Genomic DNA, 72,089 nt, shown 5'->3' on the forward strand with positions numbered 1-72,089 from the left:
CTGTGCTGTCATTGGGTTTTATTGATGTAGTATCTAGGTTTGTTTGGGACATTTTCTTCCCTTGTTTTCTCATATTGGTCAGTTGTCAGTGGGACCCTGAGATATTGCAGTTTTCCGCTACTGGCTTATAGTGTCCCAGTAGATTTCCAGTGTATCACCTCCCAGCCTTCAGTAGCCTGATGTCTTGGAGGAATCTGATAAAGCAGCTCATCCGAAGAAAACTGCCCCTAGCCCCCTACTGGTTCCACGGTTTGGAACTGACTCTGTGCGGAAATGCTCTCACTGTGGGCCTGCGCCCTGCAGCTGGCCGTGTGGGAGGAGCCCACTGCCGGAGTGTGGAAGGCTACCTTGGGAAGACTCTAGCTGCCCTGCCCGGCTCCAATAAGCCACCTCTATCTGGGCCTGCCACCGGGGCCGAGCTTTACCCAGTGGGCAGACTCACCCGTGGCTCTATTTCAGTCCGAGTCTCTCAATGCCTCCCCTTCTTAACTCCTGGGTTCTGGAGCGACTGGGGGTGCAGTCTCCCTCTAGGCCGCCATCTTGGATCGCCCCGTGAAGAGAGCCCGTAGCCGGAGTGGGCAGAGCCGCCTGAAGTGGTCTCTGGCTGCCCTGCCCTAATCCCAGAGGCTGTTTGCGGATCGCGGCTCTCAGCTGGTTCGTTGCTGGAGTTCGCTGCGCTGCAGGGGCTCCGGGACTCGGAGCTTGTTCTGGTCAGAAAGGCTCTCACTAGCGGGCCAGTTCCGTCTCAAGTTTTTAAATAACTGTCTAAGGTGTCCATTTAAATTTGTGCATATGTTTCTGTCACTGTTTTTAGTTTAAGTATGTGCAAAATAGCATATATCTATATCTTTTCTAAGTCATATATTTATGATATATGATATAAGAAATGTCTCTTTAAAAGTTTTTCAGATGATTTTAAAGTCCTGTTCATAAAGGTTAGTTCCCACTCAAAACAGCCCCTAAGGCATGGACTGCCTTAGGATGGGATTTTTTGGGAACTGTAAAGTACTTTCTGACTATAGGAATAGCCATACTCAACTGTGATGCAGGAGAGGGTTTTGCTAGAAAGTAGAGATCAGACTGTGTTTTTAATTCACAGCATTGAATTCTGTGTCTATCTCTAGAAAGCAAATACATGCATTTGAGAAAAGGGGACCTAGATGTTAGTGAATTATTGTAAGTCCATACTGTCAATTAAAAAATACTTAGTTAAAAAGCCTCAGTGAAATAATTTCAGTAGAATGGCAGTATATAATGGTTCCTTCTTAGTGGAATTTAGAATGAAAACAGATGCAGAGAAATAGTCATGGACTCACAGGAGAGAATATAAGACTTATGATTGAGTTTGACTATAAAATCTAAGGAGAAATATTAAGCAAAAATAATTATCTAAATTGTAGAAGGTCTGTATTTAATCCTCAATCCAGTGAATGCCATGGTTCATCTGCCTTGGAAGAAATTCTGGAGTAGCAACACCTGTACTGAGACTAGGGTAATTCTGCACCAGAAGAAAGCACCAGCTTGCAGAGTTGGTTGTGTTGTATATTTCAACATAATGGTAGGCAGAAAAATGGACCCTCAAAGATGTCATCATAATCTCCTGTATCTGAAAGTGTTTTACCTAACATGGTAAAAGAGACTTTGCATGATTAAGTTAGAAATCTTGAAATGGGAAGATGGTCTTGGGTATTTGGGTGAACTCACTGTGATCACATGGATTGCTGGTGTGTCTGAGCTTGCGACAAAGACACAAAGATGCTATGTGGCTGCTTTGAAATCATGGAAGGGACATTAGATCAGAAATGCAAGCATCCTCCAGATGCTGGTAGACCCAAGGAAATGGATTCTCCTCTTGATCCTGCAGAAGGAATGCAGCTCTGCTGATGCCTTCCTTTCATTCCAGTGAGACTTCTAATATAAATTGTAAGGTAATAAATTTGTGCTGTTTTAAGTCATTAAATTTGGGGTCATTTGTTATAGCTACAATATGAAACTAATACAACTCTCTCATTAGTCATGAAGCCTATTCTCTCTCCAGGTGGCAGATTCAGGATTATGTGTGTGCTAACATGATGCATAGCTGCATTGACTAAAGAAGTGCCAGATACCCAGGCAGCCTTCCTACCCACTAGTGTGCATGCTCATATACTTATACACACTCATATATGTACTAACCTCTGCAGATTTCCATGCTGTTACCTCAGAAATTCTTGTAGGCCAGTATGTACTTCAGATGTTATACACTTACCTACGATGGAAGGAATTTATAAGCAGCTCCTTAATTTGTAAGGAACTGAAAATTTGAGGATGCTTTTCTGGTACATAGTAATCATTTGTCCAAGTAATTCAGGCAGAGGTCTTCCCAATGCCTCTGCATTGACCTTTCCCTTGAACTTTAGGCTTCAAAACTTTGTCTGAAGATACCACACAACTACCAATTTTGTGTGACATTGTGTGGGCCTCTGAAGGATGAGGAGTATCTCAGGATCCAAGTGGGGGATCCCTGGGAATTGTCAAGTGGGTGTTTTAGCCATAGAAGCAAAAAGTATTTGATTACACTTGAGTTTCCATATTCCCAGGAGTTGACATAGCAAAAGAGCCAAAAGGAAAGGAATGAAAACAGATAAGATGAGAGTTCCTTTGGAGACAAAAATGCTAAAAAAAAAAAAAAAAAAAAAAAGCAACAACAACGACTAAGATGTTAAAAATGATTTACTAATGGTTAACAGAATATGTGATTAATGGAACCTGAGAAGAGTCTGTTCACCATGGATTCTTTATCTAGGAACCAGGGGAAGATCCTGAGATGCCAAAATGCTTTGCTCTGAATCCAAAGAGAATGCCTTCGAGGTCCTCCCTATTAACCAAAAACAAAACAGGCAACAAACAAACAAACAAACAAAAAAACACTCATATGCCCTGGATCTGTCCTATGTAGGGTATTTTGTAAGCAAAAGTTCCCAAAATACTGAGCATAATTGGATGGTCCTTGGCTATAACTTCACTGACATGGAATCTTAAGTACAATAAGATCTGCAACCTATTTTTCCCCCAAAGAGGCCAATTCAATTGCTTCACTAGAATTTCATCCCTTGATATCATAAAATAACAGTGGTATTCATAATTCAGGTTTTACCTAAATTAATTTTTATGTGAAGACTAGGAAATATCTTAAAGAATTTTTAGTTTATTTGCTCAAGATGTGATTTGACTCTTCTAGTGGTCTATATTTAGACTATTCCTTATGAGTTACCAGGAGAATATGTGCTATCTTATTAATGCAAGTCAGCAGAGCCTTCGTTTGAAGCTACCCATCACACATTATGCCAAACACCTGAACTTAAGTGTTGCTTTTTACATGACATTACTGGTTCATTTTTTATGCAATAAAACCAAAAGGAATTACTTGTAGAATCCTAGAAAATAATTTGTGCAAAGGATAGGAAGTTATTTGCAAAAGTATTGAAATTTTTAGAAAGAATGAATTTTTATAAAATGTTTTTTAGTTGTTGATGAACCTTTATTTTCATTTATTTTTATATGTGGTGCTGAGAATGGAACCCAGTGCCTCACACATGTTAGACAGGTGCTCTACCACTGAGCCACAACCCCAGCCCCAATAATGAATGTTTAAATGAGGTTTAACCTATATACACAACTTTAGTCCTTCTTACCTATAGCATACCATCATTTATGCTGAATGAATATCTAACAGTAGCTCAGTAAAGAGAATTTGTCACAATATCTCAATATAGTCTCTGTATTTCTCTTTTGGTAACTTTTGTTCATAACTGCTCGGTACCCTCTTTTTTGATCATTTGAAAAATAACAAAAAGATCATATTTGATATTCCAGTTACAAACATTTAGTTTTCTGTTTGCTTTGAGTGGAATAATATAATTAGGAAGTTTGTTTTGATAAGTTTTGGGCTTTGTGTAGATTATACATGGTGGGGGACTATGTCACATTTGCATAAAAGATTTTAAAAACCAGTCTTCTCTAATAAAGGTGGATTGAGTAGGGGTTATATCGTGATGGATTCAGATAGAATAAAAGAACATGATGATATGAAACAGTTTCCAAATGAACAGTTGGCTTAAAACTTTTCATTGTATTTTTATCTTATTCTTTTCATTTTTTGGTGTGCTCTGGAATGTAAACACAAACACCTAGTAAGAAAAACAAACATATTGCCCCAGGATTAGTAGTTCATGGTTATTGTCTATTATCTTCAAATGCGTAGAGGTGGGGGTGGGTAGGTACTGCTTGGTCAAGGCCCCCTAATTTTCTGGTGATGAGGTTCATAAGTTTGTCTCTTGGGAAGACAGTGCTCCTTCGAGACAACCTCTTGGCCTCCACCTTTCTCCTTTATCCCCGTTGATACTACTCCTCTTTATCTTTTCACTCTGAACTGGAGATGGCAAAGGTATTTCCTCAATATAAACTCTTAAAGCAATAAAAATACACAGCAGTGCAACTTCAGTAGAATGTCCTTTGAGTAAGATTGTTTTTTTTTTCATTAAGATTGTTTCCTTTTTTCTAGAAAGATCTGGAATGATAATGTCAATGATAAAGATAATAAGGTTTCATTCATTGACAGCTCACCAGACATTAGGCATCTTATTAAGTTCTCTTTACCCATTTTCTGCATCATATATTATCTCCTCAGCAAGCCTACAATGTAGGTACTATTCTGGTTTTACAAACTGAGAAAGTGAGGGTCAGAGAGATAGGTAATTTGCTTGAGGTTGAATAGCCATGTTGGGTGATAATTGGGATTTGAAGGTAAAAGGGTCACTTGAAGATTTTTAGGTCTTATGGTCAATCAATACACAGACTGGGGATATACTTGGTGCACAGATTTTTGTTGCTGCTCTTTCACATTCAAAATATATATATTTTAAATTTTGAAGCAGTTTCTATATATGTATATGTATACATACATGCACATACATACATACATATATTCCTTTTTTTTTAATTCAAGAGTTTTCACAAAAGTCTGGATTCCTGTCTATTCATAAAAACTCAGAACATCTGACATTTCTTGCATGTATTCTACCATGGCCAAGACTGACTACGGCTAAGTGTCCTTTTTAAAGGAGGTAAGTACTTTCTAAATCTCCACTTGGTCTGCCTAGAAGGTCCACTCATATAGCCGTTTCCCTGATTGCTGTAGATGTTTGAGATTTGGCTCCAGAATTAGCTGATTCTTGATGAATATTTCGTTTTTAATTCAGTGATTCTATATCCACAAGCTTAATTGTTTAGTAAACTAACTTTCCTATTACCTAAACATGGCCTCAGTGTGCAATGACTGGAAATCTCTTTGGAAGTTTACACTATAGATTTGTAGAACTAGATATAAAATCCATCCTAAATTCCATTCTGAGGAAATTCAAGAGCTACAGTGTGCCAGTTTCTGCCAAGCCTTCTAAAGAGTGGCTCACACTACAGTTATGCCTTCACAGTCATATTAGTGAGAAGATTGTAGAAGACTTTCATGCATGTTATGCATGTTTTTGTAAGAAGAATATTTTTATTTTCACACAGGCAGGAGTGAATGACATGCAAAATATGAATAATGGAATGGGTTATTTGTTTTCTAATTGATGCTTTAATTAAGATGCTTCTCCCATTGGCTATAAAGAAGGCAGTTAGTTTGAAAATGCTGGCGGAAAATGTAATGGGATCTGCTTCTTCATAAAGTATTTTATAATTCTGTAAAATTTCCCTTCTAGCATCTACTTGAATGTGATATTTTTTAGGCTGGCAAACTAACTTCTACAACCATGCATTACTTAGTGAAGTATATATAAATTATGTATATGAAATTACATATGCATATATATTATTCTCTTCTAACAACAGATAAACAAAATTTAAGTACAAAAATAATGTATCAACCCAAAGCATGTGACATGATGGTCTTGTTTCCATCACACACAGAAACAAACAGCTTGTTTTAATAATCAAATATGTTTCCTAAGGGTCTTGTTAAATTGTTGAATGTAAATTGCAATTGGAATTGACTATTAAAGATCTTGGTAGAGTAGGTTAAACATCTGTTCAATTTATTACAATTTTATTTGTACTTCAGCTGTAACGGGGGCAATTAAGCCAATCAGAGCAAGCAAATCAAATCTAATTTACACTCTAATGGACTAAAAATGAATGGATAAACACTCTACTACTAGATCCAAATGATTAAACATGTCTCTAAGGATATTTTTTTCCTATTTTAGTATATAAAATCATAGTGTTTATACTATAATTAACCATTTAAGAATCATGTAAACAAATCAAATATCTCTTTGTTTTTATAAAATTACTAATTAAAATTTGAGAATAAAATAAATTAGAATCCTTCTTATCTTAGACAAGTTTGCTTATAAAGTCATTAATGAAAGTTTATGCTTTAGTCGAATGTGAAAATTAAAATGGAACATACAGAAAATAATATTTTAAAATAAAATGTTCACATTCATTTTATTTTGCCTTAGCCCTGGGCCGCAATAAGGGAAATTAATAATGGATTTAGTATTGGAATTTAAACTTTATTGATCTTTTCAGGCCTCATACAATCTAGAAATGACAACTTGACAAAGCAGAAATGTAAGATCCAGTACAGTATTTAGGTAGAACAAACTAACATCCATCTTATTAGAAGTCCAATGTCACTGAAGCTGCCAAGGAGCTATAAACAGGAGTAAGCATTCCAAAATACAGGTACAAAGTGGAGGTTCACGTGTTATGGTTTGGATGTGAGGTGTCCCCTAAAAGTTCAAGTGTGAGACAATGCAAGATGGTTCAGAGGAGAAATGATTTGGTTGTGAGTATTAACCTAATCAGTGAATTAATCCCTGATGGTAATAACTGAGTGGTAACTGAAGGCAGATGGGGTGTGGCTGGAGGGAGTGGTTCATAGGGGCTGTGGCTATGGGATATATATTTTGTATCTGGAGAGAAGAATCTCTCTCTCTCTGCTTCCTGATCACCATATGACCTACTTCTCTCTACCACACTCTTCCACCATGATGTTCAGCTTCACCTCAAACCCCGAAGAATGGAGCCGGCCTTCTATAGACTAATAAGACTTTTGAAACCTTAAGCCCTCAAATGAACTTCTCCTCCTCTACCGTTGTGATTATTGGGTCATTTAGTCCCAGGAATGAAAAAGCTGAATAAAACACGAGGCCAAACTTATATTAGTGTCCTGGGAGCTACCACCATTTCAGTTCAGCAAATAACAAACAAAACATCATTTCATGACATGCTGTAGTTTGAACATTGATCAAATAGTTACTATGTAGTAATATACCAAGCAAAGTGTGAGGCTTTTTTTTATATACTACTTACCTTACTTGGAGAGCTAAACTTTCCTCAATTTGGGACAGTAACTGTAGAGCCACTAATGGTACTCTGTCTATTTTTGGGAAAGAATACCTTCTAACTGGCCCTTCAGTTGAGCACACTAGCAGCATTTGAATAATTTAGCTGGGTACCCGAGGGCTTGGCAAAGACCATCCAGTCCATCCTTTTGCTTTCCATATCTGATGAAAGTAGACTCAGCAAGGTCTATTTCCTCTAAGGAAAATTCTAACAATGGCCTTTGGCCATGTGTCTTAGAACACATGGAGTCTGGTTTATTTCGGCAAGAATCCACCTAATAAGAGGAAGCTGTGGCCAGCCTAGACCTTCACTAGCACACTGCACAGGTGCCCCTTGCTCCTTCAGATGTGCCCTTCTCAGCACTCAGGGAAACTTTTCCACTATGCTAACCACTTTCCTTAATCTTTGCTACATGCTTTCCATCATCTGTAGATAAAACGACAGTTATTCATCCAGAAGCTTCTCCAAATACAGGTATACTGGGTCCCTTTGTTTCAGGGAATATATTTTATTATTTCTGGATAAATTCCTTACTTCATTTTCTTTCCCCATTTCCCTCCCTCCTTTCCTTTCTCCCTCTCTTCCTCGTATTTTTTACTTCCTCAAATATTTTTGGGATGCTACCAAATATTATCAGGTAGACCCTAAGATTGTAATGGGTGAAGATGGGAAGAAAGGGGTCCAGCGGAGACACAGATCTGTACAAGTGGGTGGAGTATGATGCTTGGGAGACTGACCGACAGCCAGGACTGGGGAAGCCTATGGGCAAGGTGAAGTTTCTCAGAGAAAGTAGAAGGGGCAAGCATTTATAGGGCCTGTGAACTGTGATAAGAAAAAGAAAAAAATATACTATACATGTATAAGTATATTTGTACTGGGGATTTAACCTAGGAGCGATTTGTCACCAAGATACATCCTCAGCCCTTTTTATTTTGAGATAGGGCCTTGCTCGTGATCCTCCTATTTCAGGCCTCCCAGGTTGCTTGGATTACGGGTATTTACTACCCCTGCCTGGCTAAGGAAGTATTTTCCTGTTATCTTAAAAACACTGTGAATATTGGAGAGATTTAAGCAGAAGGTAAGTCTATCTATCTTCCTCTGTAGAGAGGAGAATGGACAGGATTGGAGCAAGAGCTGCCATGGTTTAACTAAGTGGGAGAAGGCTGTGGAATCCAGTTGCAGGACTTGCTGGCTCCAAATAGGATAGTGGTATTAATTAAGAAAACAGATAGATTTGATAGGCACAAAGGTATGTGCATTGGTCTTTAGTATTCTTTGTTTCAGGCATATAATGTCTACCATTTGTATTTCACCTTATCCTCCATAAATGATAAGCTTCAGATTCTTCTTTTCTTTCTCTTCTACTTTTCCAGCTTTATCTTCCTTTGCTGACATCTTCTCTACACAGTGGAACTCAATCTAAGTTAGAGGAAAAAAAAAAAAAAAACACCTTTCAACTCTGACTCTTCTGTTGAGTTGAATGGCCCATTTTCCCCCCATGAGGTGTTGGTGGAACAGCTATGGAGCAGGGAGAGGTGGAGGGATGAGGACTTGAAGAACGTGTTTGGAAGGTGGCCAAGACATCTTTATCTTTATTGAATCCTGATGAAATCTGGCTATTATAAATCCTGATTGAGTCCCATGATGTTTTCCAAGCAAATGGGACCACTTTGTAAAAAGCAAAAGCATCCTCTCACCATGTGCAAGAGGAGGAGGTGTAAATGGAGAGGAGCCACCAGCATTTTCAGAGAGCTACATGATGTAACAGCCCCACTACACTGCCTCATTTTTTGCTGGAAAATTTTAAATAGTCAGAGAAATATAATCCTGTCCCATTAGCATAGCAACAAGTATGTTCTCAGCATAACAAACTTGGTTCTAGGATGGCGTTCGGCTCCACTTTGCATGCCCTTCTGTCTCACCTTTCATTGCCAATGCCATTGAAGTCTTAATGGAAAGACAGCCTTTGAAAGAACCCTGCTGGCTTTTTGGCTGCCTGTTGGCAACAGAGGAGAATAGGAGGACAGGAATATACATTTGTAAAGTTCCATTTGCTTATCTGACTTAAGGACAGCATTTTGTCCTTTCAAGCTCATCTCCTATCCACTGTAATTAGGCTTTGCAGAAACAAGTCTTGTGCTGCCTTGACATCACAATAGCATTTTGATAAGCTTGGACAGTTACCAGTTAATCTGTCTGGCAAGAGCTGCCACATATCCAAAGAATTCTCTTTATCTTGGTGAATGCCGTTAGTCCCCAGAAAGGGAATAACAATGTTTTGACAACAATATGCAAAGAAGTCATTCAGCAGCAGGTTTATATGACATCAAAACTTTTATTTTCAAACCCAGCAACAAGTCTTTTCATATTGAGTCATTTACTCACAGGTCATAAATGAGCATAGAGTTCTTTCAGTGATGCAAGGGCAAGGGCAAGATTAGTCAAAGAAACAGGGAGGGCGATAAAGAGAGGTACATAGCAAAGGGAAAGAAGAAAGGTGAGAGGGAGAGAGATGCCTTGAAATGAAAGCTTCCTGAAGACAAGATTCAGGGTTTTAATATAATCATCTTTCAACCATGATGATAGACATGGTCATGTTGATATTGGGACAAATAGGAACCTGCTCTCACCCCCACCTGAGCATCAGAGATTGCAGCCGGACCAAAGTCTCTATCAAGGACATATTCTTCAGTGGAGGCTTGATGAATTCTGCACCACCAGGTCTGCCTTTGAGCTTCAGGAGCCTTTTCCTTTAGGTGGTGCAAGCCTGACCAGTAAGACTTCTTTTTTTTTTTTTAATTGTAAACAAATGGGGTACAACTTGTTTCTCTGTTTGTACATGAAGTAGAGGCATACCATTTGTGTAATCATACATTTACATAGGGTAATGGTGTTTGATTCATTCTGTTATTTTCCCCTTCTCCTCACCCCTCCCACCCCTCTTTTCCCTCCATTCCTCCTTCCTCCATTCTTGCCTCCCTCCCACCCCCCATTATGTATCATCATCCGCTTATCTGCCAGATCATTCGCCCTTTGGTTTTTGAGATTGGCTCATACTCAGCCATAAAGAGTAAGACTTCTTATATTGATGGAAACATTTTACTTTTTGCCATCTAGACACTGGGAATGTGGCTACTGCAACTGAGGAACTGAATTTCTAAATTTTAACTAATTAAGCTACACATGGCCCATGGCTACCATATTAGATGGTGCCATGGAGAGCTAATGTTATCTACTAGAGGTGTTTATCTAGGATCATATCCTAAGAAGAAAAACACAGTTGCCTCCTTCCACTGAAAGGCTAGAGGAGACATTTTCTTCACTCCTTAACCCAACCCTCTGAAATGAACTTCAAACCTTCAAGTAGGGGAAAAGGGCATCTAAGAGAGAGAGCAATGTCTTAAGCTCTGGGGCTAAGGACATGCTCCCTACTCGATAGGCCTTCGTTCCATTTCTTTTTTTAAAAATATAATCAATGCAAATATTTCCAGCATCATTATGTAAGGAGAAAGACTAGCATCTGCTTATGATTAGTACCTGAGACCCACAATGAGACAGAGACCTGAGACCCATTGAGACCTTGAACAAAGTCTCTAGTTCAAAGATGCTTGCAAAACAGATTAATTGTACATTCCAAAAGGAATCTTCACATTTTCCTGAAAGGTAACTGTTTTTACTAAGAGTCATGATTGCCCAATGCTAGGAGGAGAGAAGGACTATTTTCCCTTTCTAGTTGCAATTGTTTGATTACTTTTAATCATTGGCTTGTAAGACCCATAAATGAGCCATAAACAGATTATGTTTTTCAGAAAACTTTGTGCTGATTTTTATTGTCATTGTCGACTCTTTGAGGCATTAATGAATAGGGTGTAGATATTCAGAGGCAGCTTTTGGCCCCTGGCACTCATGTACAGCAGTGAAAGTGGCATGTAGGCACATGGGGGAGGCAGCATTTGGCCCAAGGATTTCACACAGCTGCTGAAACAGAAATGCCAATGCAAAGCTGAGCCACTAATTGGAAGTGGAATAAACTAAAGAAATCTTGGTTCAAATGGCAGCTATATTTTTCAAAGAGAAGATTTCAGTTGAAATGCCAAAGGAGACAGTTAGCCAAAACATTTGTCTATGGTAATTTCTCTTCTCAATTTTATTCAGATTTACAGCTGGGTGCTAAGTGAAGCATTTCTTGAGAACACATGTCATGGATAAACCAAGATGTTTATTTTCCTCAATAGCAGATCTGATTGAACTCACAACAAATAGTTCAATTACCATGATTACTAATAGGCTGATTAATTCAGGCTACAATAAATGAGATAGGGTGTGTTAGAACTGAGCTCTGAGGCAGGCCAGATTAGCGGTGTTGGACTGTTAGCTAAGGTGGCTGCAGCAGGTTTTCCATTTATGGAACATCAGGGTGAGAAAAAGTCATATCAAAAAAACGTGTTGCATATTCTGTAAAATCACTATTTGCTTAATACTTTGTGCAGGATATTGTTCCGTTGTTCCATGGCTCTTATACAAGGATTCATGGGTTAAGTTCTACATTCTTCTTTGATTTTGGTGTCAGAAAAAAAAAAAAATGCTTGCTTTTCCTGGTAAGCTGGTGTGATTCCTACATCAAGCAGGAGAAGCTACACATCTCTTTTTAGTGTCCCTTTGCCCTGGATTCCTGAACACTCAGAGCCAAATTCACTACTCAGTTGTGTTATTGTCCTTGATTTCTATTGCCACCACTCCCCACCTGGTTAGGAGCAGGGTTCAAATATATTGGAAGTAAAAGGTAATTTTAGATTTTTCTTTCCAAGTCCTAATGTACTCATCTATAAGATGGGGTGATAATTCTTATTTCATAGGAGTTTGTCCATAGTGCTGATTCACAGTAAACATTCAAAAATGCTAACTGTTGAATTGTAAATTATTCATTTGATCTGCCATTTATTGTAAGTCATCTTAAAACACATTTGGAAGCATGTCTGATACTATAATATAAGGGCAGTTATTGAAAAGGCTAAAATAGAATAGGTCCATTGACATTACTTTTTGTTTGTTTACAGTGCCTTTTCAAACTTTGTTTTTGTGCTGTGCTGGGCATTGAACCCAGGGCCTCGTGCATGCCAAGCACCCAGTAAGTAACACCCCCAACTCCAACCCAGCCACTCCAGATTTTCATGTTGTTTTTGATTCTTTGATTTTTCTACATCAATAATCCTATCATCTGTGAACTAATATAGGTTTTATATTTTCCTTCTGATTCTGTACATATTTTATTTGTTTCTTATTGCTCAGGAAGGACTTTCAGTACAACAGAAATCATGAGAGGGGACCTTCTGGTATTATTCCTGATCTTAGTGGGACAGCATGCAGTTCTCAGCATTAGGTTGGATGTTTGTGATTCTTTGTAGACGTTCTCTGTCAAGTGGACAAGGTTCTTCTCTATTCTTAGTTTAGTAAGTCTTCTTTTACTTTAATCTTGAATGGATGCTGGCTTTTGTCAATACTTCTTCTGTATGAATTGATATGGTCATTTGCTTTTTCTTCTTTCATTCCATGGTTATGCTAGATTATATTACTAAATTTTCACTTTTAAGCCAGCCTTGCATACTTGGAATAAATCACACTTGATTGTAGTGTACAATTCTTTTTTTATACATTATTGGATTCTACTTGCTAATGTATTCTGATAATTTTGTGTTATGAAAGATAATGTTTTGTAGTTTTCCTTCCTCGTAAAGTTTTTATCTGGTTTTTGTTTTAGGGTAATTCTGACCTTGTAGAATAAGTAGAAAGTGTTCCCTTTGTTTCTATTTATAGGAGAGATTGTGAAGAATCAGTATAAATTCTACCAAAAATGTTTAATAGAATTCACCAGTGAATACATCTGGGCATGGTGCTTTCTTTTTTGAACACAGTAATTCATTATTCAATTTTGTTAATTTATTTAGGGGTATTTAGGTTGTATCTTTCTCCATGGGTGTACTAGTAGTTTGTATCTCTCAAGCAATTTGTCTACTTCATCTAAATTATCTAATTTGGGGGCATAGAATTTCTATAGTTTTATTATCCTTTTAATGTCTGTGAGATTGGTAGTAATGATTCTGCTTTCTCTTCTCATTTGCATCTTTCTTTTTTTCTGTTAGTTTAGCTAAAAGTTTGTCCATTTTATTGATTGTTTCAATGAACCAATTTTTAGTTTCATGAAATTTATTGCTTTTATGTTTTCAGTTTCCTTGATTTTTGCTCTAATTTTTATTATTTTCTTCTTTTTGTTTTATGTTTAAATTGCTCTTTTTTCTGTAGTTTCCTAATGTATGAACTTAGGTTATTGATTTCTTCTTTTCTAATATATGCATTTAATGCCGTACATTTTCCTCTGAGCATTGTCTTCACTGTGAGCACAATTTGATTGTGTTTCATTTTCACTTAGCTCGATTGTTTTAAAAAATTAGTTTTGAGACCTCTTCTTTGATCCACGTGTTATTTGAGAGTATTTTCTTTAATTTCCAGAGATTTGAGGATGTTCAGCTGTCTTTCTGTTATTGACCAGTTTAGTTCTATTGTGATCTGGAACATAGTTGGTGTGATTTCTAACTTTTAAATTTGTTAAAATGTGTTCTATGGCCCATAACTCTATCCCTTTTGGTGAATATTGCATGAGAACTCACGAAGAATGTGCACACCATTTTTTTTTCCAATGGATTATACTACAATTATCAATTGGTTCAAGTTGAGTGACAGTGTTGTCCAGGTCAAATATACCCTGATTGGTTTTCTGCCTAATTGATCTATCAGTTAGTGGAAAGTAGTGTTGAAGTTTTCACCTGAATATGTCTATTTCTCCTTTTGGTTTTATCAGTTTTTGTTTCACTTATTTGGATACTCCAGTGTTATTCAGGTGCATGTTTAGGATTGTTAAACCTACTTTGTCTGAAATTAAAATAGCAACTTCAGTTTTTAAAATTACTGTTAGTATTCTATATTCTTAATTGTCCTTTTACTTTTAACCTGTTTATTTAAAGTGGGTTTCTTAGGCATAAGATAAAGTTGTCTTATACTTATTTTTTAAAAAACCACTGTGACATTCTCAGTCTTTCATTGGAGATATTTGTACCATTCATATTTAAATGAATATTGATACATTTGAATTAATAGCAATCTTATTTATTACTATTTTATATTCATTGCAAGAGTCTTCCTTGTTTGCCTTGTCTGGTTTGACATGAGTACTTTATATGACCTGCTTTTATTTCCTCATTTATTGAATCTCTGAAAATGCTTTTAATGATGATCCTAGAGTGAACACATTTTCACTTTTACTAATCTAAGTTCACCTTCCAATGACCCTATTCTGCTTCAAATTTAGAATTTTTTTCACTAGAGCATTCCTGATCTGTCCTTTGTTTCTTATGACTTATCATTCATTTCACTTGTCAATGTACCATAATATCCTGATACATTGTTGCTATTATCACTTTAAATAAAGATATCTCAATAAGAAGAAAGAAATATTTTATTAGACATTCTTTTCTTCTCTCGTGCTATTCCATTTTTCATATACATCCCAATTTTTTATGTATATTATTTTCCTTCTTGGCAAAAATCTTTCCCCATTTCTTGCAGGGTATGCCTGCTCATGGTAATTTCTCTGTTTTTGATTGTCTGAGAAAGTATTTCTCCTCCATTTTGAAAGGTAATTTTGCTAGAATTTGAGTTTGGCAGCTTGGTTTTTTCTTTCAATATTTGTTACTTTGTTCTATTATCTTTTTGCTTTCATGGTTTCTGATTTAAAAAAAAAAAGATCTATAAATCTTATCCTGTTCTTCTAGAAATCATGTGTATTTTTATTATGGCTTCTTTCAAATTTTTATTTCTGTCTTTGATCTCCTACAAATTTAAAATAATAAGTTTGATCCTGATTTTTGTTCTTTATTTGGATATTTTTGATTCTGTGATTCGTTGTCCAAAATTTAATTTGGAAAGTTTTAAGGTCTCACCTGTTATGACTTCAAATACTTGTTTTTCTCCATTCTCTCTTCTCCTTTGGTTATCCCAATTATGCATACACTACAGCTTTTTGTTTATCCCAGTTCTTTAATATTGCGTTCTATTTTTTATTCTTCTTTCTTTTTCATTTCATTTTCAGAGGTTTTACTGACCTATTTTTAGGTTTATTAATTCTTTCCTAAACCTGTTAAGTGTATCAGAGATCCTCTGAAAGACTTTCTTCATTTTAGTGCATTGTTTTTCATTTCTAGTATTTTCTTTGACTTCTTCCTTAGAACTTGCATCTCATCTCTCTGCCTACATTACCTGATTTTGTCTATTGCCTACTTTTTCTGTTAGAGTCCTGAACATTAACCCTAGTTATTTTATTCCCAGTGTGGTAATCCACAAATTTGCGTCATATCTGAGTCTGATTCTGTCGTTTTTCTCTCTTAAGGCTGTTTTGTTTGTTTTCCCCTTGCTTTTTGGTATGTATTTTAATTTCTGGTTTAATGCTGGACATGTTGTATTGGGAATAGAAATTGAAGTACAGTGGGTCTCTAACATGTGGTTTGTATATAATGGCTTGGAGTTGGGCTTTGGCTAAAGTTCTCTGCAACTGTTTCAAATTATTATATTGAAATATTATTTGAAATTTTAAATTATTATTATTATTATTATTCAAATGTTTCAAATTATTCTCCCTTCTTGACCTTGAACTCCCTACATACTCTTCTTCAGAGAGAATCTGTCTTGCAGCTCTTGCAGCTATAATCCACTATTACTATACTGGATCCCCTATTAATGTTGGTAAATGTGGAAAAGCAGGATTATTCTACAATCTTCCAATTAAATCTATTGGTTCCAACTAAATCGACTGGTTATTTTTTGCACAGTTAGTTGGCTGGTGCTCCAATAACAAAGTACAGCAGACTGGGTGACTGAGAAGTCTGAGCTAAGGGGTCAGCAGTGTTAGATCCCTGTGAAGCCTGGGCCCTTGACGTACAGATGTCTGTCTTCTCTTTGCCCCTTTCTTTCACTGCAAGGATCCCAGCCATGTTGAATTAGGACCTGTCCTAATGACCTCCTTAAAATGAATTACTTCTGCAAAAAACTCTAATTCAGCCCGTAACAGACTGATTACTCCTGTCTCCCCTTCAGTGTGGAAGGAGAGCTAGAAGGTGCTGAAGTGAGAGAACTGCTTTTCTCGACTCTTAACAAGACTCTAGTCCTTCCTTTCACTGTTAGTTATGACCTTAGTTATGGAAAAAGAAGGCTCTGACCACATTTCAAGGATAAGGATTCCCTTCCCACTGCTGGAGTCGCAAAAGTTTCTTCCTTGGATTTCGCCATCTGGCAGAGTTCCTCAAAGTAAAGCTGGGAACCCTGAGGTGGTCCCCCCTAAGACTGGGGCTCCCAGGAGTTTCCCATGGCCAGGGGGGTCCACATGTACCTTCTGGCAAGTCATCGGAATTATCATGTAAATGCTGCTACCAGTTCATGACTTCAATGGTTCTGTTTCAGTTAAAAGAATGTGAGGTCTTTAGATTCACCTTGGACACTGGACTTCAAAAGTTCAGTTGGTTCTGCAAACTCAGCTCTCCAATGAATCTAAGAAATGCCATAATTTTAGCTCACCCAACTTTTTCTTGTTGTAAGGAAGGAGTTAGAGTGATTAATTTTTGTGTCAACAGGGCACTGAGGTACACAAATATTCGATCAAACACCATTTTAAAAAATTTTTGATTCACTGTACACAAATGGAGTACAACTATCATTTCTCTTGTTGTACACAAAGTAGAGTCACACCATTTGCATAATCATACATGTACATAGGAGAATGATGTTTGTCTTATTCTATTATCTTTCCTTCCCCTGACCCCTCCCCACCCCTCATTTCCATCTACTCAATCCATCCTTCTTCCATTCTTCCCTTACCTCCCTGCCTCCATTATGTGTCATCATCCACTTAGCAGAGAAAACATTCAACCTTTGGTTTTATTGGGATCGACTCATTTCACTTAGCATGATATTCTCCAACTCCATTCATTTACCTGCAAATGCCAAAATTTTATTCTTCTTTCTGGTTGAATAATATTCCATTGTGTTTATGTACCACAGTCTCTTTATCCATTCATCTACTGAAGGGCATCTAGGTGGGTTCCACAATCTGGCTATTGTGAATCGAGCTGCTATAAACATTGATGTGGCTGTGTCACTGTAGTACACTGATTTTAAGTCCTTTGGGTATAGGTTAAGGAGTGAGATAGTTGGGTCAAATGGTGGTTCCATTCCAAGTTTTCTAAGGAATCTCCATATTGCTTTCCAGAGTGGTTGCACCAATTTGCAACCCCATCAGCAATGTATGAGTGTACCTTTTTCCCCACATCCTCACCAATGCCTATTGTTTCTTGTTTCCTTGATAATCACCATTCTAATTGAGGCGAGATGAAATTTTAGGGTAGTTTTGATTTGCATTTCTCTACGAGAGATGTTGAACATTTTTTCATATATCTGTTGATTGCTTGTAGATCTTCTTCTGTGAAGTGTCTACTCATTTCCTCAGCCCATTTATTGACTGGGTTATTTGTACTTTTGGTGTAAAGTTTTTTGAATTCTTTATAGATTCTGGAGAGTAGTGCTCCATCTGAGTGTGTGGCAAAGATTTTTCTCCCGCTCTGTAGACTCTCTCTTCACATTGTTGATTGTTTTCTTTGCTGAGAAAAAGCTTTTTAGTTTGAATCCACCCCAATTATGGATTCCTGCTTTTATTTCCTGTGCTTTGGGTGTCTTGTTAAGGAAATCTGGTCCTAAGCCACCATGATGAAGATTTGGACCTACTTTTTCTTTTATTAGGTGCAGGATCTCTGGTTTAATTCCTAGGTCCTTGATATTTGAGTTGAGTTTTGTGCACAGTGGGAGATAGGGATTTAGTTTCATTTTGCTGCATATGGATTTCCAGTTTTCCTAGCACCATTTGTTGAAGAGGCTATGTTTTCTCTATTGTATGTTTTTGGCACCTTTATCTAGTATGAGATAATTGTATTCTGTAACCTATACTCTGTACCATTAATCTACTTGCCTATTTTGATGCCAATATCATGCCATTTTTTTAAAATTACTTTCTTTTGATGCTCAGATATTCCCTTCTGGTTTTATCATGCCACTTTTGTTACAGTTGCTCTGTAGTGTAGTTGAAGTTCTGCTATTGTGATACTACCTTCTTTGCTCTTCCTGTTGCTATTCTGGGTCTCTTATTCTTGCAAATTTCATGGTAACTTTCTATATTTCTATGAGAAATATCATTGAGATTTTTAATTGGAATTGCATTGAATTTGTTTAGTGCTTTTGTAGTATGGCCATTTTAACAATATTAATTCTGCCTGTCCAACAACATGGGAGAGCTTTCCATTTTCTAAGGATTTCTTTCTTTTTTTTATTGTAAACAAATGGGATACATGTTGCTTCTCTGTTTGTACATGGCGTAAAGGCATACCATTTGTGTAATCATAAATTTACATAGGGTAATGTTGTTTGATTCATTCTGTTATTTTTTCCCTTCCCCCCACCCCTCCCACCCCTCTTTTCCCTCTATACAGTCCTTCCTTCCTCCATTCTTGCCCCCCTCCCTAACTCTAACTCTAACCCTAACACTAAGCCCCCATTATGTGTCATCATCCACTTATTAGCAATATCATTTGTCCTTTGTTTTTTTGAGATTGGCTTATCTCACTTAGCATGATATTCTCCAATTTCATCCATTTGCCTGCAAATGCCATAATTTTACATTCTTTATGGCTGAGTAATATTCCATTGTATATATATGCCACAGTTTCTTTATCCATTCATCAATTGAAGGACATCTAGGTTGGTTCCACAATCTGGCTATTGTGAACTGAGCAGCTATGAACATTGATGTGGCTGTATCTCTGTAATATGCTGATTTTAAGTCCTTTGGGTATAGGCCAAGGAGTGGGATAGCTGGGTCAAATGGTGTTTCCATTCCAAGTTTTCTAAGGAATCTCCACACTGCTTTCCAGAGTGGCTGCACTAATTTGCAGCCCCACCAGCAATGTATGAGTGTACCTTTCTCCTCACATCCTCGCCAACACCTGTTGTTGCTTGTATTCTTGATAATTGCCATTCTAATTGGGGTGAGATGAAATCTTAGGGTGGTTTTGATTTGCATTTCTCTTATTACTAGAGATGTTGAACATTTTTCCATATGTTTGTTGATTGCTTGTATATCTTCTTCTGTGAAGTGTCTATTCATTTCCTTAACCCATTTGTCGACTGGATTATTTGCATTCTTGGTGTAAAGTTTTTTGAGTTCTTTATAGATTCTGGAGATTAGTGCTCTATCTGAAATATAATTGGCAAAGATTTTCTCCCACTCTGTAGGCTCTTTCTTCGCATTGCTGATAGTTTCCTTTGCTGAGAGAAAGCTTTTTAGTTTGAATCTATCCCAGTTATTGATTCTTGCTTTTATTTCTTGTGCTATGAGAGTCCTGTTGAGGAAGTTTGGTCCTAAGCCGTCATGTTGAAGCTCTGGACCTACTTTTTCTTCTATAAGATGCAAGGTCTCTGGTCTGATTCCGAGATCCTTAATCCATTTTGAGTTTAGTTTCGTGCATGGTGAGAGATATGGGTTTAGTTTCATTCTGTTGCATATGGATTTCCAATTCTCCCAGCACCATTTGTTGAAGAGGCTATCTTTTCTCCATTGCATATATTTGGCCCCTTTGTCTAGTATGAGAAAATTGTATTTATTTGGGTTTGTGTCCGTGTCCTCTATTCTGTACCATTGATCCACCTTTCTATTTTGGTACCAATACCATGCCATTTTTGTTACTATTGCTTTGTAGTAGAGTTGAAGATCTGGTATTGCGATACCCCCTGCTTCATTCTTTCTGCCAAGGATTGCTTTAGCTATTCTGGGTTTTTTATTCTTCCAGATGAATTTCATAATTGCTTGCTCTATTTCTGTAAGGTACATCATTGGGATTTTAATTGGAATTGCATTGAATCTGTATAGCACTTTTGGTAGTATGGCCATTTTGACAATATTAATTCTTCCTATCCAAGAACATGGGAGATCTTTCCATCTTCTAAGGTATTCTTTAATTTCTTTCTTTAGTGTTCTGTAGTTTTGTTGTAGAGGTCTTTCACCTCTTTTGTGAGATTGATTCCCATGTATTTTATTTTTTTTGATGCTATTGTGAATGGGGTAGTTTTCCTAATTTCTCTTTCTGAAGATTCATCACTTATATATAAAAATGCATTGGATTTATGTGCATTGATCTTATATCCCACTACTTTACTGAACTCACTTATGAGATCTAAAAGTTTTCTGGTGGAATTTCCTGGTTCCTCCAAGTATATAATCATACCATCAGCGAATAGGGATAGTTTGAGTTCTTCTTTTCCTATTCGTATCCCTTTAATTTCTTTGGTCTGTCTAATTGCTCTGGCTAGAGTTTCAAGGATGATATTGAAAAGAAGTGGTGAAAGAGGGCATCCCTGCCTTGTTCCAGTTTTTAGGGGGAATGTTTTCAGTTTTTCACCATTTAGAATGATATTAGCCATGGGCTTAGCATAGATGGCCTTTACAATATTAAGGAATGTTCCCACTATCCCTATTTTTTCTAGGGTTTTGAGCATGAAGGGGTGCTGTATTTTATCAAATGCTTTTTCTGCATCTATCGAAATAATCATGTGATTCTTGACTTTAAGTCTATTGATATGATGAATTACTTTTATTGATTTCCTGATGTTGAACCAACCTTGCATCCCTGGGATAAAACCCACTTGATCATGGTGCAATATCTTTTTATTATGTGTTTGTATGCAATTTGCTAAAATTTTGTTGAGAATTTTTGCGTCGATGTTCATTAAGGATATTAGTCTGAAAATTTCTTTTCTCTATGTGTCTCTGTCTGGTTTAGGTATCAGGGTAATATTGGCTTCATAGAATGAGTTTGGGAGGGTTCCCTCCTCTTCTATTTTATGGAATACTTCGAGAAGTATTGGAATGAGCTCTTCTTTAAAGGTTTTGTAGAACTCGGCTGAGAACCCATCTGGTCCTGGATTTTCTTTGTTGGTAGACTTTTGATGACTTCTTCTATTTCATTACTTGAAATTGGTCTATTTAAATTGTGTATGTCCTCCTCGTTCAGTTTAGGCAATTCATATGTCTCTAGAAACCTGTTGATGTCTTCGAAATTTTCTATTTTGTTGGAGTATAGATTTTCAAAATAGATTCTAATTATGTTTTGTATTTCAGTCGTGTCTGTTGTGATATTTCCTTGTTCATTCCGAATTTTAGTGATTTGGGTTTTCTCTCGTCTTCTCTTTGTTAGTGTGGCTAAAGGTTTATCAATTTTGTTTATTTTTTCGAAGAACCAACTATTTATTTTGTCAATTTTTTGTATTGTTTATTTGTTTCAATTTCGTTGATTTCAGCTCTGAGTTTAACTATTTCCTGTCTTCTACTACTTTTGGTGTTGGTCTGTTCTTCTTTTTCTAGGGCTTTGAGCTGTAGTGTTAGGTCGTTTATTTGTTGAGTTTTACTTCTTTTATTGAATGTGCTCCATGAAATAAATTTTCCTCTAAGTACTGCTTTCATAGTTTCCCAGAGATTTTGATATGATGTTTCTTTGTTCTCATTTACCTCTAAGAATTTTTTAATTTCCTTCCTAATATCTTCTGTTATCCATTCATCATATAATAGCATATTGTTTAGTCTCCAGGTGTTGGAGTAGTTTCTGTTTTTTACTCTTTCATTTATTTCTAACTTCAATCCATTATGATCTGATACAATACAAGGTAGTGTCTCTATCTTCTTGTATTTGCTAACATTAGCTTTGTGGCATAATATATGGTCTATTTTAGAGAAGGATCTATGTGCTGCTGAGAAGAAAGTGTATTCGTTCTTGGTTGGATGGTATATTCTATAAATGTCTGTTAAGTCTAAATTATTGATTGTGTTATTGAGATCTATGGTTTCCTTGTTCAATTTTTGTTTGGAAGATCTGTCCAGTGGTGAGAGAGGCGTGTTAAAATCACCTAGTATTATTGTGTTACGGTCTATTTGGTTTCTAAAATTGAGAAGGATTTGCTTGACATACATGGATGAGCCACTGTTTGGGGCATAGATGTTTATGATTGTTATATCTTGCTGATTTATGCTTCCCTTAAGCAGTATGAAATGTCCTTCTTTATCCCTTCTGACTAACTTTGGCTTGAAATCCACATTATCTGAAATGAGGATGGATACTCCAGCTTTTTTGCTGAGTCCCTGTGCATGGTATGTTTTTCCCCATCCTTTCACCTTTAGTCTATGGGTATCTCTTTCTATGAGGTGAGTCTCTTGCAGGCAACATATTGTTGGATCTTTCTTTTTAATCCAATCTGCCAGTCTATGTCTTTTGATTGATGAATTCAGGCCATTAACATTCAGGGTTATTATTGAGATATGATTTGTATTCCCGGTCATTTGGTTCATTTTTTAAATTTTATTTATTTATTTATTTTTTTGACACAACTTGGTTCCTCCTTTATTTGACAGTTCCTTTAGGATAATTCCTCCCTTTGCTGATTTGCTTCTTTGTTTTTTATCTCTTCCTCATGGAATATTTTGCTGAGAATGTTCTGTAATGCTGGCTTTCTTTTTGTAAATTCTTTTAGTTTTTTTTTTATCATGGAATGATTTTATTTCATCATCAAATTTGAAGGTAAGTTTTGCTGGGTATAAGATTCTTGGTTGGCATCCATTTTCTTTCAGAGCTTGAAAAATGTTGTTCCAGGCCCTTCTAGCTTTTAGGGTCTGAATTGAAAAATCTGCTGATATCCGTATTGGTTTCCCCCTGAATGTAATTTGGTTCTTTTCTCTCACAGCCTTTAAGATTCTGTCTTTATTTTGTATGTTCGGTATTTTCATTACAATGTGCCTTGGTGTGGGTCTGTTGTAATTTTGTGTATTTGGAGTCCTATAAGCCTCTTGAACTTGATTTTCCATTTCATTCTTCAGATTTGGGAAATTTTCTGATATTATTTCATTGAATAGATTGTTTATTCCTTTGGTTTGTTTCTCTACAGCTTCCTCAATCCCAATAGTTCTCAAATTTGGTCTTTTCATGTTATCCCATAGTTCTTGGAGATTCTGTTCATGATTTCTTACCATCTTCTCTGTTTGTTCAACTTTGTTTTCAAGATTAAATATTTTGTCTTCAATGTCTGAGGTTCTGTCTTCCAGGTGTTCTATCCTATTGGTTATGCTTTCTATGGAGTTCTTAATTTGATTTATTGTTTCCTTCATTTCAATGATTTCTGTTTGTTTTTTTTTCAATATCTCTAACTCTTTATTGAAATGATCTTTTGCTTCTGTATTTGCTCTTTTAACTGTCGATTAGTGCTATCATTCAATGCCTGCATTTGCTCTTTCATCTCCTCATTCAGTGCCTGCATTTGCTCTTTCATCTCATCATTTGCTTCCCTGATCATTTTAATTATGTACATTCTGAACTCCCTTTCTGTCATTTCTTCTGCCATGCTGTCGTTTGATTTTATTGATGTAACATCTAGATTTGTTTGGGGCATTTTCTTCCCTTGTTTTCTCATATTGTTCAGGAATCAGTGGGTCATTAAGATATTGCAGATTTCCTCTATTGACTTATAATGTCCCTGAAGATTGCTAGTATATCCCCCCTTATCCTTCAGTAGCCTGAAGTCTTGGAGGAAGTTGATAATGCGGAGCTCCACAAGGTAGCTGCCTCTCTAGGGTTGGTGACCCTCAGGTGGGGTATATTCCCTGCTAGTGGGCAGAGGTGCCTCCACTTGTTGACCAATGGTCATCCAACGGGGAACTAGGCTGCGGGCTGAGGCAAGTCCTGTTTGTGCCTGTGTCTCTGGTTTTACCATCCTTGTGGGAAAACCTCACCCAGCAGGGAAGACTCACCCGGTGGGGAGGTCTCGCTGGTCAGTTCCTCTCCTAGAGGTTCCCCTCAATCTACAACTACCACCTGGACTGGGCTCTCTTCCTCTGCAATGTTCCCAGGGGCCAAGACCTACCTCCTGGGCCTGGGAGCCTCACCCTTCGCAGACGAGTCTCCTTAGGCTGCCTCTCCTCAGAGAATCTGCCCGCAGTCCTGGAAACTTTGCTCCGCCCCTAGGCATGTCTCTGTGCAGTTCTTCCACCAAGAAGCCGCCTAGGTCCTGGGACCCTGCTCTGCACCTAATCGCCTGGCTATGCGGCCCCTCCTCTGAGCCGCCACCTGGAGCCCCATACAATAGCTCCGAGACCCAGAGACCCGCCACACACCTCCTCCTCCGGATAGCTGCCTGGTGTTCCGATGCAGTCACTAGGAGTCCAAGCAACTCACTTTGCCTCTCCTCCTCCTGCCAACCGCCCATAGCCCTAGGCAGTCACTCCGAGTGCAAGTGACCCACCCTGTTCCTCCTCCTCCTCGGGGTAGCCCCCCGGGTGTTCAGGAGTGGTCGCTTTGAGTCCAAACAACTCATCACTCGCCTCCTCCTCTGGCAACCACCTGTGGCTCTGATGCAGTCACTCCTAGACCAAGCGACCCGCCACGTTCCTCCTCTTCCTCCGGGCAGCCCCCTGGTGTTCAGAAGCCGTTGCTCTGAGTCCAAACAGCTCGCCAAGCAGCTCCTCCTCAGGCAGCTGCCTGGAGCCCCAGTGGTTGCTCCGAGTCCCAGCACTGTGCTGAGCAGCCACCTCTACGATGTTCCCAGTGGTCCGTGTTTACCGCTCCAGTGGGGGGAAGGGTGTCTCGCCGAGCAACTCTACTTCACAAAGTTCCCTGCATTCCGGGGCTACCGCCCCATCCGGGAGGCCTCCCCAACGGGAGAGACTCACCCGGCGGCTTTGAGTTGGTCCCAAGTCTCTCACTATCTCCTCTTTTGAATCCTGCGTCCTGGAGCAACATGAAATGCAGCTGCCCTCTAGTCCGCCATCCCTAAGGTTTTCTTTAATTTCTTTCTTTAGTGTTCTGTAGTTCTCATTGTAGAGGTTTTTCAACTCCTTTTTTAGATTGATTCCCAAGTATTTTATTTTATTTTTTCGAGACCTCTTTCAGAGGGTTCATCATTTATGAATAAAAATGCATTAGATATATGAGTGTTGATTCAAACACCATTTTTAGTGTTTCTATGAAGCTGTTTTTGGATGAGATTAAGATTTATATTAGCAGACTGAATAAGTCAGATGGCTTTTGATAATGTGTGTGGGACTCATCCAATCAGTTGAATGCCTGCATAGAATAAAAATACCATCCCTCCCTGGAGTATGAGAATTGATCTTGCATGGTTCCTTAAAACCAGGGAATAGGATTTTCCCTGCCTTCCGTCTTATGCTAACACATTATTCTCTTCCTGTGTTACTAGCCTGCTTGCCTTCAGAGTGGAACTACATCTTTAGCTTTCCTTGGTCTCTAGTTAGCCAACTTACCCAGCAGATTTTGGGACTTCTCAGCTTCCATAATCACATGAGCCAATTATTTATAACAAATCACCCCCTTTTTACACACACAAGCATGCATGCACACAAACCAGAACTATTTCTCTGGAAACTTCTAAATAACACAGAAGTGATGATATCAAGGTTTTTTTTTTTTTTTTTTTACATATTATAGGTGAAGCTGGAAAACCTGGCTGTATTTTAAATCATTCTATTTATTGAGGCTTATAATGTCAAACAGATATATTACAACTGCCTCAAATAGATGTATTTTCTTTCTCCGTGTTGCAGTAGAAATTCCAAACATCTCTTTAGTTTTCTTCTCTATTTTACCCTTTTTTCTTGATTCAAACCATGAGTTCTGAGCTATAATATTAAATATTTGGAATATGAAACTACCTGTTGAATTTTATTATTGACATGGTACTAAGTTTTATTCACAATTATTTGGAGTTAACTCTACATTTTATATGGAACATCATTCAACTTCAACTCTTTTGTACTGTGACTTACAGTTTTTTTTTATTTGGATTGATTTCTTAGCTGAAATCAACATATTTAACTAAGTATTTCAGGAAGAACTCATGGTTGGTACAATTACCCCGAGTCCTTGCATGATTAAGAATATCTCTGCTGCCTTCACATACAATCACCAACTGATTTGAGCATAAAATTGTTGTACTCAGTCTCTCCTAAAAACTATGTAGAATTTGCCCTGTGACTTTTGCCATTTAATGTACAGAAAAATTTGAGGTTCCCTAAGAATATTTTTCCTTGATAGGTAGCTTCTTTTTTTTTTTTCCTTCCTGGATGGCTCTAATTTTTTTTTATCCTTGAAATTAAAAAATTCAATCTAGATATGTCTAGATGTTGGTCTCTTCTCATTAACTTAGCGTATAATTCCTGATCCCTTTTAATTTTCATACTTAAGTGTCCCTTCCAGTCACAAAATCATTCTATTATGAAATGTTTAAAACATATAGAAGAGAGAATAAAATCTTATGCACATACATCTACTGCTCAATTTGAATAAATAATAATATTTTGCCATCTGTGCCTGGAATGATTTTATAATAAACCAAACTTTACAGCTACAGTTGAATTTTTTTCTGTCATTCTCCTTTGAAACCTAAATGTCAACACTATTCTGATGCTTCTGTTCACCTTTCTTACATATTTCACTGTCCTCTATATATATGAGTTCAAAGATAACTGTTATTTTCTATCATTTAAATATGTGTGAAATCATATCAAACATTGTTTCTGAATCTTACTTTTTCCAGTCTACATTATGTTTTTGAGACTTTTCAATAGCAACCCAGGTGTAGTCATTATAAATTTAAATGACTTTTCAAGTCACAGAAATCTGTGTGATCTTGCAAATAGCTTAAGATTTCTGTCATTTGAGATTTCTGGTGAGTGGTAAAATCCAGATAAGTTTGTTCAGTCTGCACATATAAGCACTATGATAGTTTGGGTAAAAGGTTTCCTACTTCTCTATTTGGTTCTAACTGTCATTATCTTTTTCTAGAAATTTGTTTTGTCTGTTTTCAAATTTTTCACAGTTTTTCTTAATATGTTCTTATTATCTTTATTATCCTGCATTATGTATATCTATTTTTATATTTCTAATATTATTTATAGTACCTTTTATCTTCTTTGAACATTTGGAATTAATTATAATAATATGTGTTTTAACATCCTTGGAAGATAGTTCTGGATTGGTTTCTATTTATTAATTTTCTCCTTATTATGGATCCAATTTTCCATTTCTTTTTCATGCTTGATAGTCTTTAATTGGATGCCAAACGTTGAGGAATTTGATCTTGTTGGGTGATGATAATTTTGTATGCCTGTAACTATTTGCATCTGGGACGCAGTTAAGTTACTTGGAAACAGCTTTGTCCTTTTGCATCTTGCTTTGAAGATTAGTTGGGAGCCACCACAGAAGCTGATGTAGTCCAGAGCTAATTTCTCAGCTCTCTGTGGTCCAGAGCTAAGTATGTTGCACTGAAGTAACTCTATTTTTTTTTTTTTTTTTTTTTTTTTTTTTTTTGCATCACACCCAGTACACAATGAATTAAGAGGCTTTCTAGTGTGGATGGTACAAACAGTCACCAGTCATGTCTCCTGAGGGTTCTGGCTACTGCTATTCCCTCTCATCCTTGTGACTATTTCTTCTCCTCACAAAGTTAGGTAGTGTTCTTTCATACAGGGACAAGTTAGCATTCTGCAGAATACTTAAGGGGGAGCTAGGCAGAATTTCTTCTTTGTGTTTTTCTGCATTTGGGTGCTCCATCCTACATGCAAACTCGAGCTATCTCAATGTTCTTGGATTCTCAGCTCTATCTCCCGATATCAAATCTGATGATTACCACCTGGGTTCTCTCTCCTTGTTCTACTGTTTGGTGTAGTTTACACCAAAGTGTAAACTACAGCAACCATGAAGCTTACTTTGATCCCATTGCTCAGGTATCTCTGTCGCCCTTGCTAGACTGATATCCAGGATCTTGGAAACCATTATTTTGATTTTTTTTTCATTCATTGTTTTTGTCCTTTTATGGGGGAGGGTAGAACTTGCACCTATCATACCATCATGGATTGAAACAAACTGTACTTGTTTTAAAAAATGAATTCTTATTGTTGAATTTTGACAGTTCTTTATGTATTCTAGCTACATTTCTTTCTCCAGAAATGTAATTTTAAAACATTTTCTCCCATATGTAGATTGTATTTTCATTCATTTAAACCTGAGGAAAAGTTCTAAAATTTAATACTGTCCAAATTGTCAAAAAATTCTATTACAAATGGCTCTTTGGGTATATGTCTAAATAATCCCTCGCCAACCCCAGGTCACAAAGTTTTTCTCAAAATTTTCTCTGTATTAATTGTATGTTTTATCTTTGGCCAATTTTGTGTTAATTTGTATAATACATGGCAGAGGTTTAGTTTTTCTTTTTTTTTTTTTTTAATTTGAAAATCCAATTTTTCCAGTAGTTTTGTTAAAAGAATATCCCCTCTTTATTATTTTTTGTAACTTGGTAAAAAATGAGTTGACTATATTTGTGTGCATGCATTTCTGCATTGTCTGTTCTGCTTCACTGTGTGTCTCTCCATTCGTCAATATCACAATGCCTTGGTAGTAAGTCAGTCTATATAGCTTCATAGGAAAGTAGTCTTTAGGGAATGTCTTAAATCATGTACAGGAGTCCTTCAACTTTGACTTTTTATTTCCAATTTTTTGACAATTTTAGTTCCTTTCCATATAAAATTTGGAGTCACATTGTCTACAAAAATTCTGCTGGTATTTTTATTGAGAATCTTAACAATAAAAAGTCTTCCATCCCATGAAAATGATGTATCTCTTTACTTATTTAGGTCTTTGATTCCTTTTATTGGTGTTTTAAAGTTTTCAGCATACAGATTTTGTACCCATTTTGTCATATTTATACCTAAAGAGAATTTTAGTGACATTTAAATGGCAACCTTAAAATATTTTAATTCCAATTTTTGTCATTACCAGTGTATAAAATTAAAATAGATTTTAAAAAATATTTACCTTGTACCTGAGAATTTTCAGAATCACTTATTAGGTTTAGAAGCTTTTTTTTATAGATTATTTGAGATTTTATGCTTAGAACATCATGTCTATGAATAAAGTTTCATCTCTTGCTTTCCAAAATCATGCCCTTTTTTTAAAAAAAATTTATCCCTATTTTTTCTCAATTTTTGAGCATGAAGGAGTGCTGTAATTATCAAATTATTTTTCTGCATCTATTGAAATAATCATATGATTCTTAACTTTTAAGTCTGTTGATGTGGTGAATTACATTTATTGATTTCTAGATGTCAAACTAACCTTGCATCCCTGGGATGAAACCCACTTGATTGTGGTGCACTATCTTTTTTCTATCGATTTGCCAGAATTTTGTTATGAAATTTTGCATCTGTGTTCATCAGGGATTTCCTTGATATGTCTTTGTCTGGTTTTGGTATCCAGGTGATACTAGGTTCACAGAATTAGTTTGGAAAGGTTCCTTCATTTTCTATTGCATGGAATACAGTGGGGAATATTGGAATTAGTTCATCTCTGAAGGTCTTGTAGAACTCAGCTGAGAATCCTTCTGGTCCTGGACTTTTCTTGGTTGGTAGGCTTTTGATGGCTTCTTCTATTGCACTGCTTGAAATTGATCTGTTTAAATTGTGTATGTCTTCCTGATTCAGTTCAGGTGGATCATATGTCTCTAGAAACCTGTCAATGTCTTCAAGATTTTCTATTTTGTTGGAATAGATTTTCAAAATGGCTTCTAATTATGTTTTGTATTTCATTGGTGTCTGTGTGATATTTCTTTTTTCATTCCAAATTTTAGTAATTTGCGTTTTCTCTCTCCTCATTAGTGTGCCTAAAGGTTTATCCACTTTGTTTATTTTTTTCAAAAAACCAATTTTTTGTTGTCAATTTTTTGAATTGTTTCTTTTGTTTCAATTTCATTGATTTCAGTTCTGATTTTATTTCCTGTCTTCTACCACTTTTGGTGTTGATCTGTTCTTCTTTTTCTCAGAGGTTGAGATGTAATGTTAGGTCATATATTTGTAGACTTTTTATTCTTTTATTGAGTGCACTCCATGCAATGAATTTTCCTCTTAGTACTGCTTTCATAGTGTTCCAGAGATTTTGATATGTTGTAACATTGTTCTTGTTTACCTCTAAGAATTTTTTTTTTATCTCCTCCCTGATTTCTTCTGCAATCCATGCATCATTCAATAGTGTATTAGTCTCCAGGTGTGGAGTAGTTTTTATTTTTTATTTTATCATTGATTTATTATTTCATTCCATTATGATCTGATAGAATACAAGGTAGTATCTCTATTCTTTTGTATTTGCTAAGAGTTGCTTTGTGGAATAACATATGGTCTATTTTAGAGAAGGATCCATCTGCTGCTGAGAAGAAAAGTATTCACTTGTTGATGGGTGAAATATCCTATATATGTATGTTAAATCTAAATGATTGATTGTGTTATTGCTTGCTAAGGTTTCTTTTTTCAGTTTTTGTTTGGAAGAGCTATCAAGTGGTGAGAGAGGTATGTTGAGACAAACCCACAGAAATACAATTATCTCATACTAGACAAAGGTGCCAAAAACATATAATGGAGAAAACATAGCCTCTTCAACAAATGGTGCTAGAAAAACTGGAAATCCATATGCAGCAAAATGAAACTAACCCCTTATTTCTCACCCTGCCCAAACTCAATTAAAAATGGATCGAGGATCTAGGAATTAGACCAGAGACCCTGCACAAAACAAGAAAAAGTAGACCCAGATCTTCATCATGTTGGCTTAGGACCAGACTTCCTTAACAAGACTCCCCAAATGCAAGAAATAAAAGTAGGAATCAATAGTTGGGATGGATTCAAACTAAAAAGCTTTTTCTCAGCAAAGGAAAAAATCAACAATGTGAAGAGAGAGCCCAGAGAGTGGGAGAAAATCTTTAACACACATACTTCAGATAGCGCACTAATCTCCAGAATTTATGAAGAACTCAAAAAACTTTACACCAGAAGTACAAATAACCCAATCAATAAATGGGCTAAGGAATTGAGCAGACATTTCCCAGAAGAAGATGAACAAGTGATCAACAGACATATGAAAAAATGTTCAACATCTCTCGTAATGCAAATCAAAACTACCCTAAGATTTCATCTCACCCCAAGTAGAATGTTTGTTATCAAAATATGAGTAATAGGTGTTGGCAATGATGTGGGGAAAAAGGTACACTCATACATTGCTGGTGGGGTTGCAAATTGGTGCAACCACTCTGGAAAGCAATATGGAGAGTCCTTAGAAAACTTGGAATGGAGCCACCATTTGACCCAACTATCCCACTCTTTGGCCTATACCCAAAGGACTTAAAATCAATATACTACAGTGATACAGTCACATCAATGTTTCTAGCAGCTCAATTCACAATAGCTAGATTGTAGAACCAATCTAGATGCCCTTCAATAGATGAATGAATAAAGAAACTGTGTATTTTTACACAATGGAATATTACTCAGCCATAAAGAAGAATAAAATTATGGCATTTGCAGGTAATGGGTGATAACTGGATGGAATTGGAGAATATCATGATAAGTGAAATAAGTCAATTCCAAAAAGCCAAAGGTCAAATGTTTTCTCTGCTAAGTGGATGATGATACATAACCGGGGGTGGGGTGGTAGCAGGGGGGGCAAGAGAAGAATGGAGGAACTTTGGATTACATAGAGGGAAATGAGAGGGGGAAGTGGGTGGAGTATGAAAGATGGTGGAATAAGACATCATGTATGAGTATACAAATGGTGTGACTCTACATTGTGTATAACCAGAAAAATGAAAAGTTGTCCCTCATTTGTGTATAATGAATCAAAAAATAAAACTTAAAAAGGAAAAAAATCATATCCTGTTGCATTGGTTAGGACTTTAGATACAATATTGAATAGGAGGTAGGAAAGAGACATCTCTGGTTCTTATGGGGAGAACACTTAATGTTTACCATTTAGTTGTTATTCTCTCACTCACTCTTTTTCTCTCTCTTTCTAGCAAATGAATCTCATCAACATAAGTAATTCCCAATTTTCTGTTGCTGAGAACTTTTTCATTGAAAGAATGTAGATTTTATGAAATGCTTTCCTGCACTTATTGAGATAATTTTATAATTTTTTCTTTAGTTCATCAACATGGCAATAACATTGATTTTTCAAATATTAGAGAACATTTTAATTTAGCTCCTCTGTTTGGAGTTTCCTGGACTTTGTAGGAAGAACAAATTTGAAATTAGACCCATTTTAGGGCAGCCAGTGGTTATAACTTCTCAAAGGAGTCTGCCCTCTGTTCTTTGGAACTGTCAGATTTTCTTGTTTTCCTGATAAAGATGGATTTGTTTTTCTAGCCTAACTTTTTTTTACTGAAAGCAAAACCCCTTCAGTGTACTCAGTTATATTCAGAATTCTGAAGTTCAGGTACCTGCCCTACCAGGGCCCAAGGTCACATCTCCTATATCATTGCATGCTGCTCTTTGATTTTTTTTTTTTTTTGCACTTACTTTTAGTGTTATTGCTTTTCAAGTTCCAAGTTTTCACTCTAATTTAAAATGTAGTGGTTTTAAAAATCCAAGATTATTTTCTCGAATTACTGACATTGCTACAATGCAATCTAAGTATCTTTCCCAGACGTTGGCATTTTGGTATTTTTGAGCTGGGTTTAAACCACTGAAGTGTCAAGAGTGATTGCCCTCCTCTATTGATTTTTATTACCTCATTTAAAGTTTTGGTTGTGTGTGTGTGTGTGTGTGTGTGTGTGTGTGCGCACACTCACATGTGTGACTGGGGATTGAACCCAGAAGTGCTGTACCACGGAGCTATATCTCCAATTCCTTTTTAAAATACTCATTTTGAGAGAGGACATCATTAAGTAACCCAGGCTAGCCTCAAACTCATGATCTTCCCACCTTAGCTTCCAGTGTAACTTGAATTATAGTCATGCAGCCCCTATAGTTTTTGTTTTTGCTTTTTTTTTTTTAGTATTATGTTTAATATAAGCCTGTAGTTTTAACTGTTGCTCTTTAGACAACCTATTCGGATAATCTCTCTCTTTAAGTGGATCAGTTTAATCCAGTTAGATTATACTCACTGTTGATACAATTAGAAGCTTCCCTTTGTTTTATCATTCTCTGTCATGGACCTTCTGCCCTTCTCAGTCAATTACCTCTGCCAAGGTTATGACTTGCTGCCAGGGTATACCTTGGCATGAGGAGACCAAAGTGTCCACAGAGCTTCCATAAGCTTCAGGCTCACGGAGATGCTTGATGTGTATCCTACAGGAAGCATCGTCTTTCCTTCAGGAACCAGGACTTCTGAATCTGCAGAGACAAGAGGTGTTTGAACCGACGTCCACATTCTCAAGTGGATCACTGTAAATGATGACAAGCAGGAATCTTCTTCTGTCCTGTTGTTTCTGGACCCATGTTTTCTACCTCTGGGACTTAGAATCATGTCATTACCTTTGATTTAGAGTTCATCCACATCCTGGATGGATGGTGCCTCTCCTGGGAAAACCTTGTTGGCCACTTGACTCCAGCTGGGCTCTCAACAGACCATTCCTTCACTCTATAAAGATGGCAGCCTCTAAATGGTGTGGAACATGATATTACAGGGGCCTTATGGTCAGGCACCAACACACTTGCCTCCTTGGCTATGAGGTGGGTGCCTTGTCTAATGCAGTGCCTTACAGGAACACATGCAAGTGTATTCTGGGTTTGAATGCTTCATACTTAGTAGACCAAGAGAGAAGGATTTCTACCACTTGTTATCTAATTCACCACTCTTTGGATCATATCCAATATATTATTTCCTACTTCTCCTCCAATTTTCTTATATCACAATTATGTATTTATTTCCTGATATCTTCACTTATTTCGGACTATTGTTTATTTATGATTATCTGCACTAGTTTTCTAATGATAATTTTAATTTTATTGCATAATTAATATGCATCACACATCTTTCCCTTGTGCATAAATTATTTCATTTAACATACATGAGAACCTTGTTAGGTAAGTACTGCTATTACCCATTTTACATATGGAAAAATCAAGACAAGATAGTAATTCACTGATGACTATAAGTAGCTCCTAAGCCAAAAAGTTGTGGTTTGAACTAGTTAAAACCTAGATTCTTACTATAATGGTCTGAAAAGTTCCTTTGCATGTTCTCAAGAAGATGAATCAGAAACATGTCTGATTGTTCTCTTCCTTCCTGCGGTAATTATTTCATAAAAGACATTTGTGCTGCTTCCTCAGCTTGTCCCCATCACTTCGGAATTTCACACCATTTCACCCATCTTATGATGCTTTCTCTCCCAGCACTAACTATACTCATGGTTAGCGTTGTGAACCAGTTTGTTTTTTTGTTGGGACCCCTATTGAAATAATCAATTCCTAGTAGACCAAGAGAGAAAGAAGCTATGGGTTTATTGTTTATTCCAAAAAGTTCAGACATCAGGCGACTTCTGGAAAAGTGAAGTATATTTTTTTTTAATTTATTTTCATTGTAAACAAATGGGATACATCTTGTTTCTCTGTACATGAAGTAGAGGCATACCATTTGTGTAATCATACGTTTACCTAGGGTAATAGTTTTTGATTCATTCTGTTATTTCCCCCCCCACCCCTCCCACCCCTCTTTTCCCTCTATACAGTCCCTCCTTCCTCCATTCTTGCCCCCCTCCCACCCCCCATTATGTGTCACCATTTGCTTAACAGCGAAATCATTCATCCTTTGGTTTTTTTGAGATTGGCTTATCTCACTTAGCATGATATTCTCCAATTTCATCCATTTACCTGCAAATGCCATAATTTTATTATTCTTTATGACTGAGTAATATTTCATTGTATATATATATATATATATATATATATATTCCACAGTTTCTTTATCCATTCATCAATTGAAGGGCATCTAGGTTGGTTCCACAATCTAGTTATTGTGAATTGAGCAGCTATGAACATTGATGTGGCTGTATCTCTGTAGTATGCTGATTTTAAGTCCTTTGGGTATACGCCAAGGAGTGGGATAGCTGGGTCAAATGGTGATTCCATTCCAAATTTTCTAAGGAATCTCCACACTGCTTTCCAGAATGAATGCACTAATTTTCAGCCCCACCAGCAATGTATGAGTGTACCTTTTTCCCCACATCCTCTCCAACGCCTATTGTTGCTAATATTCTTGATAATTGCCATTCTAAGTGAAGAATATTAAAAGAAGACAATCTCAAAGAAGAGATCCCTTCTCTTCTCAAGGGTTTCTTGAGTAGTTTTTAATCTTTACCCAACCTGCTTTCCACTTTCAGGGTCCTGCGAACATTTCAGTAGAAACCAGTATTATAAATGAAAACTGAGCAAGCATCACTTTAGGTTTCCTGTTAGGGATGTACTCTGGTGCTGGGCATGTTTTCCCCAGGCCTGTTGAGCTTGAGGAAAAGTTCCTAGCTGATCTGCTTAAAATTTTTGCCTAACTGAAGCGGTCCTAGCAGAGTGACAGAGTCACTCAGTCAAGCTGTTACATTTCATACAAGCAGTAGGTGATCAGAATAGGCCCAGTCCTTAACTCAGTTCCATTTGCAAAAATTTCTCAAGGTTTCCATTGTGGATTTAGAGTAGCTAGTACCTAGCAAATAACAGTTTTGCCCTCTGCAAAAATTCCATTTCCATCAAAAGCAAGAAAAGTGAGCTCTAGGAGACTTAGAGACATTCACTCAAAATTTTCTTTTTTCCAGAAGTTACCATCAGGCAACAGTGAACACTAGACTGTAACTGGGAGTTTTCCAGACAATGGTCTCCAGGGTCTATGTAATAGCTGCATCCCTGGGCTGAGGATCGAGTTGGAATTTTGGCAAGGCTCTCATCAAAACTGTTCATGGAAACCCTGTGGGTTCAATAGCAGGCATTATTAGGAGGCCTTATTCTTGGCAAAGCTGGGGTCCTGAGTCTTAGCAGACGTACAGGAAGAAGAAGTTGGCTTAATTGTCAGTAAACTGGCTTCTTTGGCAAGGCTGTGTTGAGATGAGCAATTCTATTTAGAATGACTGCTGCTCATCTTTCTCCCAAGATAATCATCTGACAGCAACATGAAAAAGCAGATGTAGCATTTTAGGGTCCATTCTGCTTTTCCTCTAAGTGCTTTTGAACACCAACATTATTCCCAGGGATCCCTAAAGCCAAAGAAATAACCACCTCGACATTTCTTGTGCAAAGTGAAGACCTGAAGAAAGTGGCACACCTGACTTCCACCAAAGAGGAAGCCCAAAAGCAAAGCCTCATAAAAATTGGAATTCTTGCTTCCTCTGTTGTCCTCCATAGAGTCTCTTGCCTCTTTGCTAAATATCAAAGATATTTATGCTTAAACAAATGTTGTCTCCCTCTCAGCGCATCCTCTCCTTCTGGCAGAGAAGTCATCATGCTGAATCGGTGGTACTTTCCATGGCAACAGACTGTGATGTCAGAAATGCAGTGCCAAGCAATTAGATTTTGTAGGTGCCACAGTGGGAAATATGCAGCTCTGAGGATGGTGGTGAGACAGAGCCGTTGTTGGAAACGAAAAAGAATCCTCATAGACTGAATGTCTAATGTGTTCTCTCAGAGGCCTGTGGCTGAAGGAGGGTGAAGCAAATAAAACAAGGTGTGTGGCAGAGGGAGGGGGACAAGGTGTGTATGACAAGATTTCAAAGGAGCAGTGTGTTGATGAAGAAAATCTGCAGAAGGCCACATCCAGATGGCTGGCACTGTGCCACCTTCTGTGGCTTTGATGCTTCACAGGTGTTCTCTGAGGTGCTAAAGGGGGGATCTCCAGAGACCCGCTGTCTCATTGAGGGAGACAAAGAATTCAGGACCCAGAGAAAGAGCACACTCTCTTTCCCTCTCTTGTGAAGCACAAGGGTGGGAATTTTAACAGTTCTGTTGCTTTCAAGGAAAGAGCACCTTGACAACAAGACCTTTTGAGACCTAAGAGCTGCGGATGCCACAAGGAGAAAGATGCTTCAAGAAGGTGTTAGATTTGCAATGACAGCCACTTAAGAGGAGGCAATGACTGGTATCCCCTCATGCACTGATATGATTAGATGACCTGGGGATATTTTGAAACAAACTTTTAAAAAATCTTAGCTGGTGTTTGGGAGGTCCTCCATCATATACACAAGAGGATGGAGCCACTACCTGTGAAAAATCATAGATGAAAGTTTTAAAATACACATTTCAGTGATACAGTATGGATAAATTTGGACTGCATATGGCTTCTTATGTAAAGGAGAATTTCTTCTCCTTTTAGTAACACATTGTCTGCTGCCTGTGCTTAGCACCTTCTGCCATATGCTCCTTAAAACAAGCTGCTGCAATTCAAGAACTAGCCTCAGTAATTAAGATCAAATGAGCCAGATGAAGAAAATGAGCTGTGTGAAACCACACGCCAATGGAATCCAGTCTTTTCATATTGAGAAAGAGAAACAGAGACAGAGAGACAGGGAGATAAAAGAAAGAAAACCCGCAACTATTTGTCAACAGAATATTCAGAGGATTTAGAGGCAACCCTCAGTTAGGATTATTGTTAACATTTATGCACTTATTTTAAATTGTTCTGAGCTTGATTGATTAGCTCTATTGAAATACATGTGGTTGGATCCCAGGATATTCTTATGGACTGCAAAGAGGGGTACAGAAAGTTCGACCAAATACATTTTATATCCTGAAAAAATACAATTTGGAGCAAACTACAAACTACCTTGAGATTGAAAGACTTTGAAGATATTTAGCCTCTTATTCTTGTGTTGTAACTCAGGAAGTCAAGGTCCAGAGAGAGTGAATAACTTCCCTGTGGTCACTGAGTTAGAAAAATAGTTCAGATTTGAACCTGATTTTTCCGAATCCCTCTTTCAGCCATTCTCAAAGTTGAGTGTGTGTATGAGAAACCTCGGAGGGTTTCATAAAATGCAGACACAGGGCCCCACCCGATGCTCTCATTCAGCAGACCTGTGGATGGGCCATGTTTTCTTTCAACATGTTCTGAGGCGAAGCTGATGCAACAGGGCTGTTGTCCACTCTTAGAGAATTTCTGGTTTAATTCTTGTTCCTTCACATTGGGGTTTCCTAAAGTATGGTAGAAACTATGTAATCATCACCCTGAGGGGTGAAAAGGCTTATTAGAAATATAAATTACTTGATGCATCTTAGATACTGAATCTGAATCTCTGGAGGAAAGATGCTGATATCTCCATTTTATACAAATTAAATTATCACTGGTAGGTTCAATACAAACTAAACTTTAAAAATCAGAATATCCAACCATAATGCTTCATCTTAAAAAGACCAAACTTTTCAAATGATGAAATTCACACAGTTGTGTAACCTCTCTGTCCTCTGAATCTCCAAGCATATAAGCAAAGAAGGAAGAATTAATAAATCCATATCCAAGGTGAGGAAATGAGAAGGGTGACGTCTCTATGTCAAAAACTTCTGGAATTTTTGGTGAAATATTGTACAAACAAGACTCAGGTGAACAAGATTTTTGAAGAGACCTCTCAGCACAGTGAGAAAGCAGCATGGTGTTAGGATGAGTCAGGAGAAAATCATTTCATGGCAGAGCCTCACTCATATCCATTAACACGGGGTCAAGGTTGGTCTGAGGCAGGGAGAATAAGATGTGAGATCCCACCTTCCGTTTGGATAAGCTGCATTCTAGAGAGGCAGTGCGGAGCTTCTTGGGTTTCCATGGTGATGGCTCACAGAAATTCAGTTGTGGATGAGGGTTTTAAGATGTAGCTAGCCAAAGAACCAGGTGGATGAAGTGACACCAGGAGGCCCAGGCACAAAGTTGAGCACCAGTCCAACAGTTTTACTTGGTAACCATCAACCAGGAAAACCTGCTCAGAGATAAGACTCCTCTGTTTGGTCTCTACAGATTATAGGTTTTATCCATTGTTGCAAAGACTGCATGATGACTGAACTGGAACTTACTTACATCAGCCTGATAGTTCAAGACCTGGAAGGAGATTATAAGTACGAATGGGCAGACTGTGAGAAAATTCAGAATATGTTCACCTGGAATATGGAAAAGCCCAAGTCCAGAGAAACTTTTACTGCTATTCTATTGTTAACTGCCTACAATTTCTCCACAAGAATACAAATGTCTAATTCCTCATATTTTTAAAAAATATTCCTGCATTAAAAACTTTGCAAAAATGGAGGGCAAAAAGTTGGCATCTCATTGCTTTAGTTTACTTTTTTTTCCAGGGAAACTGAAGATCTTTTCATATTTTTTGTTTGTTTCTTCTGTAAATTGCCTATTCATGCTTCTTGCCCATTTTTTCTATTGAGATTTTTTTCTTTGTCATATTAATTATTTGGTTGGTTATAATAAGCCATAAGGGTAGATACCCTTAATTTATGAGTATCTTAGAATATCTTAGTATGATCAAGAAAGTTTCAACAATGTAAAACAATTTAATGCAGAACATAATCTTGACCAATATAATAATAATGTGTAAAATAAGAATAAAAAGATTTATAAAATTCATAACTTGAAATTTAAAAAATAACCCAAGGATTCAAGAAAAATTCATAAAATTAAAGACTTGAAAATGAGATGGTTAAATGTAAATTGTGAATTACATATCAGAACACATATGATGATGTTTATGGCAGTATATTTAGGAAAATTATATTATAAAATAAAAAAGAATATATTATTTAAGTATTAACTTCAATAAAACAACACAGTAAACCAAAAGAAAAAAAGAAAATTATTTATGCATTTCTCTAGAAGAGAGAGAATGGGCAGAAGCAGCAACTGAAGAAATGATGGCTAAGAATCATCAAACTGATGGAAGACATCAAACCACAGATTCAAAGATATCCAACAACTCCCACTTACAAAGTTTAAAAAAATACAAATTGATATCAGAAAAAGCAAATAAATCCCAAGAAGATAAATTATGTGATAAACTTCAACCCAACTATGACAATATTTTTTAAACTACAAATAAAAAGGATTCTCTTAAGCATATAACAGGTCTCTACAAAAAAATCATATTTTATGATGAAACAGTTATCTTTGAAATAAGAGGGAAGGGATTTTCTTGGACAAGGTCATGATATTTTAGTAGTATAAGAAAAAAATGTAAAAAGAAGGAATTACAAAGAAAGAGGTAAAACTCTTTCACTTGCAAATACTGTTCTTTTCCACATACAAAATCCAGAGAGGTTTACAAACTATTGGAAAAAAATAGTTTTATAAAGCACAAGAAGACTGAGTTGTAGCTCAGTGGTAGACTGCTTGCCTAGCTTATGTGAGACACTGGTTTGATTCTCAGCACTGCATATAAATAAATAAAATAAATAAAGGACCACCAACAACTAAAAAAATTTTTTTTAAAAAAGACATTTATTTATTTATTTTTATGTGCTGCTGAGGATAGAACACAGTGCCTCACACATGCCAGGCAAGCCCTCTACCACTAATCCACAACCCCAGCTCATAAAAAAATTTTTTTAAAGCACAATAAATATAACATCAATATGTTAAAATTCATAGGCTCAAAATGAATAAAAAATATATAGCAATAATGCTCAAATGATCCAATTTGCAAAAGCAATGAATGTCACAATTTCCCTAGGAATAATTCTAACAAAGGATGCATGTGGCCTTTATGGTAAAACGCTTAAAACTCCATTGAAGAATATAAGAAAAGATTTAATTAAAATAATTGATATGGTCATGCTTATATGTAAGAAGACTGACCATAATCTCTAAATTAAATGAAATTTCAAAAATATAGTTACAAGTTTCTTGTGGCTTCTATAATAATTGCCTTAGCTTTCATGACTTAAAACAATGAAATCTTATTTTCTCACAGTTTTGGAAGCCAGAAGTCAAAAATCCATCACTGGGTTGGAATTAGGTATGGTAAACCCACATCCTTCTTGAGGTTCTGGAAGAGAATCCTGTTCCTTTTTAGCTGCTGCAGTTATTTAGCTTATGGTTGCAATTCTCCAATTCCTCTCTGTCTTCACATTACATCCTATTCTGTTTATGTATGTGTTCTAATTTCCCTCTAACTCCTCCTTAAAGCGTAGATGGATTGAATTTAGGCCAACTGGATAATCTCATCTCAAGACCCTTAACCTAATTACATTTGCAAAGATTTTTTTTTTCCAATAAGATGCACAGGTTCATAGGTACTAGAAAATGAATGTCTTTGACAGCGAGATATTATTTGACCTTCCACAGTCTGGACTATTGTCAAAGATTCAAGTCCATCTCACATGCAAAATACACTCATCCTGCCCCAACATCCCTGAAAGTTGCAATTCGTACAACATCTACTCAACTCCAAAATCTCATCTACCTCTCATCGGTTCAAAAGTCTCAGACTTCATCCTTTGAATTAGGTATGGATGAGACTCTGGGTATAAACTGTCCTGGGCCAAAGTTTGTCTTTGTACACCTGTGGAACTGTGAAACAAGAAAACAAGTTACATGTTTTTAAAATAAAATGGTGGGGCAGATGTGATATAACAAATGCAACATTTATATTTAAAAAAGTAGAAAATAGAAGGAGTAAAGGGGTGAATAGTCCCAAGTTATTGTAAAGGTTAGCAGGGCAAATTCCAGTAGGTTTCATGGTCTGAAAATAATTCTCTGTGGCTCACTACCCTGGTCTTCTGGTCTGTAGCTCTTCCCTCCCAGTTCCTGGTCTTGGAGCCTGTGTCTCTGTAACAGCAGTTCCAGACTTAACTGGAGGCTCTACTCTTGAAGTCATCTTCCTTTTTTCTTGAAGGTCCTACTTTTTTTTTGGTGGTGGTGCTGGGGATTGAACCCAGGGCCTTTTTCATGCTAGGCAAGCACTCTACCAACCGAGCTATATCCCCAGCCCAAAGGTCACACATCTTTGTAGCTGAGTATTTTAATCAGCCTGTTTCCAACCTGGAATAATTTGGAAGTCCCACATCCTTCCTCCATTCATCCTGCCTCTGCCTCTTTCATTCCAAGTCTGATTCTTCTGACAGTCTTTTCAAATTTTGTGGTTCTCCTGTATATGTTATGATTATTTCTACCCTCAGCCAGGAGTGTCCTCCAAGATCTTTCCTGGATAATCTCATCTCTATTCCAGTCTCTGCTAAGATGTTTGAAGTGATCCATGAGTTACCTGCCTAATCACTATCAAAGGTGGTTAAACCGCACCTGGGTCTTCCTTCTGGAGAGCACTTTACTAATAGTAAATCTCTCAATTTTAGCATCTTTTACAATCTTCATAGACTGAGAATTTCCCAAATCATCAAGTCCTGATTGCATTTTGCTTAACAATTCTTCCCTCAGTTTGGCTTTTTTTCTCTTACATTATACTATATGCAACCAGAAGAAATAAGGCTCCTTCAATACGTTAGCTTAAAATTCTTCTCAGACGAATATTCAAGTTTATCATTTAGAAGTTATACTTTCTACCTAATTTGGCCAACTCTTCTGCCACTTTATAACAAGGATGATCTTTCTTCCATTTTCTAATAAAATGTTCATTTTCCTCTGAACCCTCACCTTGAACATGCACATTTCAGTAAACGTTCTACTTATAATGATGTATCTTTCTCTAAGACAATTCTGATTTTCTTTACCATGTGCCTTATCCCTCACTAGCAGCCTCTTTTAAATCCACATTTTTACCAGCAGTCTGTTCAAGGCAATCAATGTTTTACCTGTCATGTACTAAAACATTTTATCAGACTTTACCATTTATTCAATTACAAAGCCGCTTCCATATGTTTAAGTATTTATTAAAGCAGCACCTGAAACTAGGTACACAAATCTGCATTAGGTTCCCGTGGAATCTGTAACAAATCTCTACATTCTTGTTAGCTTAAAATAGTAGACATGTAATTTTTTCAAAGTTCTGGAGTTCAAAAGACCAAAATCAGCATTACAGGGCTGAAATCAAGATGTTACCAGGGAGGGCATGGTCTCTTTCTCTGCAGGCCCTAGGAAAGAATCTATTCTTTACATGCTATCATTCCTTGGTTTGTGGTTACATACTCCAAGCTCTGCCTGTTTTGATACCACATTCTTGTGGGTGTGGGTGTGTTCCAATTTCCTTCTGCCTCTTTCTTATAAGACACATCTGGAGTACATCTAGGTCCTTCCAGATCATCCAGAATAACACTCCCATCTCAAGATCCTTAACCTAATTACATTCACAAAAACGTTTTTCTTTTTCCCACATAAGGCAACATTTTTAGGTTCAAAGGATTGTTAGGTGAATGTATTGGTGGGAACATTATTTTTCAGCCTAACACTATATGCTAATAGTATTTCTTTGAAATTGATAAATGGATCCCAAAACTCACATGGAAGAATAAGTACCGAGAACTCCAAAATTGTTTCAAAGAACAAGAAGGAAAAGACTGTTCTAGTCAGTTTTTTCACTGCTGTGACTAAAGGACTCAACCAGAACAATTGTAAGGGAGGAAGAATTTATTTGAGGGCTCACAATTTCAGAGCTCTCTGTCCATAGACAGTAGTCTCCATTTTTCAGGGCTCAAGGTGAGGCAGAACATCATGGAGGAAGAGTGTGGCAGAGGGAAGCAGCTTTACATGATGATCAGAAAGCAGAGAGAAGGAGAGGTCACTTGCTAGATTTAAATATGTGCCACCATTGTCCCACCCCCTCCAGCCATATTCTACCAGCCTTCAGTTACCCCTCAATTAATCCCACTAGGTGATTAATTCACTGATTGGGTTAAGGCTCTCAGAACTCAATCATTTCCCCTCTGAACTTCTGGCATTGTCTCACATGTGAGCTTTTGGGGGCACCTCACATCTAAACCATAACAAAGACTCATACCCGGAAACATCAAAATTTATAAGTAACTTTTAAGGAATGAGAAATTATTGTCATGGTTATGATCATGAGAAAAAAAGAGATAAAATAGATGGTTCAGAAAGTGACCCAGGAAGATAAAGGTATTTGGTAAATGACAGAGTTGGTATTACACATCAGAGTATAAAGTATGGATTATTTAATACATGATATTTGGACAATTAGCTATCCAGATGGTATAAAGTAAAATGAAATTTCTACCCAATGTGACATACAATAACTTCCATATGGATTAAAGATCTCAATGTTAATAGCAAAGCTTTAATCTTTAAATGAAAATATCTCTATTAACTTGATGTAAGCCAGGATTGTCTAATTAAGGAACAAAATCATACACCTTAAGGTAAAAGAAATGAGATGTATGAGTACATTAAAATTACAAATTTCTTTGGTTCAAAACCAAAACACCAATGAAAAAAGTTTATAAGCCAGAGATAGAAGATATTTACAAATTATATAACCATGAAGGAATTAATATACATAATAGAGAAAGAGTTTTTGCAGGTATTTAAGAAAAAGTCAAACTATCTGATAGAATAATGGACATAAAGTGAGTACCACTAAGCATACAATATGAAAAATTAATCATTCCCATGAACCATTCCTTTAGAAAAATAAGGTACCAAAGGTATGTGAAAATGTTAACAAATGGAAATTCTTATAAGCTGCTATAAATTGTTCTTATTATATAGTGAGATGTTTGGCATTTATGTAGTAACCCCAAAGATGTGCACATTCTATGACTTGGAAGTTCTAGATTTCTTCTCTTGAGTAGTGCAGTACAGAATAAATTCTCGTGATGATGGAAATGTTTTATATTTGTAGTTTTCGATAAAGTAGTCACAGCTCAGAAAGTGGCTGATGATTACCAGAAATGTTACTAGTGTCAGTGAGAAATGAATGTTTATTTTTTAATAATTTAAGACTAACGTTGCTAAATGCTGTGTTGAATAGCACAGCTTTGGAAAAACTCTCTTGGGTGTAGAAAAAGTCTGTGCTAAAGTTTTCCTAAGAGCTAAAAACTGGAAACATTGTAAATGTTCATTAGTAAGGAAACAAATTTAGGTACTCTGGGACAATTAAAATTAATAAAGTAGATCTACACATTAGATGGGTACGGGAAAATACTAAGTAGCGACAAAGAGAACTCAAAATTTTGTGGCTTAAATAATATACACATGTATTTCTTGCTCACATTATCAGTCCATGTGAGCAGTCCAGTTTGATGAGGCAGATTTGTCATCTAGGAACTCAGGTTCTGTGTGTCCTGCCTTCTGCTATAACCTAGGGCAGGAGCCTCATCTCCATCACCAAAGTCAGGTGATGAGCAAAACTACAGACTCCATGGTGGAAAAATAAAAGAGGAATCTATATGGCAGCCATTTTTTTGGAAGAAAGTCAGCAGGAAGCAGGAAGTTTCACATATTTTTTCTGTTAACAATCTAGAACTCTAGCCACATGAGAGCCAGGAAATGTCATTGGTCACCAGGCAGCTATGAAACCAGAAAGAAAAAACAGAACATTCTGGGGGAAGACAACCAGCAGTGTGACTTGTGGTCTTCTCCACTGGCCATCCAGATATATGTATAAATATTTCTTGCCATTCATAGTACACTTCCTTCACAGGACAGAAACTCAAAATCCCAGCTGGTTATGGCAAACAATTAAAAATCCAATATTTCTGGGTGAGATGTGGTTGGCTCTTTTGGGTCTGGCTATGTCTCCTGATGTGACACACTGTGACAGACACACTCAGTATGCAAAAAAAGAGGAAGAACTACAATGACAACCCCTTTTTGGTAACCCACAGAAACCCTCAAATGTTGGTAGTCAGTAATCACAGATTCCTTTTGCTAGCAGAGCTATAAGCTCCACACTTAGTCCATCTACTTATGCAGGATTCTACTCTCTTTAAACTAAACTTCCTTAATCATTTTTTCTTCATGGTCCCTGGCTTGCCCTCTGAGAGTTTCTTCATCCATTATCACATTGGGCCACATTTGAAATGTGATTAGAGAGTTAATTATTCATGGAGACGTCTGGGATAAAAAAATATCATCATGGAATTTTCCAAGTCAAGTTACTGGATTTTTCACTAATACAATTATCTCAAAAAAATTATAGGATTCTAATTTATCTATTTCCTGGCCGTTTCTTTTTCAGCAACCACATTCGAAATTCTTTTTATTTATTTATTTTTTTAGTTGTAGATGGACACAATACCTTTATTTTATTTATTCATTTTTATGTGGTGCTGAGAATCAAAACCAGTGCCTCACACATGCTAGGCAAGGGCTTTACCACTAAGCCACAATCCCAGCCCCCCAAATTCTTTATGGACATTTTCCTTAAACTGTACCTTCTTTATTTTCTGACTTCTGTGATCTGGTGACATACCAAAGGAGAGGAAGAAATGGAAATTCTGTCCAAGTTAAAGGTCCTAAGTGGGTGGGCCTTGCCTATGAAGCACTGAAAAGCAATAATAGATTAAAGCACAGATTGCAGTTTATTTTCTCCATATCTTGGCAATTCTAAATACTTTCAGTGATAAAATGTAACCCCCAGCCAGAAGTTCCCACAGTCCCCAATGTCCCAGGGACACTTACTTTCCTTTTATTCTACCCCTCAAAGTAATGATTGCTGCCTTAAGATGATCTAAACTAATGAGCTTGGATGGGAAGGCAACACCCTTAATTTTATTTTTGTCTCAGACTTTTCTCCATTCTCAAAATTCTGAGTTGACTTTTGAAAAAAATCAATTATTGTTCAAATTTACCACCACCCACCCACCCCACCAAACCTGACTATTTTTTTTTCATGGTAATACTACAGAAATCAGCAAAGAACCACCAGTAAATAACTATTCTGGTGTTGTACACTGACAGTTTTGAGAAACCTTTGACCTGGATTCCAAGTTATCAAAGACAGGAGTTTTACCAAATGTATTAGCACAGTATATCAAAGGCCACCTGTTTTCCAGTATAAAATGTTGGTTTACTTGCTATTAACCACCTAGTCACTCAATGAATGGAACATATTTTTTTTTAATTTTTATGATGGCAGATTTTACTTCTTGGAGTAATATTAAGAATCTAAAAGCTTGCATAGTATGCATGTGTATCAATTTCAAGATGAGGGTAGCTTCAGCGAAGGGCAACAAAACAGGATGATTGATGGTTTCAAATTTTATTTCTTAAAAATTATGTGGTAAATGAACATCACAAAAGTGTTAACCTTTTAAAATCTGGGTAAGTAATAAAGTATACAATTTCTGAATATTTGTGATATTTCATATTTTAAAAGAATATGAAAAGTTAAAAATATGTGTGTGAAACATTCAAAATGTGTCTATCATGAATATGAATTTTGTATATGTATATATACATAGATTCATACATGAATGCATGGATATGCATAAAGTATTTCGGAATGATACAGAACTTGGGAAGGAAATTGTATTAGTAGGGTACCAGGAGGAAGGGAGACTGAACCTTTGAAATTCTGTGTGATTTGTGTAAATTTTCTAATCTAAATAAAAATATCTGAATAAACACATTATGAATGTCTAGTAATTATAAGGATTTGAAACAGGTTGATCTTATATCACTTCTAGACATATGGACTGATTTATGTATATTGTTTAATGCTACAATTTATGATTCTGTCCCTTTACTAAATTTTCTCAAGGAACACTCAATGCCACTATAACTTGATTACTTGGGTATTTGATAAATATACCTCCCCACACCTCACCCCCCAAGTCAAGAAGCTATACTATGTAATAAGCTATAAACTCTTGTTTTTTATTGGGTTTCTTTCCAGATCAATCCCAAATGATACCTCCTTCCTTTATCATATTTACTATTGGCAAACCAAATACATCTATTTGCTAAAAGTAATCACAGTTTTGGCTTCTTGAGAATTTTTTAAACTTTGATATAAAGGTTTATGTCTACTTCTGTTCATGACTCTCATAAATATATATTATTTCTAGAAATTCAGTTTCAGGAATAGTAACAACAGGACATATTTTGATACATGGAAGGAAAGTTGATTTCAGGTACATCACATTATATATAAGAAATAGGTGAAGGTATGTTCTGTGTTCTGTGTCATGGGGCTGGGTTTTCTAGTCAGTGTCAGGTTCCAACTGTTCCTGGTTTCCTTCCCAGTGGTCTGCCTTATTACTGACCAATATGGCCCTGTTCCCTGAAAGGAAATCAAGCAATATATAGGTATTTTCTTCATACAATGTGCTAATTTTTTCTCTTACACTTTCAAGTCTTCCACTTCCTTTAATTATAATATACTTTCTCTGTTGTAATTGTCCTAAGACTCTTTGTTCTATCATATTTTAAGTAAGATTAAACTCTGTGAGAGAAGAAGTCTTCTTTATTCTCAGTTATTCCAAAGCTATTTAAATAAAACCACCAAGTACTACTTTGCATCAGTACTTGGGTGAATATGACACCTGGACCCCCAAGAGATTCAAGAGATTCTCCCACATTATTCTTTAACATTAAACTTGTAACTGAAGACACAGAAGAACCACAGTCCTGTCTGCCTGCCCAATCAAGGCAGAAGCCTGGGAAGAACTATAATCCTATTAACTCTTTAATAATATCTAAACATACATTATTTCAATCAAATATATAGAATTTGGATAAAATAATTAGAAATTCCAAGTTTCTCCTAGAAAAATGGCCATTGTATCAGGATCATGATTATATCATCAGTATAACTTCAGAATCCAACATCAGGTATATGTATTATACTGTTATATATTAGCAATACAAACTATAAATAACTACTAATTTCTAACTGAATTTTTTTTTCTATATTGAACAGAAATAATGTGTCCACAAACTCCAAGAACACAGAAAGCCTGCTATTTCAACTTTTCTTTGATTGAAACACTGAATATAATACAATTTACCTCCTCTATTCATAACCTAAAATGAGTATCAACTATGAACAGGCTCTAGACAAAATAGAAATTCCACTAGACTTTAACCAGTTCTTTCAAACAAAGCAATTCAAAAGTTCTGGATAGGAGAAAATAGAGGCAGAAGTTGTCATTTTATATCCAGCCCAGTGCAAGGGTGTAATACAAATAAAAGATGCGTGGAAATGTCCTCATCTTTTAAAAACTCAATTCTTAAGCCAAAGGAGAAATCGCTTCTCAGAGATATCCCAGTAAGTGGAAGAAAAACATAAAAAAAGTCTTTTCCAGCCAGGCAAACTTCTTTTTTTATTAAGCCAAGTGAGAACTTTTAAGTTAGACCATATCAGGCATCCAGGAGGAAAGATAATACTTTATTTTAGGCAAGAATTCTAAGTATTTGAACATAGAATCATGGAAAGCAATTCATTAATAAAAATTTATGCAGAGCCAATCTCAAATTCCAAGTGAAACTCAGTTTAAAAGGAAGTATCTACAGAGCCAGGGTTCATATCCAAATATGGGGCAGTTGTTCTTTTAGGCCAAAATCCCACTTGATAATTAAAAAATGAGTCATGTGACATTTTTACCATAATTATTTAACATAATAAGCATTTACGGTCATCACATAAATAGTTTTAATAGATGTTAAGGGCTTGCATCAGAGTTGAGGATATAGTGCATGCTCCCCATTTACACAGTAAGGGTTTGGAGTATAATCCTCTGCTTTTCTTTATCTATTCTGGAAAGTCCTCTGTTGGAAGCCTCTACTCCTATATGGCCTTAAAATTGTCTTTTGTGTATTTGACAGGTAGGATCTGGTGCTGCTGGGTATTTATTCCTAGCGAGGATGCCAATGGAGAGGATGAGGACAAAGATGTCTTGTAAAGCAGAGTGTCACAGTTGTTAAGAAATCATGAGGATGAGATCTAGCATCTTTCTGTTAGCAGATAAATAGAGCCGTGGCAGGTGATTTGGCTTGTCTATTCCTTCCAGCCCTGTCAGATGCTGTGGGTGGTTAGGATGTTGTCTATGCACAGGGCTGAAAGTGGAAAAATGGTGTGAGTAATGCCATGCTACAGGAAGGGGCTTTGTGGCCTATGAAAGTCTTATTAAAACCTGCATTGACAGCCTCCCATGTGGCTCTTCAGCTATTCAAAGAAAATAAAACCTCCCAAGTTATTTCCAGGCACATGGGTCCTTTTCTTTTAAATTACTCAGAGATTGCAAAGTGCTTTGACAATGAAAAGTTGGTCCTGATGACTCAATCTCCCCACCAAATTTGTGAGCACTGGAGGAGAGGATGCATATTATTAGACAGTAGCTGACACACAATAGGTTTGTAATTAATGTTTGTTTTTCAATAGCTGCTGAGCCGCAACCTGAAGTTGACATTTTTTTGTTCCTCCAGCTTTACGAGAAAGAGACCTGCAGCTACATTTGAAATGATAAACAACTTGACCCTGGAAAGGCTTCATCATAATTTGAAATCCTGTTGGCTATCTAAAGGTGAGATAATGTTAGAGGAAAAGGTAGACTAAAAGGTGTGAGGAGACTGAAAAACTTATTTGCTTAGATGCAGTTTTGTCCTTACCATCATATTCACATTTGTATTGGTATTTCATATCACATGCTGGCCTGGTAGAGAGATATTTGGCAATATGAGCTGTAGACTTTAATAGAATTGAACAGCAGGGTAATTTAAGGCAATTGTTACATTTCAAACATAAGACCTCGCTTAGATATAGGTAGAGGAGAAGGCCACTTATATTTAAACAGAGAAGATGTCAATAAAAAACAGAAAAACAATAAAGAAAAATCAGTGGGACTGAAAGGTGCCTCTGTGTTGTCAATAATGTTGAAACAATGAATATATTAGAAGTATGTGATATTGAAAACCTTTGTATCCAAATATTTTTCCCAATTACCTGAACAGCTATACTGCTCATGTTAGTTAAAACATTGAGATGTCTAATTAAAATGAAAAAATTAGGTTTGAAAAGAATTAAATGTGAAATAATTAGCATCTATTAATACCTTAAGGCTTTTAAACTGACTATAAAATGATAGAGAAGTAAGTCTAATACTTGAGACGTGTGAAGGATACTGTGTGTGATTCAGGGGAATACATATTCAGGTACACAGACATAAGGGATGGCTGTTCCAATGTATAAACATGACTGGGCTAAGGGGTTCCCAGATAGTTGGCAAAACATTTTTTCTGGCTGCATCTGTGAGGGTTGCTTTCTGAGATATTAACATTAGAATCAGTACACTGAGTAATGATCAAGTTCACCAATGCATGTGGGCACTATCTAACTATTCAGAGTCCAATAGAATACAAAGTTGAAGGAAGGGTACATTCACTTTCTCTGTTTAAGTTGGGACATCCATATTCTGCTGCCCTTGGAGTTTGAAATACCTGATTTTTGAGACTTTGGATTCATAGTTCTAGTCACACTACTAACTTTTCTCATTCTCCAGCCTGCACATGGCATATTGTGGGAATTCTTGGTCTCCATAATCATGTGAGTCAACTCCCATGATAAATCTCTCTCTCTTTCTCCTCCCTCTTGGTGGATTCTAGACACTGACTATGAAATGATTAATTATGGAATCTGTGAAACCCAGTACATCACTGTGACCCACAAGTCAGAGGGCTTATGGAGGGTCTCCACAGTTGGTCTACTGGTTTCCTTAATCTATCCTGCATTTATTTCCCTAATTTCGGCGTGCATAATTGGGATAGCAATACTTAGCAGGTGGCTGAATCCTCACATTTGTTTCATGATGTATGGAATGAGGGCTATTAAGGTGGGGAAGGCCAAGTGGAAGCCATTAGAACTTCCTCTACTCAGGAAAGAGTAAATTGGGAGTAATACAGCACTCCTTGAGGAATTGCAGAGTTTAGTGCCACCACTAAGAGCTTGAAAGATGCAAGGGTGGTGATTCCCACCACATCCTCATTCATCTTTCCAATTTAGCCAGTTCAGAAGACAGATGAAACTTGGAGAATGAAAGTGGATTCATCCTAAGCTTAACCAAGTAATAACTCCTATTGCAGCTTCTGTAGTAGATGTGGATTCATTGCTTGAGCAAATTAACGTATCTCCTGGTACCTATTTGTTCTGAGAAATGCCCCTTTCTCTATCGCTTTGCATAAAGTCTGCACAGAAGCAGTTTGCTTTCAGCTGACAAGGCCAACAATATACCTTCACTATCCTTCCAGAGCTATGTATCAACTTTTGAGCCCTGTCATAATTTAATTTGGAGATCTTGATTGCCTTTCCCTTCCATAAGATATCATGCTGTTCCATTACATTGATGACATTATGCGGATTGAACTCAGTGAGTGAGAAGTAGCAGTTACCTGAGATGATTTGGTAAGACTTTTGCTAGAAAATAGGAAATAATTTGAGCTAAAATTTGATGGCTTTCTAAAATAGTGTAACTTCTAAGGCATCCCTTGATTAACATCAAGATATTTCTGCTATAAGGTGATGGATATTGTTTTACCTTGTCCTGCCTATATTCAAGAAAGAGGTACAATGCCTTTTTGGATGGTTTAAATTTCAGAGGCAACATATTCCTCATTTAGGTGTGTTACTACTGCCCATTCACTGAAGGACCTGAAAAGCTGGTGCCCAGGACAAAAGAAGGCTCTGCAATAGGTCCAGTTTGCTGTGGCACTTGGCAAGTTGGGCACACTGCTCTGCCATTTGGGCCATATTAGCTAACAGATCCAGTAATGCTTGAGGTGTCAGTACTATATAAGGATGGTGTATGAGTCCTTTGGCAGGTCCCTATAGGTGGAAATTGTAGCATGGACCTTTAGAATTTTGATTAATTATTTTGAGCAATTATCCATAGGTAATGATAATTGCTCTCCTTTGGAGAGACAGATCTTGAGCTGCCACTGAAGAAAGAAAGTAAATGCTCAACCATGAACCACTAAATAACCATGAAAACTGAGCTACTTGTCATGAATTGGGTGTTAGCCGACCCACCAAGCCATAAAACTGGGCATGCCCAGCAATACTCCATCATCGAATGGAAGTGGTATATAGGTGTTGGGCCCAGGTAAGACTTAAAGGCACAGGTAATTTACATGAAGGGGCCCCAATACTCATAGTTCCCATTCGTGCTTCCCTGCCTCTCTCTCTCCCAGCTTGCACCTGTATCCCATGGGGAGTCCCCTCTAATCAGTTGGCAGAGAAACAGAAGAGTCAGGCCTGATTTATAGATGTTTCTGCAAAATACGTGGAAGTGGACAGCTACCTGGAAGTGGACAACTGTGGAACTATAGTCTCTCTTTGGGACATTCTTGAAGGACAGCAGTGAAGGGAAATTTTCTCAGTGGTCAGAACCTCAGGCAGTTCACCTGACTGTGTGCTTTACTTGGGAAGAGAAATGGCCAGATATACAATTATATACCAGTTCATGGGTTGTGACCAATGATTTAGTTGAATGTCAGGGAGTTGGAAGGAACAATCAATTAGAAAATTGATGACAAGGGTATCTGGAGAAGAGTCATGAGGATAGGCCCCTCTGAACAGATGGATTAAAAAAATACGAAGATATTTGTGCCCCCTATGAATGTTCATCAAAGGATGATGTCAGGAGAGGAGGATACTAAAAATCAAGTTGATAGGATGACCTGTTTTATAAATACCAGTCAGCCTCTTTCCATGGCCACGTCTGTCATTGTCCCATGGGCTAATGAGCATAGTGGCCTTGGTGTCAGGGACAGAAGTTACACCTAGGCTTATAAATATATACTTTACATCGTTAGAGCTGACCTGGCTGTGACCACTGATGAATGCTCAATCTGCTAGTAGCAGAGACCAATACTGAGTGCCTGCTGTGGCACCATTCTCCATGGTGATTATCAGTTACCTGGAGGCTGGTTGATTACATTGGATCACTTCCGTTATGAAAGGGGCAGCATTTTGCTCTTCCTGGATTAGAGACTTACTCTGCATGTGGATTTTCCTTTTCTGCATGGAATACTTCTGTAAATACTACCATCTGTGAACTTATCCACTGCTTTCTTCACCATCATCTTATTACACACAATGTTGCCTTTGATCAAGGCGCTCTCTTCACAGAGAAGAAGCGTGGTGATGGGCTCATGCTCATGGAATTTACTGGTGTTACCACTCACTGGCCTGAAACAGTTGGTTTGATAGAAGAGTGGAATGGTCTTTTGAAGACTTAGTTATACTGCCATCAAAGTGGAAATACCTTGCAGAATTGTAGCAAGGTCTCCCAGAAGGCTGTGCATGCTCTGAATTAGGATGTTATCTCCCCCACAGCCAAAATTTATGGGTGCAGGAATCAAGGGATGGGGTTGTGGTTCGCCTAGCAAATGTGAGGCACTGGATTCAATCCTCAGCACCACATAAAAATAAATTTAAAAAATGATAATAAGAGCAGATGGGGTTGAAGTAAAGAGAAAAAAAAAAAAAAAAAGAAAAGAAACGAGAATGGCCACACTCAATATTACCCTTATTGACACACTAACAAAAATTTTGTTTCCTGTTCCCTATACTATACACTGTCGACCTACAGGTGTTAGATTCAGAGTAAGGAAGGTTTCCACAACCAGACACAACCCTGATTCCACTGAATTATAATTAAGACTGCTGCTGGGCCACATGTAACCCCCATGCCTCTGACTCAACAGGCTAAGCAGGGGTTAAGGCATCAGTTGGGGTGATTGATCTGGATTATCGCAGGGAAACCAGCCTACCACTCCACAATGGGGTTAGGAAGAGTGTGTCTGGAACACAGAATCCCTTAGGGCATCCCTTAGTACTACCAGGCCCTGTGATTAAGGACAATGAAAAACTACAACAACCCAGTCCAAGAAGTGTTACCAATGCCCAGACCCTTCAAGAATGAAGTTTTTGTCACTCCACCATGTAAAGAACTATGACAAGCTGAGGTGATTGCTGAAGGCAAAAGAAATACAAAATGAGTAATAAAAAATTATACAAACCAGCTACAACCACAGGACCAGTTACAGAAGTGAGGCCTGTAACTTGAGTATTTCTTTCCTATTTTGTTATGAATATGTTTGTGTGCATATATTCATATATTAAGCACATACTTTGGTTTTCTTTCCTGTCTCCATTGATGGGTGACTTTGATGGGAGTAGTCCCGTGATAGGGAGCAGAGGCAGATTTCAGGATGCCAAGAAGAGAATGACTTGGGGAAGAATAGAAAACAGGATTTTAAGAAATGGGAAAGAAACACAAAGAAAAAAAGAATAAGCCTGAAAATTCAAAAAGGTTATGTCCCCCCACCCCCAAGATTTGAGCTTATTTCAAAAGCAGAAAAGTGAGGAGAGAAAAATGCAAAAAGTTGGGGGGGGGGGGTCTCATGACAGCAAGAACAAAGATAGAGGGAATCAATTCAGAAAGAGGGTAAAGCAGAAAAGATGAATGACAGAAACATCAGGTGAATAGGGGGAAATGCCAGAGTGGGAAGGAATTACTTGAACTGCCACTTGTTCTGTGTACAGAAAGTTCAAAAATAACAGAGGGGAGGGAAGGGAAGAGAAGGAGCATGGGGGGGGATAATACAATGAATCAGACATTATTACCCTATGTGCATATATGATTACGCAACTGGTGTGATTCTACATCACATACAACCAGAAGAATGAGAAGTTATACTCCATTTATGTATGATGTGTCAAAATGCATTCTACTGTCATGTATAACTAATCAGGACAAATTTTTTGAAAAGGAGACAGACAACAATAAAACAATAAAAAGGCTGGTTGAACTCCAGGGTATGGCTTTTTGGATGAAAGGCATTCGGGGAGATCACATAATTGTTCATAAACATTTACTGATAGAGCATCATTTTACTACTTGCTAATTAATTCACTAAGATTGGTGAAGATTAAATTGGGATAGTGAGATACTGGAAAATTTTATTTCCTGATCCTACGCACTCACACTCCACATGAGCCAAAGCCCTGGTTGTCAATGGTTACACCACTGTGATTCAGAAGAAAGCTGTTCCACATTAGTAAATTAGATTAAAAACACATTGTTACTTTCAACATTAGCAAAAGCCACATGGTATTTTGCAACAACGCAGAAGATTAGTGAGCATAGAATTTTTCCATACTAAGCAAGGTGGTATGGAGGGTAAGCATCTAATTGCCAGGGCTGGGAGAGATGTCCTTACATGAAAAGTAGAATTAATTCTGAAGAAATACAGCAAAGACATTGTTCATCAGGAAGAACAGAACATGAGGCACTGGTGAAGTAGAGAGAGACCTACATGAGAGAGAAACAAGAGAAATCTGGGAAAAGTAATAAGATGTTAAGGAAAAATGAAAAAGAATTAGAAAGAAACCAGAAACTGCTATGATTAGCTGTCTGAGGCAAACAGAATAGAAATTAGAAATCTAACCAATAACATAACTTAAAATGGAGGGACTTTCCCCTATATCCACATTTTTCATTTATTAAGTAGGAACTGAATTAAAATTTGAATGTCGCTTCCCAGAATAAAATGTCACACTTGGAACACTGTTATCTCACCTACAAAGTCCATACACTATTATTTTAATGGTATATATTGGCTTTTCACTTAGGCTTATTTCAAGCTGGATCAGTAAAGGGAGACTTTATTCCTGATCCTGTTTTGTAGCAAGTTCCAGAGAGACAAGCTCCTGGACACCTGACTAATAGGATAACCAGACTTCGGTCTGTTTAATCCTCGTGAGGCCCTTTGGTTATGAGGGCCACATGATGACTACTGTCCAACTCTCCCGTCACAGGTTTCGACTAGATTAGATCCCAAGAGACAATTTATTTTGAGAAATTAAAGCAGATTAGTAAATTGGTAAAACACTGCTAGTGGGACATTAGTTTCAGAATAATTGGAGGTTGGAGATAAGTGCGGGCCATTGGAGGGGCTGGGAATACCCCACATTGGAATCCACTAGAAACTAGCAACCAGGACTTGTTAAAATCAGCTGCACCATAGGCCCAGTGACTACCCTGGAGTAGAAAGTCCTCGTGATTTCACTCTGACTCATGCAGGTGGCACCATCATGGCAGGAACAGCTCTTTCATGGAACTAGAGTAGATTGTGTGTCAAAAAGACACCTCAGATAAGCAAGTGAAAGAAGCTCCGATGACCCACGTGGTAACTGAATAAAGTTGGAGACATCAATACAAACTTATATTTAGTTTAATATTGATACAAATTATTACATAAATATTTATAGATATTTATTAATACACAGGTTAGAAGATATACATTTTTTGCCCTGTCAGTTGAAGGTTCTGTTGTTATGAGCACCCCTGATAGCCAGACCTTAGTTTCTAGTACTATTCTCCAACAAAAGGAATCATGGTTCCTTGGAGAATGCTTGATTCTAGGATTAGAGTAGAAAAGTTACAAGATGCACCTGAAGCATTTTGTATGACCAGAAAATAAGGAAAAATGCAAGTGTGCACACACCCACACCCCACCACACACACACCCACACACACATACAGAAAAGAAAATCCCCCCAATGAGGGAGGTATGACAAAGGAGCCAATTAAAAGTTTCCAATATCCAAAACTAAAACAATTTGAGGTAAGTAAATAAATAAATAGTATTATTTATTTATTACAACTCAAAGTTTAAAATAAATATCCATGCATCCATACTGATATAAGTAAATAACTAGATAACTAAATAAATGATGATGAGACGAATCTCTCATGCAGAATAATTCCAGATAATTTATGTAGATACATGGTCCTCAAGGAGAGTCAGGGTGACTCCCTATGCCCAAAATGTGGGCTCAGTATAGTCACTTTTTCCTCAAAGATTATTCATGGATACTACAGTGACTTTAGGATAGGGAAACATAACAAGTATTATTTCAGCCAGGTAACCAATCATGTGGGACACTAGATGAGTCTGGTGAATCATATTGTACTTAAACAATTTATCCATCATGTGGTTTCCATTCCACTTAACTCTTTGGTAAGTCTGTTTGTATTCTCTAGCTTTTCCATTTCTCAAATAATGTTTTACTGACCCAATAATGTTAATTCACTAAACTGGTTATGACAGTTTTATACACACACACACCAGAGTACCAGAGTACAACTGCAGTAGGTGAACAGGAACAACAGTATCAATTAATCCCATCTATGATCCCCAAAAGACTGTTTCTCATCTAAGGGCAAATAAATAAAAATCATTGTAGAGATTTTGGAAAACATTTTGCAACATATGAAATAAAAGCAAAGACTCACAGGATGAGTATAATCTTAGAAATGATGAACTGTAAGAAAACAAGCAATTTAAATGTAAATCTACTTCGTTTTCTCAATAAAATGCAAGATAACGATTTTATAAGACAATTAGTCAAAGCTCAGCTGCTAACTTTTCAGGATAGAATAAAAATAAAATTTGTTCAAAAGCAGAAAGAAATAAAGAGGCAAGAAAAGAACAGGAGGAAGGTAGAAAGGCTAAAGAGGGAACCAAATATAATATTCTACAACTAAAAAACTGTAAAGAATTAAAATTGTGTGTGTGTGTGTGTGTGTGTGTGTGTGCGCGCGTGCGTGCGTGAGTTGGCAGATGATTCCAAAAGGAATAAAACAAGGCACATGTCTGTTTCCTCTAATATGGACTCAGGGGGAGAAACTGGCAGCATCCCAGGTCAACCTGCAAGTCCCAGAGATACCTGGAAAAAGACACTGTAGGTCAAGGCATATAACTGACCACCCAAGGCCCAGAGGAGAGGGTTGGGTAAGATATACACTGAGAAATTAGGACACTCAAAAGAAGCCATGTGTATGGGAACACTAGGAACACAATACGCATGCCCAGGACAAGATGCACCAGAAAGGACTTAAGCTTTCCCTTTAGGCTGACTCCTAGGCTCAGAGAAGCCCAGGTAAGTGCTGAAAGAATGCACCAGCCAGCACACATCAACCTGTAAAGACGAGGTTTTACTTCTCTTCTCTTTTTTCCCTCACTTTTTTCTTTCCTTCATTTCCTCTCCTAGCATTCAAGAGAATCTGTCACACCATGAAGTTTAATATGAACAAAAGGAGAAAATTGTGGGGCATGGAAAGAATTTGATGTACTAGAATTATCACATTATAATAATCAAATGCACAAGTTTCAACAAAAATAATAAAATAACAAGACATGAAAAGAAGTAGGAAATATGACCTATGTAAAATTACCAAGTATTAATTATGACAGAAACAGTTACTGAGGACTCCTAGATATTAAATTTACTGGACAAAGACCTTTAAAAATTTGTCTTAAATATGCTGAAAAAGCTAAAGGAAAACATGGATAAAGAACTAAAGGAAAACAGGGAAAATGATGTATGATTGAAATGAGAGTAAGAATTCCAAGGTAGAAATGATACAAAAGAACCAAGCATAAATTATTGCCGCATCTATTTCCTACCACTCTGACACTTGACACAGTTCTGTTGGAGCAGAGGACTCAACACTTGACATGGTTCTGTTGAAAGATCATCCTCCCTCTTGGGGACCATAGGCATGGCATGTCTCCATGTGTAGTTGCTTTTTAATATAAAGAATCAATATATCATTAGAAACTTATTGGAAAAACATTGGGAAAATTTTACTGTATTGGGACACAAAATAGTACACAATAAAAATTTAGCATTAATACATAGATAAAATATATGAAAATAAACAATTGTAGCTATGCTCGAGTTAAAAGGAGCCTGTGATTACTTTAGTATAATAATTTCTAAATGTAGATGGATAAAGAGGCATTCCTCTGAGCTTGGATGCGGTGTTTAGCCTTTGTTGCTTTCCTAGTTTTAATAGTTGATTCTAGAGATACTTTACATAATAAAAATATTTAGGTTAGTCATAAATACAATTTGTGTTTTTCATATGTTTAGTCTAATTCTTTGAGAATCAAAATAAGATTGTAGTCTGCCATTAAATGAAATACAATAGAGTAAATATTAACTGTAAGTTGATTTCTTTGCTCCTTGTTAATAATAGTAAAAACTTTTCATTGTTAAACACTGGAGTTCATGGTAAGAGTGGTTTCTCAGAAAATCCAGTGATGTGTTTGTTCTGAAAGTTGAAAGTTGGCAGATCGTGGTGCCCTTGGTTTGGCTGGGGGATGGGGTTGTTTTGGTCTGGCTGGGAAATAAGGTTGTTTGGTCTGGGCTGTCAAACAGAGCGAATGTGTACTTTGAGAAGAAGCATAGATTGTACGTTTGAAGGTTTTTCTTATTCTAAACTAACCATAAAATGATATAATCATTACTAAAGAAAAAATGTATAAAAAGGCCGGCAGAAAAATAAAGATAGAGATTCAACCTCAGAACACTTGATGTCTCTGTGTGCTGTTTCTCCACCGCACCGAGGCCTCCCATCCACCGAGGACCCCCGGCCCCTGCTAGGGGTGGACCCTGACAAATCATGGAATTGAAAATCATGATACTAATAAAGAAAACTTGACTAAATCAGATTCAAACAGATTGGAGAAGGCAGAAGATACATTAGCAAATTCAAAGATTAGGCAATTGTATAATCAATTCCGAGAAGCAGAAAAGAAAAAAATAATGAAGAAAAATGGACAGCCCTAAGGGACTCCTGGAACACAAGCAAGCAGACCAGTGAAATGTTCATGTCTCTCAGGAACACCAGTGCAAAACATCCTCAACAAGAACCAGAAAATTCGACTCACTAGCACGCTGAAGAGATTATACATCATGACCATATGGGATTTATCTGTGGAAAGCAAAGATATTCAAGCATGAGAATCAGTGTAATATACCACACCAACAGAATGATAGAAGAAAACCATGTAATCATCTCAATTGATGCAGGACAAAAAAGGAAAAACAGAAAGAAAAACCAGCTGACAAAATTCTACACTGTTTCATGACAAAAACACTTAGCAAATTAGGACTAGAAAGAAACTTCATCAACATCATAAATGCCATATATGAAAACCCAAAGCTAACATCATATTCAAGGAAGATTTTTCCCTAATTTCAGGAATTAGAAAAGGATATTACTTGCACCACTTCTACTCAAAATACTACTAAAACAAAAACAGTATGGTATGGCACCAAAATAGACATGTAGACCAATGGTACAAAATAGAAGACACAGAGACAAACGCACATAAATATAATTATCTTATACTAGAAAAAGGTGCCAAAAATATACAGTGGAAAAAAGATAGCGTCTTCAACAAATGGTGCTGGGAAAACTGGAAATCCATATGTAATGAAATGAAATAAAATCTCTCTCTCACCCTGCACAAATATCAACTCTAAGTGGATCAAAGACTTAGGCACTAAAACAGAGACCCTGCACCTAATAGAAGAAAAAGTAGGCCCAAATCTTCATCATGTGGACTTAGGACCTGACTTCCTTAACAATACTCCTGAAGCGCAAGAAGTAAAATTAAGAATCAATAGATGGGATGGATTTAAACTAAAAAGCTTCTTCTCAGCAAAGGAAACAATCAACAATTTGAGAAGAGAGCCTATAGAAGGGGAAAAAAACTTCACCACATACACCTCAGATAGAGCACTAATCTCCAGGATATATAAAGAACTCAAAAAACACCAAAAAAACCACCCAAATAACCCAATCAATAAATGGGTTAAGGAACTGAACGGACACTTCACAGAAGAAGAAATACAATCAATCAACAAACATATGAAAAAAATGTTCATTATCTCTTGCAATTAGAGAAATGCAAATCAAAACTACTCTAAGATTTCATCTCACTCTAGTCAGAATGGCAATTATCGAGAATACAAGCAGTAATAAGTGTTGGTGAGGATGTGGGGAAAAAGGTATACTCGTACATTGTTGGTGGGACTGCAGATTAGTGAAACCACTCTGGAAAGCAGTGTGGAGATTCCTCAGAAAACTTGGAATGGAATCATCATTTGACCCAGCTATCCCACTCCTTGGTTTATACCCAAAGGATTTAAAATCAGCATACTACAGTGACGCAGCCACATCAATGTTTGTAGCAGCTCAATTCACAATAGTGAAATTATGGAACCAACTTAAATGCCCCTCAACGGATGGATAAAGAAAATGTGGTACATAAGGCACAATGGAATATTACTCAGCCTTAAAAAAGAATGAAATTATGGTATTTGCAGGTAAATGGATGAAACTAGAGAATATCATGCTATGTGAAATAAGCCAATTCCAAAGAATCAAAGGGCAAATGTTTTCTCTGATAAGCAGATGCTGATACATAGTGGGGGGGTGGGTAGGGAAGAATGAAGGAACTTTGGATTGTACAGAGGGGAGTGAGGGGAGGAATGGGATAGGTAGGGAGGGGAAGAAAGGGTAGATTGTGAGACAGACAGTATTACCCTATATACATGTATGAAAAAATTAAAAAAAAATCACTATCAAAGAAAAGTTAATGAAAATAAATAAATAAATAAAAGTTAAAAAAATTACTAAAAGTGTAGCCAGAGCAATTAGACAAGAGGAGAAATAAAAGACTTCTAAATTGGAAAAGAAAAAGTAAAATTATCTTTATTCACAGATAACATGGTTTTATAAGTAGAAAATGCTATAAAGATTTCACACACAAAACTTAAGCTAATAAATGGATTCTCAAAGTGGCAGGATTCAAAATCAACACATGAAATTCAGCTGCATTTCTACACACTGACAATGAACCATCCGAAAAGCAAATTTGGAAAATAACTCCACTTACAGTAGGCTCAAAAGAATAAAATAATTATGAATCAACTTGACCAAGGAGGCAAAATAATTGTACACTGAAAACTACAAAAAACACTGCAGAGCTGGGCTCAGTAGCACACGCCTGTCATCTCAGTGGCTCAGGAGGCTGAGGCAGGAAGCTCTCGAGTTCAAAGCCAGCCTCAGCTAAAGTGAGGCACTAAGCAACTCAGTGAGACCCTGTCTCTAAATATAATACAAAATAGGGCTGGGGATGTGGCTCAGTGGTCGAGTGCACCTGAGTTCAATCCCCAGGACACCCCCCCCAAAAAAAATTGCTAAAAGAAATTGAAAAGACCCTCTGTGTTCATAGATTAGAAGAGTTAATATATTGTTAAGATGTACATACAATCCAAAGTGATCTATGAATTTGTGTAATCTCACCAATGACAAAAAGCAAAATGTTCTAATCTAATTCTAGAAATAGAAGAAAACTATCCCAAACTTTATATGGAATCTCAAGGGATCTCAATTAGCCAAAGAAATCTTGAAAAATAAAAAGTTTGGTGTACTCACACTTGCTGATTTCAAACTTTACTACAAAGTTAAAATGATCAAAACTGTGTGTTACTGACATAAAAACAGACATTTAAACCAGTGGAATGGAACATAAGCCCTTGTATGTGGAGTCAAATGATTTTCAACAAGCAAAATATGGCTTTGCATTGGACATGGGGACACTAGTGGTTAGCACCAAAATGCTTTATCTGACAGCACCTTTATAAAATATATAGAAAGACAGGGATGTAGACTTAGGAATTATAATTTGAAAGACACAATGCTTTAAGATTAATTGTACAACCTTACTGTGTCTTGTGGCTTACCTTATTTTCTTCTTGGTTAACTGTATGGATGAGGGAAGAGAAAATATGAAGCATAAAAATGGAAAGAATGAGAGACAGCAGCTAAGAATCACAGTCTGTATGTAGTCTGTTGGTATAAGCAGTATATGTTATTTGTCCAGCAGAGAAATTGTAGTCTGGATCTCAGAGATTTCAAAGTGGAAAGGATTCATAAAGAGAAAAAAATAGCTTTGAAATAGTTTTCCCCCACAAAATAGCTTTCCCCTGTTAATGTCTATAATGGTCAGACATTACATTTTTATTTCTTCATGTGGACATGTAGGATCTATCAGTCATAGATATGATGCTTGAATATATATTGTCTGTGTTTTTGACTTTCATTCAACTATCATATCAAATGTGGGAGATTGATGTGAATTTATCATCCATGTTGGGAAAACCACTAAAAAATATATCATAGTGTTCTGTATGTTTATAAAAACATCAAACCAACAGTATAGCCAGGCATGGTGGTGCAGGCCTATAATCCCAGCGGTTCGGGAAGCTGAGGCAGGAAGATCGAGTTCAAAGCCAACTTCAGCAATTTAGCAAGGCCCTAAGCAACTTAGCGAGACCCTGTCTCAAAATTAAAAATTTTAAAAAAAGGGCTGGCAGTGTCATTCAGTGGTTAAATGCCCATGGGTTCAATACCCAGTTCCAAAACAAAAAAAAAACAAACAAAAATCCTGAGTATGTCCTATGAGAAATAGAAAGAGTGCAGAAAAGTCAATATTTGACATGTCTAGTATGTTTCTTTAAGAGCAGTAGAGTGGGAAGTGCATAGGGAAAATATTAGAGCACCTGAGTGGGTTGTGTCGCCATCTTGGTTTTTCCTTAATCCTTGCCTTTCTTTTAAGACTGACTGTAGATACTAAAACACCACTGAGAGCAGAAGCAACTTATACACAAGGATATTTGGGTGTGAGGAGGTTTTCAACATGTAGACTTTATTAGCATGTATATTTATAACTCTAGCAAAATAAGGACTGAGTTATTTGAGCAGGTTAACAAAAAACTTGATTCTAAAAAAATGTTATCTGGGGCTGATGCATTCACACAATGACCTGTCTGTGTAGACAGGTGACATTCCCTGCATGTGACCTCCTCATATGAATCTGGCTGCAAAGCTTGTCTTGCTATTCTTATTATTTTAACTGAGATGCTTCCAAATCTTCTCTACTGAATTCGAATATAAATTCTTTCAACTTTTAAAAACATAGTTGAAGACTTTGTGATATCACGACAAAGATATTACTGGAGATCCTAAAAAATCTATTTCAGTCATTTCAGAAAAGAAGATTTTGTCGGGACTTACTTCTTGACAAATTTGACATTCTGAACTAGAAACTATTTTAACATTTCTCCTGAGCCTCAAAGGTGTGTAACGTCAGGTCCAGGGTTGAGGTATTTGTGTGGGCGAGCCATCAGCATGTTATGGAAATTGCAGGGATGGATTCCTGATAACCATGGATCAACGAAAAGAATGATGGCTGGAAGGCAGAGTGATGGAGGGAAAGTTCTTTTTATTTTTATTTTATTTTATTGCCGGTAGTGTTGCAGTTTATGTTATTTCTTCCCTTTTTTAAAATTGAAATTTCTGAATAATATACTTTTTTTCCTCTATTCACTTCAATGGTGTCTTTCCTTAAAACATCTTTGTTTATTTCAATAATAAACTTTTACATTTAAATCTGTACCATTAAAAAAATACAAGTGGCAGGTGGGGTGTCTCACGCCTGTAATCCCAGCTACTCAGGAGGCTGAGGCTCAAGGTACCCACGTTTAAGGGCTGCCTGGGCGATTTATCAAGGCCCTGTCTCAAAATAAAAATTAAAAAGGGCTGGAGATGTAGCTAAGTGGTAGGGTATACCTGGGTTCAATCATCCTCACCAAAACAACAAACAAACCAACCAAAACCTCTTTTCAAAAATAGTCAACGGCAAGACCTGGTGTCTCACATCTGTAATCCCAGCAACTTGGGAGACTGAGGCAGGAATATTTCAAGTGAAAAGCCAGCCTCAGCAACTTAGTAAGACTCTGTCTCAAAATAAAAAGGGCTGAGGAGGCTGGGGCTGTAGCTCAGGGGTGGAGTGCTTGCCTTGAATGTGAGGGGAGCTGGGTTCAATCCTCAGCACCACATAAAATAAATAAAGATGCCGTGTCCATCTACAACAAAACTATTAAAAAGCGGGGGAGGGGGGTATTGGGAATGTGGTTCAGCAGTAAAGCACCCTTGTGTTCAATCCCGAGTACAGAAGCGCACACACACACACACACACACACACACACACAATCAACTAATGTGGCATCTTGATATAGAGGAAGAATACAAGAAGCATTTGTTGAGTGAGTTAAGTAGTGTTTCTTGGGAAGAATGTTTCCTTTTCAATCATAATTGCATGAAATCTTCAAAACCTTTCTTGTACCCTAGTGCCATCACTCATACAAAAATCTGGTTACTATAGCAGTTTGGAGTGGAGTGTCCTCCCTGGGTGACATGTAGACATTACCATGAACAGAGATCATCTTTAAACTCTTCCCAGAATTCAGCTTGGAGTTTCCTGGGGAAAGACAAAAATTGAAGTCTTCTTAGTTCCAGAATGATTGTACTTTATTATAATATCCTTCTTTTCTTTCTTTTTTTTTTTTAACACCTTCTTGGAGGTTAAATTAAGTCATTAGTACATATTACTGACAGATAAATTGCTTTTTTTTTTTTGGTCTCAATCCTGAGTGGGGTTTCAAAAATAAGTTTTTGGTTGGGATTTCATTGCCTTCTTTTTCTTATTGAAAAGTTTGATTTTCTTAAGCATTCTATAATCTAATTGCATGGTAAAAATAAATTGAATAGGGTTATAATTATCCTTTGATTAATCATGTTAATTTAGGTCCACCTTCACAACACCTTTAATTTAAGATGCCTTCTATGGAATCAGTTTCTCTCCCTTGTAGTCAAGTCCTTAAAAGAGTAGGATGTACTTACATACCTAGCAACTTTTAAAATCAACCACAGAAATGAAATGATGTACCCCATTTGTGTACAATGAATCAAAATGCAGTCTGTAAAAAATAAATAAATAATTAATTTAAAAAACAAAAACAAGATGAAAGGAAGTCATTAAATATGCATTAATTTTGGTCCATATAATTCTTACTTACAACCCATCTTTAATAATAATGTAGCAGTGTTCTTTTCAATTACCTGTTGACTACAGGATCCCAAGGAGACCACAAGAACCTGTTGATCAAGCGAGGTTAAGTTTGTCAGACTTACTGAGTAAGACAGAACACTGTCTTGACAGATAGGTAGATATTGATATAGAGGATAGCTAGATAGACAGAAATAGATGATGATGATGATTGATAGTATATGATAGATAATTGAATAGATTAGATGGATGATGGATAGATAAATAGATTGATAGATCAATAGATAGATGATAGGTAGGTAGATGTGTGACTCAAAAGCATATTGGAAGTGGGAAGTCTGGAGAAGATACATGGTTTGGAAGGTTATGCTCAAGTGCATTAGGACAGGTCTTTCAAGGGAAGTAACTGAGTAGGATCAGATAAATTTGTGATATAAATAGTACTTATGAATAAAGTCACATAAGGATCTCATAACAAGTCTCAACAAACAAACTGTTTTGTGAAAACTAAGCTGTTTTCTCAAGTGAACAATCTATTGTCCCAATGAGAGACTCATGTGTACACATAGGCAAATTTTAAGTCTGGATAAATTGGTTTGCAAGAATTTCCTAAAGCAAACAGTAAGAGAATATTCTGGTTTAAGGTTTTATCTTCCTGGAATAAGCTACCAAGTCATGTTGACATAGGTGGTTCCAGTTCTTAGTCCCAAAATAGAACCTGTACTGATACAGGTTACCTCAATATTCACTTGAACCCGTTTATCCTTATATCTCGTTGTCAATCACTCAACCTATAATAGTCTCTTGAATCAAGAAATGGTGAATATGTGTCAATGTTCAAGTGTGAGTCTTCATTCAAATTGCTACAGCTTGATTTTCACCCACAGAATAGCAGAAAAGCTAAGAATACATTGGAACTTTGAGTGCTGATTGTCTGCTTATCCCAGCTGTCAAGCTGCTGTTTTGTTAACAAGAAGTTTAGTGGAATATTTATTTTACACAGCATCACATCACAGCCAGAAGAGAACATGAAAATACCTGGGCAGGTGTTTAGCCTCATAGGGAAGAACTTCACAGGATGCCAGCTCAAGTGAAACTGAAGTTCAATCACTCCATTCTAATGATTCCAGAGAAAACAGGAAAACGGATGGAAAAGACAGAGGCAATGGTGGGGATTGGACACCTATGGCTTGAAAAATTGCAACAAACAGTTTTCTCCATTCACGGCTTAGCAAGACTGCTTACAGGAACCCTTTTAAATAGAGATGAAGTTGTCATTTGAAGTATGAACTACTAGGAGCAAAAGAATACACCAGTCTGCTACTAAAATGAATATTACCAGAGGAATCATTCCTGTTGAACCCCAAAATGGACTGCAGAGAGATGGCACGGAGTACCCTTTGAAGTCAACTTCAAGAAAAAGAAAACTGGGTAGACAAAGATCTTGGAAACCAATAAGGTACTCAGGGAGACAGAAACAAGAGTAAAGCAACCTTGAAGGCCTTGGTTTATTCCATTTCTATTGGCAGGGCTTTTACTTGTAGTTGGCACCTCATCTTGGCCCCCAATTCCCAAAAGCTGCTCCATCCAAGAGTCACTGTTTATTCCACAGAAGTAGAGGTGCTTACCTGATATTTCTAAAACTACTATTAACAGAGCCCCCAAAGCACTCCTGTCTGCCCAACAAGTCACTGAAATAGAAACACATTGCCAAATACAAAGGGAACTTGTCAATTAAAATAATGGATCTTTAGTCGCAAATCGTTATCACAGTTTGACTTTAAAGTGAAAGGATGAATTATAGTGAGGGTAAAGGAAGGGCAACGCAAAGAACGATTTGTCAAATGATTCCAGAATTGGTTGGTATTTATAGAGGACTTGGGATGTAGGGAAAAGAACGCAGGTTGCTCTGGGGTGGAATCTGACTCAACGGGTGTTAACTCTGAGGACAGAACAGGGGACATATGAATACTAAAGCTTCTTAACATTTCTTGGTTTTTGTTGTCGTTGTAATTGTTTAAGTTTAAAAAAAAACTGAAAATTTCATTGGGGTGTAAAAAATGTATGCATGTTATATGTAAGTCTAGAATAATTATTTATAATACAAAAACTGTGCGTCAGTGTAACCAGAGCCCAGATTAAGTAACAGAATGGTAACAGGTCTTTCAAGGGAAGTAACTGAGTAGGATCGGATAAATTTGTGAAATAAACAGGATTTATGAATAAAGTCACATAAGGATCTCATAACAAGTCTCAAAAAATAAATCCCATTTTTCTTCCCTCCAGTCATAATAACCCCAAAGGGAAACACGTTGTTTGCTATTGCCATTGACCAATATTCTCTGCATTTCTGCTTCATGAACATGAAATCATATTATATTTACCCTTTTATTTCTGGTTGCTTTTGCTCAACAGTACATCTATGGTATTTATCAATATTGCTGCTTGTAGTTACAGTTGATTTATTCTCATTGGTGTGTAGTAATGCAATATCACAAATTATCCATTCAACTGTTGACAGACATGGGAAGGTTTCTAACTTTGGACTATTCCATATAATGCTTCTGTGAAAACTCTAAAATCTGTCTTTTGCCAAACATATATATTATTTTCAGTATATATTTCTAGGTATATTACTAAAAGAAGAATTGGTGGATCGTAGGGTATGCACATGGTCACCACCTTCAGTAGGTCCTGCTAATCAGCATTTCAAAGTGGTTGTATCAGTTAACATTCCCACCAATAAACTATCAAGTTCCAGTTGATCCATATCCTTGCAAGCAGTTGGTATTTTCTGTCCTTTTTTATAAAATGGCTTGTTTATATATATCATCTCTCCAAATGTATGCAGGATTTTAGCCTTCCTGTTCAATCATGAATAGTTAGTGTGCATGTTCTTGAAGATAGAATGATCAAGGAGAAGCTTAAGTCAAAATGGAGAGACCCAGACACAGTGGTGCAAAATGTTAAATGTCCTGGGGAGGGGTGGGATGGGGAATATGCAAAGTTCCAGAAGGATAAGCTTACTTTTCTTCTCATGAAACAAAATATTCCTATCACAGAACTCTGGTCATGGAAGTATGTGCAAAATCATTTTAAAGTTACAAAAGAAATTTATACATAGAAGTTAAATGTTTAAAACTGCCCCCTTTACATTGAAATACATATATGCATTCCCCACATTTTTCAACACAGCTATCTTGCTTATTTTTTATGGGATTGTACATACATAATTTTGAATAGTAATATTCTAGATTAACTCTGCTCAATATTTCTTTTGTTCCAAAACTGTATTCATTTCATGTCTCCTATGTATTCATAAATTTGTTTAATTTTTTTTTATTATCTGACTTTACAGCTGTAATATATTTTATAAGGGGAGAGGCTATGTCTGACTTGTTTGTTTTTGTATGTTCAGTACCTTAATCTGTCCCTGTCACAGATAAAACATTCAATAAGCATTTTGGTGGAAATGAATAAATAAAATGATCACTGAAAGTGATTTCATGAGCACCCACAAAGATCAGAAATATTGCATTATTAAAATGTTAAGTTAAAACATTTTTTAATTTAAAACAACTTCATTGACAGAAACTATCTTGTTTTAACAGTTGAAGACAGTTTCCTTTAGGGTGAGATTTTGTTAACATACAGTTAAAACAGTTCTTCAGACAACCCTCACCGAGAGCTAGGAAAGCCAGCATATCAAGACTGAAGAGTGTAGGGTGGATTTTTAGTCTCAGGTTTCCATAAACAGCTCATCTGCATTTTTTAAAAAAAAGCATTCAAAACATCTTTTAGTGAAGGGGAGGCTAGTACTATGATCCATAAAGCAGCTGCTACCTGTTTGCTACGATTTTTAATTCTTAAGAGTACTAAATTTAGATACAGAGAGCAGAAGCAGTATTGCATGCATTTGTCACTTTCAATTATATGAGCAAGTCTTCAAGAACTCATTTAATATATTTCTCTATTTCCAGGTATTTAACCATTCCAAACGGAGTTCTCTACCAAATTCTTAGGGTTTCCATGAAATGAAATTTCATTACCTCTTTTGGTATCACACTGAAAGTCTCCTATCTCCAAGCTTTAGCAACATTTTTTGTTTTATCCTCACTTAGGATACTACAGTTTGAGTTTATTCCTAGCTCAAGAAAGTGCTTTCCCTTTTGAGTTTTAAAAAGTCAAATGACCTTTCCTTTCTTCGTTACCTTCCACAGAGGCTGACCCCTGACACTAAGGCACACTGTCCTGTCTCCTCCACGATGATGCTGGGTACTTCTCAATGTCCTCCCTAATTTGCATTGTGACTAATGTAAAGGTGGATGCTGCTGTTTGCAGCCACAGGAATAGCAAATGCAGAGGTGTTGGAAACACTGTCATAGTTAGTTGTCTGAGGAAGTCTCTGTCAGCATTTTTCAGGAAGAAACAGTAGGAGCTTTTTTTATAACATAACTTTAATTACAATAGCCAAGCACCTTGGCATAGGCTGAGGATCTGTTTATGATACACCTGCCAAGAAGAATTTGAAATGCTTCTAGACATGTGTCTCATAAATGGTGTCACCCCCTACAGGTGCTAGCCAGCAGTTCTCTTTCTTTTCCTCCCAGTCCTGGTTTCCTCTGTACACTGTTCGTCTGTCCAGACAAATACAGAGCAACTTAAAAGCAAATGAACAGCTGTAACCAATGAAGATAGACAGACAAATCACTTAGTAAAGCTACTGTATCTGTGACACAGCTAAATACTTCTAATTTTCAAGCTGTGATCTAGAAGTCTAAGTTAATAAAATAAATCGAGATGGGTCATTTCTCACCTTCAAATACCAAGCTTATTTGTGGTTGGTTATATTTTGAATATGACTTCCAAATATCTAGCCAGATAATGAAACTCAGAAAACTAACCAGCAGATGGCAATACAAAGACTTCCCCGAGGCCCTCCGATTGCCTATTCTGTACAAAAGACTATTAGATTCGCTTGTACTTTGGTTTGCCCAGAGACTCATCTAGGTCAGGGGGAGGGACATATTAAAATCAAATGAAGAAAAACAAGCAAAATTTACCTGTTGATGTTTTCGATAATTTTGG

The sequence above is a fragment of the Sciurus carolinensis genome, chromosome 12, assembly GCF_902686445.1.
Source record: "Sciurus carolinensis chromosome 12, mSciCar1.2, whole genome shotgun sequence".
Classification (NCBI taxonomy): Eukaryota; Metazoa; Chordata; class Mammalia; order Rodentia; family Sciuridae; genus Sciurus; species Sciurus carolinensis.